The 69,229-nt window shown below is 35.7% G+C and overlaps 1 protein-coding gene and 1 non-coding gene across 37 annotated transcripts; both read right to left on the minus strand.

The window, feature by feature from the left end:
- Positions 1–8,468: 8,468 nt before the first annotated feature.
- On the minus strand, positions 8,469–48,081 carry LOC112710659 (uncharacterized). 36 transcript variants are annotated; one of them, XM_072202731.1, is made up of 10 exons: positions 47,673–48,079; positions 47,427–47,566; positions 45,846–45,962; positions 41,292–42,747; positions 36,404–36,462; positions 23,286–23,411; positions 22,365–22,520; positions 18,108–18,194; positions 14,881–15,009; positions 8,469–8,862 (listed from the first exon to the last, which is right to left on the minus strand). In XM_072202731.1, the coding sequence occupies exons 3-4, from the start codon at positions 45,872–45,874 to the stop codon at positions 41,829–41,831; spliced, it is 948 nt and encodes a 315-aa protein (XP_072058832.1). In that variant the 5' UTR covers positions 45,875–45,962; positions 47,427–47,566; positions 47,673–48,079; the 3' UTR covers positions 8,469–8,862; positions 14,881–15,009; positions 18,108–18,194; positions 22,365–22,520; positions 23,286–23,411; positions 36,404–36,462; positions 41,292–41,828. The 36 variants fall into 36 exon arrangements, 16 of the variants coding, with proteins under 16 accessions (XP_072058832.1, XP_072058833.1, XP_072058831.1 ...); XM_072202732.1 differs by lacking the exon at positions 8,469–8,862 and adding an exon at positions 9,997–10,480; XM_072202730.1 differs by lacking the exon at positions 8,469–8,862 and adding an exon at positions 9,997–10,490.
- Positions 29,405–29,512, minus strand: LOC112713873 (small nucleolar RNA R71). The gene has a single exon (XR_003158833.1). It is a non-coding gene; the product is annotated as a small nucleolar RNA R71 (small nucleolar RNA).
- Positions 48,082–69,229: the final 21,148 nt, after the last annotated feature.

The raw sequence follows: 69,229 nt of genomic DNA on the forward strand, positions 1-69,229 counted from the left end.
TCCGCCCACGACCCGAAGGAGAAATAGAAAGAGTCCAGATCGGAGATACCTCGAATAAAACAACTAATATTGGCACGATTCTGAAAGGAAATGCAAAGGAATCACTAATACGGTTCCTACGAGATAATGTTGATCTCTTCGCATGGAAAGCTGGCGACATGCCAGGCATAGATCCCGAACTAATGAGCCACAAATTGGCAATCTTCCGGGATCCCGGCCGGTACAACAAAGACGAAGAAAACTCGGGCCAGAACGGTCTCAGGCTGTAGAAGAACAAGTACAAGCACTACTAGAGGCAGGGTTCATAAGAGAAGTTAAATACCCACTATGGCTAGCAAATGTCGTCTTGGTGAGAAAGTCAAATGGGAAGTGGCGAATGTGCACCGACTACACCGACCTCAACAAAGCCTGCCCAAAAGACCCTTATCCACTCCCAAGCATCGACGCTCTAGTAGATGCCTCATCGAGATATAAGTATCTCTCATTCGTGGACACATACTCAGGGTACAATCAGATCCCAATGTATCCACCGGATCAAGAAAAAACCTGGTTTCTCTCACCAAAAGCAAATTATTGCTACATCGTAATGCCTTTCGGCCTTAAGAACGCGGGAGCCACTTATCAAAGGCTAATGAATAAAGTCTTCTCAGACCACATCAAAAAAATCATGGAGGTCTATGTGGATGACATGTTGATAAAGACACAAAGCGAAGAAACATTACTGACCGACTTGGTTCAAGTGTTCGACACCATACGGAAGCATGGCATGCGACTCAACCCGGCTAAATGCACCTTCGCAGTGGAAGCAGGTAAATTCTTGGGCTTCATGCTCACACAAAGAGGAATCGAGGCAAATCCAGATAAATGCCAGGCCATACTCAACATGAAGAGTCCAACCTGCGTCAAAGAGGTACAACAACTCAATGAAAGATTGGCGGCCTTGTCCAGATTCCTAGCAGGGTCAGCAATAAGATCCCTCCCCTTCCACGCTACCTTAAGGAGGGGAAAGAACTTCGAGTGGACAACGGAATGTGAACAAGCCTTCTGAGACTTCAAAGAATTCTTGGGACAGCCACCTATCCTATCTCGCCCACAAGAGGGAGAACCACTCATATTGTACCTCGCAGTAGGAAGTCGGGCAATAGCCTCAACACTAATTAGAGAAGACCAAGGGGGACAACAACCCGTCTACTTTATTAGTAAAGCACTACAGGGGTCAGAGCTGAACTACCAGAAAATAGAGAAGTTTGCCTACGCTCTGATATTCACATCCCGACGACTTCGCCCATACTTCCAAGTGCATACCATTAAAGTTTGGACCAACCAACCCATAAAAGGGATATTGCAGAAAACAGATCTAGCAGGAAGAATCCTACAGTGGGCAATCGAGTTGTCCGAGTTTGACCTCTAGTACGAGGCGCAGACAGCCATCAAATCACAATACCTAGCCGACTTCATCGCAGAATTCATAGACACCCCGGAGATCCCCATAGAATGGAGTCTATACGTGGACGGTTCCTCAAATAAAGCCGGAAGCGGTGCAGGAGTGATAATCGAAAGCAACCAAGGAACCCAACTTGAGCTTTCCCTCAAATTTGGATTCCCAGCCTCAAACAACTAGGCTGAATACGAAGCATTATTAGCTAGTTTGAAGCTGGCTAGGAAAGTTGGAGCTCAGAAACTCAACATCTACAGTGACTCACAAGTCATTATCTCACAAATAACAGGAAGCTACCAAGCCAAAGATCCTACCATGAAAAAATATTTGGATAAAACCAAAGAACAGTTCGGACAACTCGAGGAATATAGGATCTGCCACATACCCCGCGAGCAAAATGCCCGAGCTGACGCACTCTCAAAGCTAGCCAGCACCAAACCAGGGGGCAATAATAGAAGCCCCATCCAGGAAATACTGCAGAACCCATCAATATCGAAAGAAGAAAAAATCCTAACCATAACAGGTCGGGATCAAGGATGGATGACCCCCATAATTAACTACCTCAAAATAGAAAGCTCTCCCTATAGATGAAAAGGAGGCAAAGAGGTTAAAAAGGGAGGTACAGTACTACACTATCATAAACAACACACTATACAAAAGAGGGATCTCAACACCTTTGTTAAAATACGTACCGACTACCAACACAAAGGAAGTCTTGGAGGAAGTGCACAGCGGCATTTGTGGTAATCATCTCGGAGCGCAAGCTCTCACCAAAAAGGTACTCCAGGCGGGATTCTATTGGCCAACTCTACAAAAGGAAGCTACAGAATTTGTAAAGACATGTCCACCATGTCAGAAGCATGCCAAATTTCACATCGCCCCGCCGGAAAAACTCATTAGCGTGACCTCACCCTGGCCATTTGCAAAATGGGGACTCGATCTTTTCGGACCCTTCCCACAGGGATCGGGACAAGTAAAATTCCTCATAGTAGGGGTAGACTATTTCACGAAATGGATCGAGGCAAAACCCCTAGCCAATGCCACTACTCAAAGAAGCCAGAAATTCCTATATAGGAACATTGTTACAAGATTCGGGGTCCCATACTCTATCACCACAGACAATGGCACCCAATTCACAGATACAGGCTTCAGAAAATTAGTGGCCGACTTAAATATAAAACACCAGTTTACCTCCGTCGAACATCCCCAAGCCAATGGACAAGCCGAAGCGGCCAACAAAGTTATATTGGCCGGGTTGAAGCGGAGGCTGCAAGAAGCAAAGGGGGCTTGGGCCGAGGAACTTCCACAAGTCCTATGGGCGTATCGGACAACCCCCCCCATTCCACTACGAATGAATCACCATTCCGACTAGCATATGGAGTGGAGGCAATGATTCCAATAGAGGTCGAGGAAGGATCTCCCCGAGTAGTCCACTACAATGAACAAACCAATTCTCAACTCCAAAGATAAGAGCTCGACCTACTTCTAGAAATCCAAGAAAGAGCTCGGATCAGAGAAGAAGCACTAAAGCGGCGAATGGCTTCCAGGTATAATCAAAAGGTAGTGCCAAGAAATTTCACGGAGAATGATCTCATCTTAATCCGAAATGATATTGAAACAACTCGACCCGGAGAAGGAAAGCTGGCAGCTAACTGGAAAGGACCCTACCGAGTCACAGAAGTACTTGGGAAGGGCTACTACAAAATGTCCAAACTCGAGGGACGAGAACTCCCCAGATCATGGCACGCCTGTAACCTAAGAAGGTATTATAGCTAGGAAAGGTAAAAGATCTCAAGATGCACTCTTTTTCCTGAAAAGGTTTTTTAATGAGGCGTCAAGATTGAGACTTAAGGGTACGAAAAACCCCCGCCTATATATATATATTTGCACTTCCTTTAAATAAAATACATTTCAGATATTCTACAAATTCCCAAGACGCATTAATCTGAAGCCTTCATCGTCCAATTATAAAGCAACAGATCGACAGAAAGTGAAGAACAGATTCACTGTATGATCTCGATAGGAATGATCGACCGACAAAGGTGAAAACGCGATTCACCTAAAGATCGATCAAACCGGGACAGAAACCACCATCTACAAATCGACAAAGATGAACACAGAATAATACAAGAAGTTATCGAAAGTGATCCCAAAAAAGAACCTGACGAGGTCTTATGGATTGCTATATAATAACTTAAAAAGACTGGCCGATAAAAAAAATTGGACCAAGTCAACCCAAGTTATCAGCAAATCCCTGGAAAGAGGTTTGGCCAACCCTATTAAAGAGGAATTGCTATAACTTAGAAGAGATCGACCTAATGAAGTCGGTCTCCTACAAAGACAAGTTATAGAAGTAATCCCTGAAAGAGACCTAACAATGGTCCAAAAAAGAGGATTACAAAAACAACTTAGAAGAGATCGACCTAACGAAGTCGGTCTCCTACAAAGACAAGTTGTAAAAGTAATCCCTGAAAGAGACCTAAAAAAGGTCCAAAAAAGAGGATTACAAAAATAACTTAGAAGAGATCGACCTAAGGAAGTCGGTCTCCTACAAAGACAAGTTATAGAAGTAATCCCTGAAAGAGACCTAACAAAGGTCCAAGAAAGAGGATTACAAAAACAACTTAGAAGAGATCGACCTAACGAAGTCGGTCTCCTACAAAGACAAGTTGTAAAAGTAATCCCTGAAAGAGACCTAACAAAGGTCCAAAAAAGAGGATTACAAAAACAACTTAGAAGAGATCGACCTAAGGAAGTCGGTCTCCTATAAAGACAAGTTGTAGAAGTAATCCCTGAAAGAGACCTAACAATGGTCCAAAAAAGAGGATTACAAAAACAACTTAGAAGAGATCGACCTAACGAAGTCGGTCTCCTACAAAGACAAGTTGTAAAAGTAATCCCTGAAAGAGACCTAACAAAGGTCCAAAAAAGAGGATTACAAAAACAACTTAGAAGAGATCGACCTAAGGAAGTCGGTCTCCTACAAAGACAAGTTGTAGAAGTAATCCCTGAAAGAGACCTAACAAAGGTCCAAGAAAGAGGATTACAAAAACAACTTAGAAGAGATCGACCTAATGAAGTTCTCCTACAAAGACAAGTTGTAAAAGTAATCCCTGAAAGAGACCTAACAAAGGTCCAAAAAAGAGGATTACAAAAACAACTTAGAAGAGATCGACCTAAGGAAGTCGGTCTCTTACAAAGACAAGTTGTAGAAGTAATCCCTGAAAGAGACCTAACAAAGTTCCAAGAAAGAGGATTACAAAAACAACTTAGAAGAGATCGACCTAATGAAGTCAGTCTCCTACAAAGACAAGTTGTAGAAGTAATCCCTGAAAGAGACCTAACAATGGTCCAAAAAAGAGGATTAGAAAAACAACTTAGAAGAGATCGACCTAATGAAGTCGGTCTCCTACAAAGACAAGTTGTAGAAGTAATCCCTGAAAGAGACCTAACAATGGTCCAAAAAAGAGGATTACAAAAACAACTTAGAATAGATCGACCTAACGAAGTCGGTCTCCTACGAAGATAAGTTATAAAAGTAATCCCTGAAAGAGGCCTAACAATGGTCCAAAAAAAGAGGATTACAAAAATAACTTAGAAGGGGACCAACATAAAGAAATCGGTTTTGAGGCACTAAAAATACGAACAAAAGCGAGGAAACCGAGAAACAAGTCGGGCCCCCCACAGTCACGGCCTCAAAAGGATCCAAGCTACAAACAATAAGTACGAAAGCAATCTGAAGAGGCCAAGCAGCAAGATTTTAACAGATACCATGTTAAAGCACAATAAAAGCATAGTATGATAAAACCTCAAGAGGCCACCAAAATCAACCTCAGAAAGCTACTTTTGTTTTTCAAAATAAAAGTTGCCAGGTAGACAACTAAAAAGCGTCAGCAGTTAAACAAAATAATAAACAAGTTCAAAAGCCCACAAATCAGGCTATTTACACAAATACTCAGAAAGAAGATCAGCTAAGATCGGGAGCCTTCCCGGCAGCATCAGTACGGGGAGAAGGAGGACGAGTCTGAAGGGGCACAGCATCTACAGTCCCATCATCCCGGTTCAGAATCTGGCAATCCGGATCAGACGTAACGGGAGGAACCGAGGAGGCCGACACTTTAAGAGAAGGCACTGGAGGAGGGTCAGCATCATCATCATCCTGGTCATCAGGGACTATTTTACCATCCCTCACAACATTGTCCAGGCTGACGAGAGTCAAGTCGGCATCAGGAGCAACAATCCAGAACTGCTCCATCAAGTTCTCGGAGGCGGCAGTTACGCTGCCCACAAGGTGACCCTGAAGCTCGGCATAGTTAACTTGAGCAGTTTCCAAATCATCCCGGAGATGCATTAATTCCCTATAAGCTGAGACATAGCTATCCTTATGCTTCAACGCCATGTCCTCATCCAACTTCAAAGAAGCAGCCAGAGCAATAGAGCTGGCCTTCTCACCCTCCAGCTCCTTCTCTACCTTCGCCAATTTCACCTCCAACTCATCCTTCAGACCCTTGATCCGATCAAATTCTGATTTGGCCTCCTCCATGAAGGATTTTGTGGCATGAATCGAGATCCCCTGAACTGTTCGGAAAATAGCCGCATCCATATGTGCCATTTTCACACTGTTTTTGGTGATAAAATCCAGATGCTGAAGAAGAGACACGTCGTCCATGGAGAGCCCACCATAGGGGGCAATTTGCTGGTCAACAAACTCAATAGCATCGAAATCCGGGGTATCCAGGTTAAAGGGCTCGGATATTTTTTGCTTTTTTAAGGGAGGAACACCAGAAGCAACGGCAGAAGTCTGTGGAGGATCGACCTGACGAAACCGAGGAGTAGGAATTGCTTTCCTCGGCCCGGGAGAACTCGGCACAGGAAGCTTCACTGGGACCTGAGAAGATCCCTCGCCGACCACTTTTGCCGAGATGTTCAGAGCAGCAGTTGCCTTCTTTGCCTTTTTAAAGGCCTTCATGGAATCGTTGTTCTTTGACATCTCTGCAAATACAGAATTAATCACAGCAAAGAGTTATAGTCACAACAAGAGGAAGAAAAAATTAAGAAACAAGTATAAGAGACAAGTCAGACAAGTACCCAAAACAGTCTGAACCAAAGACGGGTCGTTCAAAAACCTTTTTGTATCAAGATGGGGTGGTTTCCCCCATAGATCCTCAAGAACAACAACAAAGGCACGCTCAACATCATCAAGCATCTCCCAGGTATAGCGAGACACTCTCACATCCCTTTACCACTCTAGAGGGAAAGAAGGTTCATCATTTTCATCAAGAAAAAAGGGGCGGGCCCCCTCGACAGCACGAACCTTAAAGAAGTAATTCTTGAAGTCCTTAAAGGACTCATCATACATAGCAAAAACTTTGTGGCCCTGGGCGGACCTGAATGAAACCCAGGAAGCTTTCTTTTTGAAGAACCGCCAGGCTTGACAGAAATAAACAAATAAAGGAAAAGAGTCTGGGAAGGTGTTACATTTAATTCACGCCAGAGAAGTTGAAAAATTTTGATAAAACCCCAGGAATTGGGGTGAAGCTGGGATGGGCAATATTACACGACCACAACAGGTCGGTATCGAAAGCAGTAAAAGGAAAAGTAACGTTCAACTGACTGAAGAAGTATTCATAGGCATAGAAGAATGGACACTCCCTCTCAATGAAAGTCAGAAAACAAACTCTCTCATCAGAATCAGGAGCGACAAGCTCGTAATCCTCCTCACGGGCATTGTTACCACAAATCCTATAGCGCTTCCTCAGCTCTGTGCAAAACTCAGCATCCACGATAGAAACACACACAAAACAAGGGAGTCCAGCCAATCGGACATCCCTTCGGGAACTCTGGAAGACATCTCTACAATGTTATTGCGAGAAGACATGAGGCCAACTAACCCTACATGTAAGAAAAGAAGATGGGGTTACCGCAAACATCTCGGACAAAGGGAGAAAAACAACTCGGTCAATACTTCTCAGGCGATGGAACAAGAAAAAAGGAAAACCCCAAGACTCAAACCAAAGTCTTGGGGCATCTTTTGGGGGCAGTAACAAAGCAAGGTTTCCAGAAATCAATCTACACGCTTACGTCCCAGCATGTCTCAAAAAGAAATTCAAAAAATAGCAAACACCTTTCTTCAAAGAGAAATACAAAAAATCGTTACATTCTACCAAACACGCCAAGTAGAGACCATTAAAGATGCAACATTTTTCAAGATCAGACAAAAAGCAAATCTCTAACATGTTATTTGGGAAAATTGCAGGGGTCAAGGATGCATGCCTCAGTTCCTACGGCTATTGTTAAGAAATGGAATCATGTCATAACTGAGTTTCAAATGTACACCATGAGCAACTTTGTTGTTCTGCACGGCAAAAATAAGAAGACGAGCCACTTTAAGTGGATCTTGGTTTTTACCCATAGGACAATTGTGAATCATGTCCAAAACCCAAGTTTTCCTTTGGTCGTATGGCACCTTAAGTCCATTGCAGAGCTCTTGACAGCTGAGAAGGTCGACGACTCTGAACTATTCGGTGAGAAGTTTCTTTTCTCTTAAATCAAATTCATACTTGCTCATTCATTGTAAAAGAACTAACATGTGGTATGTCCATGTTAAAATGAAACACAGATTTAGTAGCTGAAGTTGTTGGAAAGGAAGACCCAAGGAATTTGATTACTAGCAAAGGGATGGAGACCAAGCGTTTGGTGGTAATCCTTTAAGACTTAGAGTATGTTGTGAAAAAAATTTAATATATTTTTACATTTTAACTATTTAGATTTTATGGAGAGTAATATACCATGTGTTGGTGTTCATCAAAATGTCAGGAACAACCGTATTAACTGTATTTTGTTTTGTGACCTGGTGGACCACATTCTCCCTCATATTGAAGATGGGAGAGTAGAGCCATTGTGGTGTTTCAATACTTTAAAGCACATAGGTGGAATGATAAGAGTTAATAAATTTGAGAAGCTGACAACTTATCCTAACACAAGATGTACTTTACAAGTTATAATATACAAATTATAACTAATCTCGATGTTGTGAAATAGGTACCACGTCGATGCAGAGCCATTTTTATTTATCAAAGCTGCATTTTGACCCTGAAATTAAAGAAGTTGTTGTGTTTAGAAGCAGGTACCCTTATACATAACATGTGTTTTTTATTATTTGTAGTCATGCATGTTAAAGTAACACGACATGGTTTAATAATTTTGCCTAAATTGATATCGTGGATTTTTGTAGGATGTTATGTGGTGCACCATCTAGTTCTCCCAGGATCAGTCAAGTATCTTCGCAAGGCCGGTGGTCAGGTGTTGAGGATCTGAACCAGGGATATGTAGTTGCAAAGACCATCGAAGAAGTTTTGAACTCTTCTGAGGTGACCCTCTCCATGTCTCGTTAAATCTAGCTATTCATTAACACGGTGCATTATCTATTGATATAGACAAATACTGATGTTAATAAATTGCCCATGATATGATAAGATGTGTTAATTAAGAAAACAAGATATATACAGTGTACTATGACTTTTAAAGCTCATAGACAAATTGTGTTGATAAAAAAATACACAGGTAGTCAATTGTTGTTTTAATTAAATAGTAAGAAACTATAAAGGTAACCACTCGGAAGAAAACCATTACAAGGGATAAGTTCAAATACTACTGTAATATTTTTAGCAGAACTAATTTCTACTTTATGTAAGTGTTGCTCATGCTATTATTAGCCATGACTAAGTTCAAATACTGCTAAGAAACTATAAAGGCAACTATTCGGAAGAGCACCATTACAAGGGATAAGTTCAAAGCACCATTACAAGGGATAAGTTCAAATACTGTTGTAATATTACCAGGTATAGCTTTTAGTAGAACTAATTTCTACTTTACGTAAGTGTTGCTCATGCTATTATTAACTATGACTAAGTTCAAATATTGCTGCAATATTATCAGGTATAGTTTTATTAGTAAATATTACGGTTATGTGAATGGATTGTATCTAAGTTCATTTTTCAAATGGATGCCAATTGTCAGGAAGCTCCTGTCTAGATTGCTGCAACTGTAGTCTCTATAAATGCAAGCAAGAGCGATTGGTACTACAAGTCATGTAAGAGGTGCCCAAAAAAAATTGACACTCCTATTGGAGAAAGATATGAATGCACTAAGTGTGGACACACACATGGATGTGCCGCCATTAGGTATGTGAAATAATAAACTATGGAGTTTGATAACTGTCGACAAATTTTTCAATGCTTCCTATTATCACTAATAAAACCAATTTATTTTTCACGTAATAATAGGTACAAACTTGAGGTGAAAGTATGTGATGGAATAGGGAGCATGACTTTGTTATTGTGGGACAATGAAACAACACAATTAGTTGGAAAAATGCTGAAAAAGTTATGGATGAGGAGGTAACTTTTCAAATTATTAAATTATGTATAATCACCTTTAATTTTTTATGTATGTAAGGCTAAACTCATCATAAATTATCCTTTACGTAAAGGTTGGTGATGAAGAATACCCCCCACCCTCGATAATATCATGGATAAGAAGGCACTATTCAAGATAAATGTTAAAATGGCAAACATCAAGCAATACGATCAAATTTACATGGTTAGCAAGGTATGCGATGATGAGGAGCTTGTGGAAAAGAACATGCCCAAGAAAATGCAGACCAATCTATCCACAAACATCACAGTATGGTCTCTTTGTACACATTAAATATTGTATTAGAATTTGACATTTACATTATGAATTGGTAAGCATAGTATGTAAACAGATATGTGTATGTTACTCGGGCAGGAAAGTGGCTACAGCAACTCAGTGGATATGTCAGGCAATATTGTCAACCTTAAAATTGATACTGATCCTCATTTTAGCATGGTAAAAATATATGTTAAACTTTTTCATTTTATTGGTCATCCATAAATCACTTTTGTATTGTGAATAATTGACTAATGAGAGTCAATTATGTATAGGATGGCCTTGAAGATAGCGTGTCAAGTGGCAAGTGTAAGACTCCAGCTAAAAGTGCTTCCAGTGAGATAAACGATGCTGCGAAAAACTTGCTCCAACATAAAGAAGAAGGTCAATTTCCACTAATCGTTTCAGTAAGAGAGTTGGGAAAAAACAGAAGATTCAGTTAATTGACAAGGAAAGTTAACTAGTGAGTATAATGATGTGCAAGATTTATCCAAGACTATGTTGTTAACTTCTTTGATGATAATTACTTGAACTATGTAGTAGTAGTATGTGGGTTATTTTGTGAAAATTTCCTTGAACTATATCGTAGTACTATGTGGCATATGCTAGCCATGTTCTAATTTGAATTTATCAACATTACGTTATCTCTCTATCTATAATTGAAAGACTTATTACATTTTCTATGCATATGCTAGCCATGTTCTAATTTGAATTTATCAACATTACGTTGTCTCTCTATCTATAATTGAAAGACTTATTTAACTTTCTAAGTTAATATGCAATGATAAAGAATTCTACTACACCAGATAGTAAAAGATAGGTATTTACAATTCCGTGGGCATCAAACTAGGAAAACTCCATGGTAAACCTGTATATGACTAATTCAAAGTTAAATAAATAAAAAGGATTGACAACATCAACTGCAGTAATAGTAACACAAAACATAGCTTAGGTTTTTGAATGTCAAAAGCAAATGTGAAGAAAAGAAAGTTATACAAAATCTTGATAAAACTAGGGTCTTTATTTTAAATGGACAGATGTCAGTATAATTAGTTTTACTAGAAGTGACAAATCTATATGGATGATATCCCAAAAAATCTTAAAGAAAAAATCACGAATCATTGCATAAAAGATGAAGAAAAAATCAAATTAAAGAAAAAACTATTTTGAAAAAGATATTTTATTAGGACAAAAAGAAATACTAATAATATCATAAATAAATAGTGACATTATTAATATTTAAATCCGTCTATGATAAAGTAGTACATTACAATGTCAAGGCTATAATATAAGTATAGTCAAAATTAGTACACATGACCAGTATTCGTGAATAGTGTGTATTGAATTACAGAATGCATGAATGTCTTTTTTGCTTTTCTAAATATTGAAAAATGCATGGTCTTGAAATAGTATTCATTAATATAGATTGGTGAAAAGAATACATGAACATATTAAATTACAATGAGAAATTAGGAAGTTTTGTACTTTTCAGCCAGCGTGTTTCATTATGCAGAGGTCTACAAGTAGTATGTGAATAAGCCCACATATAAGTGACTTATGGCAATAAAAATATTTTTTAAAAGAACAAATAAAGAATATAATCCTCATTGAGAATAACAATCTTGATAACTATGAGGCACATATGATGAAACAACAATCATACTAAAGATATTTTTGTGTGGTTAAATCTCAAGCTTTTGGGTTGGTGTCCCAATGTCGAAAAATGCTATCATGGAGAAGGTTAGGTGAGTATTTCAAAAACTTTCATCAACTCAAAAGCCATCGATCATGAAAACAAACTAAATGTAGGTAAATTACATTCAGACTGCTAATGCTAAGGTATGTAGTAATAGGCTAGAAAATGTATTTAACTAAATATAGGATGTTATAGAACTTCGGAATACACAACTGTCTTAAATCAATGAATTTTATTAACATGGTAAGTGAGATGATATTCCGTGTTGTTCACGCACACATAATTTGTTTGGATGGTCAAACATTTTGACTTAGAGAGGAATAAATCCAAATGATAACACTATTGATCTACTAGGTAAAAAGGTCTATTCATAAAATCATAATGAACGATGAAAGAACCATGTATGAAAAAGGTCAAAGTTTATTTATAAGTCCCAATGTGTCACAAATATAAGGAGTAAGACAATTCTGTGTGATGTTTAAAATAGGGTTACTAATATAATGCAAAAGAAAAAGCTGAAAAGAAAAACAAAATATATCAGACCATATTATTTTCAAGTTTTTTAAAAAGAGAGAGTAAATTATGATGTAAATGTATCACTCAATGAAAAATAGTATTTCATGAATAAATAAATAATATAAGCTTAATTGAGAATAGTAATGAGAGATAATGCAGATCCGTGGGAGGTTTAGAATAGGGTTACTTATATTATTTAAAAGTTAGATATGAAAAGAAAACGAGAGTCGGATTATTTTAGTATATTAAAAAAAGAGAATACAATTGAATAAAAATATCACAGCTATATTTTTGTTTACAATTTGTAAGTAAATAATTTTACTATATCAGATTGTATGAGAGAGGTATTTACAATTAGGTGGACATCAATAAGTAGGAAAATTTCATGGTAAAGCTTCCAGTTGAAGTTTAATAAATCAAAGATATTGATAAGACCAATTGTAATAATAGTAAGACAAAATATGACTTAGTTTTTTGAGCGTTAAAAGAAAATGTGAAGAAAAAAAAGTTATACAAAATCTTGATAAAAGTAAGGTCTTCTTCTTAGATGCACAGATGTCAGTATAATTATGTTTACTAGGTATGACAGATCTATATGGATGATATCCCAAAAAATCTTGAAGAAAAATTTACGAATCATTACGTTAAAAATGAAGAAAAAATCAAATTCAAGAAAGAAGTATTTGGAAAATAGATTTTATTAGGACCAAAATAAAGACTCATAATATCATGAATAAATAGTGAGATTATTAATATTCAAGCACGTCTATGATAAAGCAGTACATTGCAAGGTCAAAGCTACAATATATGTGTAGTCAAAATTGGTTTGAATGACCAGTATCCATGAATGGTATGTGGTAAACTACCGGATGCATGAAAGTCTTTTTTTGCTTTTTCTAAATATTGACAAATGCATAGTCGAATGATATTAATATATTTTTGTGAAAATAATATATGGACATATCAAGTTGCAATGAGAAATTAGGAAGTTTGGAATGAAAAATTAGGAAGTTTACAATGCAGTCAATGTGTTTCATTATGCAGAAGTCCAAGAGTAGCATGTTTTTAAGCCCACATATAAGTAACTTATGACAATGAAAATAGCTTTTTAAAGAATGAATATAGAAGATAATCCTCATTCAGAATAGTAATCTTGATAGCTATGAGGTTGAGATACATACGATAAAACGCCTATGACATTGGTCCGAGAGAAGCAATTTTTTAGGCTCACATATAAGTAACTTAAAGCAATGAAGATATTTTTTTTAAAGAGTGAATATAGAAGATAATCCTCATTGAGAATAGCAATGCTGCTAGCTATGAGGTTGATATACATAGGATGAAATGCCTATGATACTAAAGATATTTTTGTGTGGTTAAATCTGATACTTTTTGGTTGGTGTTCCAACACCAAAAAATGCGATTATGGAGAAGGTTAGGTCAATATTTCAAAAAATTTCATCAACCCAAAAGTCATCGATTATGTAAACAGACTAAAAGCAGGTAAATTGCATTCAAAATGCTAATGCTAATGTATATAGTAATAGGCCAAGAAATGTATTTAACTAAATATGGGATGTTATAGAACTTGGAAATATACAACTGTCTTGAATAAATAAATTTCATTAACATGGTAAGTGAAATGATATTTCGTATTGTTCACACAAACGATATGTTGTCTGGATGGTCAAACAACTTGACTTAGGAAATAATAAATCCAAAGGATAACACATTAATCTACTAGGTAAAAAGGTCTATTCATAATAAATAAGGAAAAAGCCGTGTATGAAAAAAGTCAAAGTTTATGTGTAAGTTCCAATGTGTTACAAATATATGGGATTATGGGGTACAACAGTTGTGTGTGATGCTTAGAATAGGATTACTAATATAATGCAAAAGAAAAAACTGAAAAGAAAACAAGATATATCAGACGATATGAATCAAAAATTTTTTAAAAAATAAAATATAGATTGGTAAAAAGAATACATGGCCATTTTAAGTTGCAATGAGAAATTAGGAAATTTACAATGCAATTAGCGTGTTTCATTATGCACAGGTCTGGGAGTAGCATGTGAATAAGCCCACATATAAGTGACTTATGGCAATGAAAATATTTTTTTAAAAAATAAATAAATAATATAATCCTCATTGAGAATAGCAATCTTGATAGCTATGAGGCAGATATACATATGATGAAACAACTATCATACTAAAGATATTTTTGTGTGGTTAAATCTCAAACTTTTGGGTTGGTGTCCCAATCCCAGAAAATGCTATCATGAAGAAGGTTAGGTCAGTGAATAATGATGTAAAAATATCACAAATGAAAATAGTATTTCATGAATAAATAAATCATCTAAGCCTCATTGAGAATAGCAATGAAGGGTAATGCAGATATGTGTGAGGTGGTTATTTATATTATGTAAAAGGTAGATCTGGAAAAAAAAAGACACGTCGGATGATTTTTTTAAATATATTAAGAAAAGAGAGGAAATAACAAGAATAAAAATAAAATATGGGAAAAATAAGCTTCAATTACCGGATCATGTTCATGGCCTATTAGGAACCGCTCAGGTGGCAACTATCGTTGAAAAGAGCTTAACATTTCTAAGCCAGTGCTTGGCCAAATCCACTAGAAAGTTTTTCAGTAAATATATTACAATTACACCTGAAAAAAAATAAAAAATTAAAAAAGATATTTCATAATTTCTCGATAAGCTAAACATGTATACCGTAACACACTAAAAGATATGTACACATTTGTGAAAGCAAAAAGGACAAATTATTTAAGTCTAAAATAATGATCATGAGATAATAAGACATTTAGATATCCATATTGCTATTGAAACTAAACACAAAATGAAGTTGGAGTCTACATTAGCAAAAAGGCACAAAGAGCTAGCTTTATAAATACATGTTGATAGAAAATGGAAAAAGGCATGGACAAACACATCAACTGTTTACCAAACAGCATATCTCAAACACTTCTCCATTTAGTTTCAAAGGTGAGTAATATATTGCCTAGAAGGGTAGAGTTACCACACATTGTGGATGATCTCCTATGGAAGATCTTTGTTAAAGCTGACCCAAAGACTGTTGGTAAATGCAAGACACTGAGTAAGGCATGGAACTTCCACTTATCAACCCCAATGTTTATTAAGCAGAATTAGAAGGAGAACAAGGCCAGAAAATGGGATCTGATCGTTGGGATTGGATATCCACCTTCCGACCAAAACTCTCAATGGTTTGTTAGGGCACATGTCGAATCTGGAGCAAAGCACCAACATTCCATACCAGTAGCCATTAATAAGTTTGGCTTCTACTCATTGGTTAGGTCAGATCACAGTGTTATTTGTTTGAGGTTCTCTCAGGGTGGACTTAATTGCTGTCTTCTAATATAGAATCCGCTCACCTGAAGGATGAAGTTTGTTCTTGATGAGGCAAGGAAATATCGGGCCCACGATATATCACTCTACGCTCTTGGTTACACGTACGATAGCATGGAGTATCGTATATTGCACATAAACAAAAAGCAGTTGCAAAGGAAGAGTATGTCATGGACGCTATATAATTCATGGGACGCTAACTGGAAAGATTCAGGTAGCTTTGAGAGTAACGTGAAAAAGATAGATCCTAAGTCTGTTGTGAATAATGGTGTCGTTTACTGGATTGGATGGGATGAACTTAGCCTGACAGATCCAACGTCAATCATAACATTTGATCTGCGACAGTAGTTGGCTTACGAGGCGGAAGTTCAGGATGGTGCAAAGTCCACTTATTACTCATTAACAAACTTTAACGACAGTGTTGCTTTCATTTCCTACAAGAATCTGGGTTACACAAGAACTGTTGTCGTTTGGGGAATTCAAAGCAATGGGCAGGGCAAGATAGAGTGGGAGAAGATGATCAAACTTTCTGGTCTTGGGATTCCATACAATCCAACAATGTTTGTTGGAATGGACATTGTATCTAAACTAGAGTCCCGGAGCGGATTGGAGGGAGATGCGGAGAGAACTAAGATTGTTATATCTAAGATCAAATGGAAGTCAGCTATAAGAGCACACATTCTGCATCGTGTTTGGCAAGAGATTGTCTATGTTGAAACTTCCATTTTGCACTCGGATGAGCTTTTTATTTCACTTAGGAATTATATCAGTATATTTTGTCTAGAGTATGTTTTAGGATTGCAAACAGTTTTTAATGTTCTATTATTGTGTGTTTAGGGTTTCGATCTCAAGGAGTTTGAAATTAGGATTTTTTGCTACTGTGTTTTGACAGCATGTTTAGAGTGAAAAATCTTTGTTTTTATCCAGAATGAAATGAGATGATGCAATGTATTTTTTATTAATGTAAATGTTATGTGCTTTAATCTTTATTTACTAAACAAATACATAGTTAACACCGAATGTAGTATACTAAACCAAATCATGCACATGTGTATAAAATATTCAAACATTAGCTGTAGGATTAACTAATAATAAGTCCTAAACAATCACAAAGTCTGAGTAGTCTCGAACATTCACTAAAAACACATAGTATATATGCATTATGCATGTTCATAATTAGTAGTTAAGTTAATTGGATGGTTATCAAGTATTAAGTGTATATGCGGTGACAATTTATACATCTTATAGGTGTACTCAAATAAATTGATTGTGAAAAACAAATAAATTATGAAAAATTAAATAAAATTTAAGGTGCACAACTTAATATATTTTGGGAGACACAAAGATAGACACCATGCATCCAAAGATAATACATTTTCAAAAAGAAATAATAAAAACGTGTATATATATAATGACAACGATTGTAACAAACCAAATGAGTGGACACATTTGATTATATTATGAAGTATAACATATCTAAGATTCTCCAACCAAGTATACACAAAGTCTACATTAACCCATTACTTTTTGGAGCCTTCATCGTTGGCTAATTTTTGTAGTTAGAAAATAAAAGGGTGGCTAATTTTTGTACTTAGAAGATAAAAGGGGGACGCTGATACATATTTTAGATATCACTAATTACACTATTAAAGGCAAAAAAAATTTGTGTTATATGTAAGTAAGGGAATAACACCATTTAGATAGTGTAGTCATGTGCTACCAGGTCTACCCAATTAAAGAAAACATAAAAGGAATATGACAAAGATGAGGCATATAGAAATATGACACAAAAGATTCTAAAAGGTAACCTAGATATGTAGAAGTTCATGAAAACTACAATAAAGAAACCGCCAACCAGACACACTGAATATGGAACAATCATTCACTGCAGATGCAAGATGCAAGAGAAAAAGTATTCTGAATGACAAAAGAAAAAGGAAGTGCACATTGAAACCACAGACATCGAATCAGCAATTCAAAAGGCAAGCATTACAAGGAATAACTACTACTGTAATATCACCAGGTATGGTTTTCAGTAGAACTAATTTCTATATATTTAATTGTTGCTCATGCTATTATCACCCATGATTATCATTGTCGAACTATGTATAAGGTTATTGTAAATAGTTTTACCAAGTAAAGTTTAAAAACTTTAGCTATTATTGACTCAGAAAAAGAAAAGACATTATGTTTAGTTTTTAGCATAATCTAAATTAACTAACTAGAGGATGTTGCCATTTGTAGATAAACATGACCAAGCAAGCAGGTTGTCACCTTTAACTAACAATAGGAAGGCTGATGGAAGAGCGACAAGTTTTAAGTCAGGAATGGGAGCAAGACAAGATTTCATTAGTTCTGCATTACCGTTTAACAAAGGTACCTTCAATAGTAGTGATCAACAAGGCTTTTGAATTATGCCATGATTACCAATACTTTTTGCAAATATGCAGAGCAATGTATTGCTGATCTACAAGAACAACATACCAACATGATTAATTTCAATGCAAATGGAGACCAGATGATAAAGAAGCACAATGATAGCACTCAAAGTTACACCATCAATAAAAGTACAATCTCATCATCGATTCAGACATTCAAAAGACAACCGACAAGAAATAAGTCTAAATACTATTGTAATGTCGCCAGGTATAGTTTCCACTAGATCTAACTCTTTTTGCATTAAGTGCTGCACATATTATTAGCAAAATAACTTTTAGTGGTAAAAGGAGTGAATTATTTATAATAGTTTTTCCAAATTAAGTTTCAAAATATTAGGTATAATCTACTCACAAAAAGAAAAGACCTTATATTCAGGAATGGAATATATTTGTGGTCAAAAAGTTAACATAGAATTCTTACTTATTTGTAACCAAGAATATATATTTTGGGAACGCAGTTTTTATGTCCTTAATGTGAAGAGAGATAGCATTTATTGTACATTTTTTGGATTATACAGGCAGAGAACATATCCAGGGGACTCAACTAACTATGACAAAAATCATAATCTCAAATGCAACAAATGATGGTATTACAGAAGTTAGCTCACATGCTCATGGTAGGATGACACCTGGTACAATTTTTTATTCAATGTAAAATACACCTATTTAGGAATAAAGAATCTTAAGATGCACGAAGAATTTTGTATTACTTCTTTTCTGATCTCTAGCATAAGATTATAGAATGTGATTAAAGACGATACACTGAAGATTTTTTCGTAATCAGCCACACCTACGAGTGGCATAGTGAGAAGGAAACAACCAAGTAAAGTACAAAGTGGAAATAACGAAGGTATGGTGATGATAACATTATTAATGATACTAGACATATAATGATATAAACTGGAATTGTCAATGATGATTACAAGATTTTTAGAATATTGGCACATAGGAGATGCATCATATGCATGTGAATACTATCATGCTTTATTCTGGTATGATGAAAGAACTTAGAAACATTACAACACTGATGATCCAAAATACACGAATTGTTGTCGTGGAGGACAAGTGAAAATACCACCATTACAAAATGCTCCTAATGTGTTGTATGATTTGTTATACGGAAATGATACGAAGAGCAAACACTTCTGTGAGAATATTAGAAGTTACAATAGTATGTTTCAATTCACATCAATTGGTGCAAAAATTGATCAAAGTATAAAAACTACAAGAGCGCCGCCAACCTTTATATTATGTGGAGAAAATTATCTTTTGATGGGAAGTCTCATTCCACCAGAGGGGAATATTGCGAAATTTGCACAGTTGTATATTTTTGACACTAATAATGAGATACAAAATCGTATGTCTGTCATAAGGTACAGTATTAAATTAACCTTTTTTTTGTAAATTAGCATGATACTTTTAACAAAATATTTTAGAAAACAATTGTGAAGAAAAGAGAATAATACATGAGGATATTGTTAGAGCATTGAAAAGTATGCTAGATGAGCATAATGTTTTGGTTAAGGTATTTTGAATGGTTAGGAAATCCATAGCAGCTGAGCCTAGATCAAAAGTGAAGTTGAGATTAATGTGCAAAAGAGGTAAGGATGGTAAAAGGCACAATCTACCCTCTGCAAATGAAGTTGCTGCATTAATTGTTGGGGATTTTGATCCAGATAAAAATGATAGAGACATTGTGGTTGAGACTCAGAGTGGTAGATTACAACGTATAAACCAACTTAATCCAACATATTTGGGTTTGCAATATCCTCTATTGTTCCCATATGGAGAAGACGGATACAAGGTAGATATACCCCTTAACAAGAATTGCAGTGAGTCTGCCAAAGGAAGACATGATGTATCAATGAAAGATTTTTTTGCATATAGGATACAAGAAAGATATGCAGATGGGTCTCCATTACTCTATTCAAGGAGATTATTCCAACAATTTGTGGTCGATGCTTACTCGATGATTGAGTCTTCTAGACTTAACTTTATTCGCCTTAAACAAGACAAGTTTTGGTGCAAGATGCACAAAGGTATAACAGAAGCAGTTTTGAATGGAGAGACAACGCCATCATCACGTGGGAAGTGTATTATCTTACCATCATCATTTATAGGAGGTCCAAGGTATATGATACAAAACTATCAGGATGCAATGACAATATGTAGAGTTATGGGGGTATCCAGACCTCTTCCTAACATTTACATGTAATCCTAAGTGGCCAGAGCTAGATGACTTTCTCAAGACTAGAGAGTTAAATGCAGAAGACCAACCAGAGATGGTTTGTAGAGCTTTCAAAGTTAAGTTGGACCGACTCATAAAAGACATAAGAACTAACAAGATGTTTGGAAGTGTCATCGCAGGTAATTGATTAGTTTTATTAATTGTGTTCAAATATACCCAATCAGTTTTATTTTAGCCCGAAAAAAATTGTCAGACTAATAGTAATTTTTTTTACTTTTACAGTGGTTTATACTATTGAATTTCAAAAACAAGGATTGCCGCATGCCCACTTTTGTTATTCCTTCACCGAGATGATAGATATCCAACAGGCGAAGACATAGACCGAATTATCAGTGCTGAAATACCAAACAAAGAAAAAGATCCAGTGTACTATGAAGCTGTTGGAAATCACATGATGCATGGACCATGTGGTAGTGTTCGAAAAGATTCACCGTGCATGAATAACGGCAAATGCATACGCTATTTTTCAAAGAAATTTGTTGAAAGTACAACTGTTGATGAGGATGGCTATCCAATTTATAGACGAAGGAAAGATGGTAGAATAATCAATAAATCAGGTGTCGATCTTGACAATCGATATGTTATCCCACATAATAGGGAGTTGTTATTAAGATATGGAGCACACATCAACATTGAGTGGTGCAACCAATCAAGATCTATAAAATATTTGTTCAAATATGTGAACAAAGGACATGATCGAGTGACAGCTTTATTTTACAAGAGTGCTACAGGAGATGCAGAAGATGATGAATGCGATGAAGTGAGCATGTACTACGATTGTAGGTACATCTCACCATGTGAGGCAGCTTGGAGGATTTTTGGCTACAACATCCACTATAGAGACCCTTTGGTGGTTAGGCTAGGTTTTCATTTACCTGATGAGCAACCTGTGGTCTTTGAAGATCATGAAACCCTAGATGATGTTGCTAGAAAAGCTTCAGTGAAAGAGTCTATGTTCATAGGATGATTTAAGGCAAATAAAAAATATCCAGAAGCGCGCAACCTAACATATGTCGAGTTTTCAACCAAGTTTGTGTGGAAGCCTCAACCACGGAAGTAGTTCCCACGCAAGTCACACTCCGTCATTGGGAGAATTTTCTTCGTTTCTCTAGGATCGGGTGAAATCTGTTACTTGAGGTTGCTACTTAAATTTGTTAGGGGACCTACGTCCTACGAAGAGATTAGAATAGTTGATGCGGTTGTATATCCGTCATTTAGAGACGTATGTTTTGCACAAGGTCTATTGGATGACGACAAAGAATATATTGAAGCAATTAATGAAGCTAGCCATTGGAGATTAGGAGAATACTTAAGAAAACTGTATGCGACGTTACTATCATCTAATTCAATGGCAAGGCCTGAGCATGTGTGGGAAAATACATAGAAGTTGTTGTCCGATGACATTGTGCACATGCAAAGAAGAATTTTCGATAATCAAGGTAACCTTAAATTGCTAACATGACTTTGACCGGTAATCTTTTTGCATAAATCAAGTACATCTAAATTCCCATGATTTGTTAAAAGGAAACACGGTGTTCTAGAAACTACAACTTCACCACACCATCATAACTATAACATTCACACCATAAGCACTACTTAGTCTTAATCAGTACAAGAACGGAGATTTACTTAATTGAGTTAGCATTCTTATATTTTTTGAATATCCTATACATAGTTGAGTTAGTATTCTTACATTTTTTGAATATCCTAAACATGTAAGAAATTTTTTCACTCCTTTAGAAAACCAAACATTAGATCTATACACAATTTAATTTTAAGCATTTTAACATTAGTGACTTTTGAGGTCTCATTGACCAGTTATGTTCAAGTTATATGCACAATATATATGCAATTGTTTTGTGCAATTAAATGACTATAAATCCGTGTTGGTTGGTTTGAATGAAAATACAATACAATGTTTAGTAGTTATAGTTATGGAAGGATGTATTACCTCTGAAATTCTTTGTTCTGAAATTTGGATGATCCTTCTAATGAAATATAGTCTGAAATGGTCAGATGTGGTTGTATCAATGAAAAGCCTTGCACAATTGTCCCTATTATGGATACAATATTCTAGCTTTACCCAAATCCATCCCATTAGATGTACCTGTCAACATGTGTTGAAAATTGGATATTTTACAGAGTCTAATAGCATGCACAATAATAGTAGTGAGAATTAGTTACAAGAAAAATACACTAGAGCACATGATAGATAGGAGCTTGAAGAAATACATCATGTTATAAAAACTACAGCATTTACTCCATTGTATAATAGCTATGGGAAGACTAACTAACCAAAACAAATCAAAAAATGTACATACAAAATAACTTGCAGGATATCTTCATCAAAAACCTTATGTTGTAACAAATTGATTTGTATGAGCATATGATTCAAGTATATTTATTATAAATCAACACCTAATCCTCATACCTAATAACAATTTATTACTATTAAGAATGTTGTTCAACCATATTCATGACATCAACATACTAAAATACAAAACTTTTAAAATAAATTAACATGTGTTTCAAAGAACAAAGACTATTAATTTTTTTCGAGAAATTCTATTTGGAAAATCACATCAACAAACAAACAGTTATATATCATTGCTATAACCACACAACAACACACACATTTGATGTATAAATAGTAATTTGATGTATATGAAAAATCCAATATAGTAATAGACATCCATGCTGTTTCTGAAATAGTGGCATGCACGTAAGTTGATAGTGTTATCATAGTTTCAGCTGATCACAACCTTTTAATTCCAATGCAGGTTTACAAGTAACAGATGAAGAGCTGCAGGAATTGATTCTAATTGAAATTGAGGACTTATTGAAGGCTTACAACAAAAGCTTAAGAGATTACCATTCTATGCCATACCCAAACACGGAAACATCTAATCTGCTTTTGAGGCACACTGGGATTAATAGACTGATTCACGATGAACTTCGATATGATAGACGCAATCTAGCGGTGGAACACACAACATATCTGCAACAACTAACAGAAGAACAAAGATCATTATATGAACAAATTATGGAAGCCATGAATAATGGGAAAGGGAGGGTCTTCTTCCTATATGGATACGGTGGGACTGGAAAGACATTTGTCTGGAAGACACTAGCCGCTGCAATTAGATCAAAAGGGAAGATTGTTATCACGGTTGCATCAAGCGGGATAGCATCCTCATTGTTACCAGGTGGTAGGACAGCACACTCACGTTTTGCAATCTGACTAAACCTTGATGAATTTTCAACATGCAACATAAAGCAAGGCGGTGCATTGGCTGAGTTGATAATAAAGACTCGGTTAATAATATGGGATGAAACTCCTATGGTTAATAAACATTGCATTGAGGCGCTTGATAGGAAAATGAGGGATATCTTGAGGTTTAATATCCAAATAGTCAAAATCAGCCATTCGGAGGAAAGACAATTGTATTCGGTGGGGATTTTCGGCAGATACTTCCTGTTATTCCCAAAGGTAGAAGGAAAGATATTGTACATAAAACGATAAATTTATCTTACATTTGGGAGAGCTGCAAGTTACTTACTTTGTCAAAGAACATGCGTCTGAAAGCTACACATGATGATGAAAAAATAGAAGACTTAAGGGAATTTGCAGAATGGATTCTAAAGATCGGTGATGGGAACTATGGCACTCAGAAGGATGGTGTTGACAAAGTCAAAATCCCGGATGATATCATGATAAAGGATTGGGATGACCCCATCGTAGCTATTTATAAAGCAATATATCCGGATTTGTTTGATGGGACAAACTATCTATCTAACATTCAAGATCGGGCCATACTTGCACCCACACTGCATATTGTTGATGAAATCAATAATTACATGATGAGTTTGAACCAAGCCTGTCATGACCCAAACCAAGCTCTGGCACTCAAGGGACAAGTCCCTCAGCAAGCTGATGAGCGGATAATTTATACGCTTTTTGGCATTGTTTTTAGGTAGTTTTTAGTAGGATCTAGCTACTTTTAGGGATGTTTTTATTAGTTTCTATGCAAAATTTATATTTTTGGACTTTACTATGAGTTTCTGTGTTTTTCTATGATTTCAGGTATTTTCTGGCTGAAATTGAGGGACTTGAGCAAAAATCTGATTCAAGCTGAAAAATGACTGCTGATGTTGTTGGATTCTGACCTCTCTGCACTCAAAAAAGATTTTCTGGAGCTACAGAACTCCAAATGGCACGCTCTCAACTGCGTTGGAAATTAGACATCTAGGGCTTTCCAGAAATATATAATAGATCATACTTTGTTTGAGCTTAGATGATGCAAACTGGTGTTCAACGCCAGTTCCATGCTGTATTCTGGAGTAAAACACCAGAAACACGTCACAAACTAGAGTTAAACGCCAAAAACATGTTACAACTTGGTGTTTAACTCCAAGAGAAGCCTCTGCATGTGTAAAGTTCAAGCTCAGCCCAACCACACACTAAAGTGGGCCCTGAAAGTGGATTTCTGCACTTAGACTTATTTTTGTAAACCCTAGTAGCTAGTCTAGTATAAATAGGACTTTTTACTATTGTAATTTCATCTTGGTATTGGTGGACGAAATTGTGATCGCATCAATATAGTATTCTTTGTTGTTGTATGGAATCATTATTATAGCTCTTTGCTATGTGTGGACACAACTCCGTTCAACTAGCCAGCAAGTGTACTGGGTCGTCCAAGTAATACCTTACGTGAGTAAGGGTCGATCCCACAGAGATTGTTGGTATGAAGCAAGCTATGGTCACCTTGTAAATCTCAGTCAGGCGGATTCAAGTATAATTGGATTATTGGTTTAAATTTGATTAATAGAATAAATAGAAAATAAAGATAAATAAACTAAGATAGAAATACTTATGTAAATTAATGGTGGGAATTTCAGATAGGCGTATGGAGATGCTGTGCTCCTCTCGAATTTATACTTTCTTATTACATTCATCCAATCCTTCTTACTCCTTTCCATGGCAAGCTGTATGTAGGGCATCACCGTTGTCAATGGTTACATCCCATCCTCTCAGTGAAAATGGTCCTATGCTCTGTCACAGCACGGCTAATCATCTGTCGGTTCTCAATCAGGTTGGAATAGAATCCCTTGATTCTTTTGCGTCTGTCACTAACGCCCAGCCTTCAGGAGTTTGAAGCTCGTCACAATCATTCAATATCGGAATCTTACTCGAAATACCACAGACAAGGTTAGACTTTCCGGATTCCCATGAATGCCACCATCTATCTAGCTTATACCACGAAGATTCTGTTGGGGAATCTAAGAGATATGCGCCCGGCCTAAGGTAGAACGGAAGTGGTTGTCAGTCACGTGCGTTCATAGGTGAGAATGATGATGAGTGTCACGAATCATCACATTCATCAAGTTGAAGTGCAACGTATATCTTGGAATAAGAATAAAAGAGAATTGAATAGAAGATAATAGTAATTGTATTGAAACTTGAGGCACAGCAGAGCTCCACACCCTTAATCTATGGTGTGTAGAAACTCCACCGTTGAAAATACATAAGTGAAAGGTTTAGGCATGGCCGAGAGGCCAGCCCCCTGAATGATCAAAAGACCGAATGGCCAAAAGATGACTAATACACTAGTAAAAAGTCTTATTTATACTAAACTAGCTACTAGGGTTTACATGAGTAAGTAATTGATGCATAAATCCACTTCCGGGGCCCACTTGGTGTATGTTTGGGCTGAGCTTGATCTATCCACGAGCTGAGGCTTTTCTTGGAGTTGAACGCCAAGTTATAACGTGTTTTGGGCGTTCAACTCCAGATCATGACGTGTTTCTGGCGTTTAACTCCAGACAGCAGCATGTACTTGGCGTTCAACGCCAAGTTACGTCATCAATTTCCGACTAAAGTATGAACTATTATATATTTCTGGAAAGCTTTGGATGTCTACTTTTCAACGCCGTTGAGAGCGCGCTATTTGGAGTTCTGTAGCTCCAGAAAATCCATTTCGAGTGCAGGGAGGTCAGATTCCAACAGCATCAGCAGTCCTTTTGTCAGCCTTTTTCAGAGTTTTGCTCAAGTCCCTCAATTTCAGCCAGAAATTACCTGAAATCACAGAAAAACACACAAACTCATATTAAAGTCCAGAAATGTGAATTTAACATAAAAACTAATGAAAACATCCCTAAAAGTAGCTTGAACTTACTAAAAACTACCTAAAAACAATGCCAAAAAGCGTATAAATTATCCGCTCATCAGGTATCTATCTTTGGATGTTTAGTTCTTAGACCTTGGGGGCTGGCCATTCGGCCATGCCTGGACCATCACTTATGTATTTTCAACGGTGGAGTTTCTACACACCATAGATTAAGGTGTGGAGCTCTGCTGTACCTCGAGAATTAATGCAATTACTACTGTTCTTCTATTCAATTCAAGCTTATTCTTATTCTAAGATATTCGCTGCACTTCAACGTGATGGATGTGATGATCCATGACACTCATCATCATCCATCCTTATGAACGCGTGACTGACAACCACTTCTGTTCTACCTTAGATCGGGCGTGTATCTCTTGGATTCCTTAATCAGAATCTTCGTGGTATAAGCTAGAATTATTGGCGGCCATTCTTGAGAATCCAGAACGTCTAAACCTTGTATGTGGTATTCCGAGTAGGATTCAGGGATTGAATAACTGTGACGAGCTTCAAACTCGCGATTGTTGGGCGTAGTGACAGACACAAAAGAATCAATGGATTATATTCTGACATGATCGAGAACCGACAGATGATTAGCCGTGCTGTGATAAGAGCATTTGGACCATTTTCACTGAGAGGATGGGAAGTAGCCATTGACAACAGTGATGCTTTACATAAAGCTTGCCATAGAAAGGAGTAAGAATGATTGGATGAAAGCAGTAGGAAAGCAGAGATTCAGAAGGAACACAGTATCTTCATGCGCTTATCTGAAATTTCCACTAATGATTTACATAAGTATCTCTATCTTTATTTTATGCTTTATTTATTATTATTTTCGAAAACCATTATAACCATTTGAATCCGCCTAACTGAGATTTACAAGATGACCATAGCTTGCTTCATACCAACAATCTCCATGGGATCGACCCTTACTCATGTAAGGTATTACTTGGACGACCCAGTGCACTTGCTGGTTAGTTGTGCGAAGTTGTGAAGAATGTGAGTGAACAATAGTAGTGTGCACCAAGTTTTTGGAGCCATTGCTAAGAATTGTTCAAGTTATGAAAAGAGTAAATCACAATTTTGCCTATCAAGTTTTTGGCGCCGTTGCCGGGGATTGTTTGAGTTTGGACAACTGACGGTTCATCTTGTTGCTCAGATTAGGAAATTTTCCTTTATGTTGTTTTCAAAAAGTTTTCAAAAGATTTTTCCAAAATTTTTTTTCTTTCTTTGTTTTCGTTTTTCTAAAAATAATTTTCGAAAAAATACAAAAAATATTATAAAATCATAAAAATAAAAAAATATTTTGTGTTTCTTGTTTGAGTCTAGTGTCAATTTTTAAGTTTAGTGTCAATTGCATGTCTTTAAAAATTTGTGCATTTTTCGAAAACTCATGCATGTTCTTCATGATCTTCAAGTTGTTCTTGGTAAGTCTTCTTGTTTGATCTTGATATTTTCTTGTTTTGTGTTTTTTGTTGTTTTTCATATGCATTTTTGCATTCATAGTGTCTAAGCATTGAGAATTTCTAAGTTTGGTGTCTTGCATGTTTTTCTTTTCTTGAAAATTTTTCAAAAATAAGTCTTGATGTTCATCTTGATCTTCAAAGTGTTCTTGGTGTTCATCTTGACATTCATAGTGTTCTTGCATGCATCATGTGTTTTGATTCATAATTTTCATGTTATGAGTCATTTTTGTGTTTTTCTCTCTCATCATAAAAAATTAAAAAATAAAAAATATCTTTTCCTTGTTTTACTCAAAAATTCGAAATCTTTGGGTTAACTTAGTCAAAAAATTTTAAAATTAGTTGTTTCTTGTTAGTCAAGTCAAGATTTCAATTTTAAAAAATCCTATCTTTTCAAAATCTTTTTCAAAAATCAAATCTTTTTTATTTTTTTATTATTTTTGAAAATTTTTAAAATTTATTTTCAAAATCTTTTTCAACTAACTAATTGACTTTTTGTTTGTTTTACTATTTCTTATCTTTTTCAAAACCACCTAACTACTTTCCTCTCTCTAATTTTCGAAAATTACCTCCCTCTTTTTCAAAATTCTTTTTTTAACTAATTGTTTCAAATTTTAATTTTTATTTTATTCCTTTTCTTAATTTTTGAATTTTAACTTTAATATTTTTCTTTTATTTTAGTTAATTTTTGAAATTCTCTCCCTCTCATCTCTTTCTATTTATTTATTCATTTACTAACTCTTCTCTTCATCTAAAAATTCAAACCCTCTCATCTCCTCTGTGTTCGAATTTTTCTCATCCCTATTATTATTTTATGTTCTCTTCTTTTTCATATGAGCAGGAGCAAGGACAAGAATATTCTTGTTGAAGCAGATCCTGAAACTGAAAAGGCTTTGAAGAGGAAACTAAGAGAAGCTAAATTACAACAATCCAGAGACAACCTTACAGAAATTTTTGAAAAGGAAGAGGAGATGGTAGCCGAAAATAATAATGCAAGGAGGATGCTTGGTGATTATACTACACCTACTTCCAAATTTGATGGAAGAAGCATCTCAATCCCTGCCATTGGAGCAAACAATTTTGAGCTTAAGCCTCAACTAGTTGCTCTAATGCAATAGAACTGCAAGTTTTATGGACTTCCATCAGAAGATCCCTATCAGTTTTTAACTGAGTTTTTGTAGATCTGTGAGACTGTTAAGACTAATGGAGTAGATCCTGAAGTCTACAGGCTCATACTTTTCCCTTTTGCTGTAAGAGACAGAGCTAGAACATGGTTGGACTCACAACCTAAAGATAGCCTGGACTCTTGGGATAAGCTGGTCACGGCCTTCTTGGCTAAGTTCTTTCCTCCTCAAAAGCTGAGCAAGCTTAGAGTGGATGTTCAGACCTTCAAACAAAAAGATGGTGAATCCCTCTATGAAGCTTGGGAAAGATACAAGCAGATGACCAAAAAGTGTCCTTCTGACATGCTTTCAGAGTGAACCATTTTGGATATATTCTATTATGGTCTATATGAGTTCTCTAAGATGTCCCTGGATCATTCTGCAGGTGAATCCATTCACCTAAAGAAAATGCCTGCAGAAGCTCAAGAACTCATTGACATGGTTACAAATAACCAATTCATGTACACTTCTGAGAGGAATCCTGTGAGTAATGGGACACCTCAGAAGAGGGGAGTTCTTGAAATTGATGCTCTGAATGCCATATTGGCTCAGAACAAAATGTTGACTTAGCAAGTCAACATGATTTCTCAAAGTCTAAATGGATGGCAAAATGCATCCAACAGTACTAAAGAGGCATCTTTTGAAGAAGAAGCTTATGATCCTAAGAACCCTGCAATGGCAGAGGTAAATTACATGGGTGAACCTTATGGAAATACCTATAATTTCTCATGGAGAAATCATCCAAATTTCTCATAGAAGGATCAACAAAAGCCTCAACAAGGCTTTAATAATGGTGGAAGAAACAGGCTTAGCAGTAGCAAGTCTTTTCCATCATCTTCTCAGCAACAGACAGAGAATTCTGAGCAGAGTTCCTTTAACTTAGCAAACATAGTCTCTGATCTGTCTAAGGCCACTTTAAGTTTCATGAGTGAAACAAGGTCCTCCATTAGAAATTTGGAGGCACAAGTGGGCCAGCTGAGTAAGAAAATCACTGAAACTCCTCCTAGTACTCTTCCAAGTAATACAGAAGAGAATCCAAAAAGAGAGTGCAAGGCCATTGATATAACCAATATGGCCGAATGCACAAAGGAGGAGAAGGATGTGAATCCCAGTGAGGAAGACCTCTTGGGACGTCCTCTGAACAAAAAGGAGTTCCAAATTGAGAAACCTAAGGAATCTGAGGCTCACCTAGAGATCATAGAGATTCCATTCAACCTCCTTTTTCCATTCATGAACTCTGAGAACTATTCTTCCTCTGAAAAGGATGAAGATGTAACTGGAGAGCAAGTTGCTCAATATCTAGGAGCCATCATGAAGCTGAATGCCAAGTTGTTTGGTAATGAGACTTGGAAAGGTGAACCTCCCTTGCTCATTAGTGAACTAGATACATGGGTTCAGCAAACTCTACCTCAAAAGAAACAAGATCCTGGTAAATTCTTAATACCATGTACCATAGGCACCATGACCTTTGAGAAGGCTCTGTGTGACCTGGGGTCAGGTATAAATCTTATGCCACTCTCTGTAATGGAGAAGCTGGGATCTTTGAGGTACAAGCTGCAAGAATCTCATTAGATATGGCAGACAAGTCAATAAAACAAGCTTATGGATTAGTAGAGGACGTGTTAGTGAAGGTTAAAGGCCTTTACATCCCTGCTGATTTCATAATCCTAGACACTGGGAAGGAGGAGGATGAATGCATCATCCTTGGAAGACCCTTCCTAGCCACAGCAGGAGCTGTGATTGATGTTGATAGAGGTGAACTAGTCCTTCAATTGAATGGGGACTACCTTGTGTTTAAAGCTCAAGGTTATCCTTCTGTAAACATGGAGAGGAAGCATGAAAAGCTTCTCTCAATACAGAGTCAAACAAAGCCCCCACAGTCAAACTCTAAGTTTGGTGTTAGGAGGCCACAACCAAACTCTAAGTTTGGTGTTGAACCTCCACATTCAAACTCTAAGTTTGGTGTTGGGAGGTCCCAACAATGCTCTTATAACTTGTGAAGCTCCATGAGAGCTCACTGTCAAGCTATTGACATTAAAGAAGCGCTCATTGGGAGGCAACCCAATTTTTATTCATCTATAATTCTATTGTTCTTTTATGTTTTATTAGGTTTATGATCATGTGGAGTCACAAAATAATTGCTAAAATTAAAAACAGAATCAAAAACAGTAGAAGAAACAGCACACCCTGGAGGAAGAGCTTACTGGCGTTTAAACGCCAGTAAGGAGCATCTAACTGGCGTTCAACGCAAGAACAGAGCATGAATCTGGTGTTGAACGCCAGAAACAAGCAGCAATTTGGCGTTTAAATGCCAGGATTGCACCCTGAGGAAAGCTGGCGTTTAACGCCAGCAACAAGCATCAAGCTGGCGTTAAACGCCATAAACATGCTACATTTGGGCGTTTAACGCCAGAAACAAGCTTCAGTCTGGCGTTAAACGCCAGGATTGCAGGTAGAGGGCGTTTTACACGCCTAATTGCTATAGGGATGATTCATCCTTGACACCTCAGGATCTGTGGACCCCACAGGATCACCTCAGGATCTGTGGACCCCTCAGGATTCCCACATACCTCAACTCACCTTCTCTCTTCTTCACACTATCCAATGACACTCTTCCCAAACACCATTCACCATTCACCAATCACTTGAATCTCTCTTCCCCAAACACCTCTTCACCACTCACATCCATCCACTCTTCCCCATAAACCCCACCTACCTTCAAATTCAAAATCTCTTTCCCACCCTAAATGACCAAACCTACTACCCTCTCCCTCCACTATATAAACCCATCTATCCTTCTTCATTTTCACACATCACTACCCTCTCTTATCTCCCTTGGCCGAATACACATCTCTCTTCTTCATCTATTCTTTCTTCTTTTGCTCGAGGACGAGCAACATTCTAAGTTTGGTGTGGTAAAAGCATAGCTTTTTTGTTTTTCCATAACCATTGATGGCACCTAAAGCCGAAGAAACCTTTATAAAGAGGAAAGGGAAGACAAAAACTTCCACCTCCGAGTCATGAGAGATGGAGAGATTCATCTCAAAAGCCCATCAAGACCACTTCTATGAAGTTGTGGCCAAGAAGAAGGTGATCCCCGAGGTCCCTTTCATGCTCAAGAAAAATGAGTATCCGGAGATCCGACATGAGATCCAAAGAAGAGGTTGGGAAGTTCTTACCAACCCCATTCAACAAGTCGAAATCTTAATGGTTCAAGAGTTCTATGCCAATGCATGGATCACTAGGAACCATGATCAAAGTATGAACCCGAACCCAAAGAATTATCTTACAATAGTTCAGGGGAAATGCTTAGATTTCAGTCCGGAGAATGTAAGGTTGGCATTCAACTTGCCTATGATGCAAGAAGATGCACGCCCCTAGACTAGAAGGGTCAACTTTGATCAAAGGTTGGACCAAGTCCTCATGGACATATGTGTGGAAGGAGCTCAATAGAAAAGAGACTCAAAAGGCAAGCCGGTTCAATTGAGAAGACTGGATCTTAAGCCTGTGGCTAGAGGATAGTTGGAGTTCATCCAACGCTCTATCATTCCTACTAGCAACCGATCCGAAGTAACTGTGGATCGGGCCATCATGATCCATAGCATCAAGATTGGAGAGGAAGTAGACGAAAAGCCCTCCACCTTGGCAAGGCTGGCTTTTCTTCATCTCATTTGCCATCTATGCTACTCAGCTGGAGTTGTCATCGAAGGAGACATCCTCATTGAAGAGGACAAGTCCATCACTAAGAAGAGGATGGAGCAAACAAGAGAGCCCATTCATGGATCTCAAGAGACGCATAAGGAAGCTCATCATCAAGGAATTCCTGAGGTGCCTCAAGGGATGCATTTTCCTCCAAACAACTATTGGGAACAACTCAACACTTCTCTAGAAGGATTGAGTCATGACATGAACCAATTAAGGGTGGAACACCAAGAGCACTCCATCATTCTCCATGAGATTAGAGAAGATCAAAGAGCTATGAGGGAGGAGCAACAAAGGCAAGAAAGAGACATAGAGGAGCTCAAGAACACCATTGGTCCTTCAAGGAGGAGGCGCCACCATCACTAAGGTGGACTCATTCCTTAACTTCCTTGTTCTTATCTCTCTATTTTTCGGTTTTTGAACTTCATATTTGCCTATGTTTGTGTCTTTACTACATGATCCTTAATAATTAATAACTATGTCTTAAGGCTATGAATAATTCCATGAATCCTTCACCTTTCTTAAATGAAAAATGTTTTTAATACAAAAGAACAAGAAGTACATGAGTTTCGAATTCATCCTTGAAATTAGTTTAATTATATTGATGTGGTGACAATACTTTTTGTTTTCTGAATGAATGCTTGAACAGTGCATATTTTTTATCTTGTTGTTTATGAATGTTAAAATTGTTGGCTCTTGAAAGAATGATGAAAAAGAGAAATGTTGTTGATGATCTGAAAAATCATAAAATTGATTCTTGAAGCAAGAAAAAGCTTGCAAAAAAAAAGTGGCAAAAAAAGAATATAAAAGAAAAAGAAAAAGCAAGCAAAAAAATCCAATAGCCCTTAAAACCAAAAGGCAAGGGTAAAAAGGATCCAAGACTTTGAGCATCAATGGATAGGAGGGCCCAAGGAAATAAAATCCAGGCCTAAGCGGCTAAATCAAGCTATCCCTAACCATGTGCTTGTGGCATGCAGGTCCAAGTGAAAAGCTTGAGACTGAGTGGTTAAAGTCATGATCCAAAGTAAAAAGAGTGTACTTAAGAGCTCTGGACACCTCTAACTGGGGACTTTAGCAAAGCTGGGTCGCAATCTGAAAAGGTTCACCCAGTCATGTGTCTGTGGCATTTATGTATCCGGTGGTAATACTGGAAAACAAAGTGCTTAGGGCCACGGCCAAGACTCATAAAAGTAGCTGTGTTCAAGAATCAACATACTTAACTAGGAGAATCAATAACGCTATGTTAACTCTGAGTTCCTATGGATGCCAATCATTCTGAACTTCAAAGGATAAAGTGAGATGCCAAAACTGTTCAGAAGCAAAAAGCTACAAGTCCCGCTCATCTAATTAGAACTAATATTCATTGATATTTTGAGATTTATAGTATATTCTCTTCTTTTTATCCTATTTTATTTTCAGTTGCTTGGGGACAAGCAACAATTTAAGTTTGGTGTTGTGATGAGCGGATAATTTATACGCTTTTTGGCATTGTTTTTAGGTAGTTTTTAGTAGGATCTAGCTACTTTTAGGGATGTTTTTATTAGTTTTTATGCAAAATTCATATTTCTGGACTTTACTATGAGTTTGTGTGTTTTTCTATGATTTCAGGTATTTTCTGGCTGAAATTGAGAGACCTGAGCAAAAATCTGATTCAGGCTGAAAAAGGACTGCTGATGTTGTTGGATTCTGACCTCCCTGCACTCGAAATAGATTTTCTGGAGCTACAAAACTCTAAATGGTGCGCTCTCAACTGCGTTGGAAATTAGACATCCAGGGCTTTCCAGCAATATATAATAGTTCATACTTTGTTTGAGCTTAGACGACGCAAATTGGCGTTCAACACCAGTTTCATGCTACATTCTGGAGTAAAACGCCAAAAACACGTCACAAACCAGAGTTAAACGCCAAAAACACGTTACAACTTGGCGTTTAACTCCAAGAGAAGCCTCTGCACGTGTAAAGCTTAAGTTCAGCCCAAGCACACACCAAAGTGGTCCCCGAAAGTGGATTTCTGCACTTAGACTTATTTCTGTAAACCCTAGTAGCTAGTCTAGTATAAATAGGACTTTTTACTATTGTAATTTTATCTTGGTATCTATCTTTGGACGTTTAGTTCTTAGACCTTGGGGGCTGGCCATTCGACCATGCCTGGACCATCACTTATGTATTTTCAACGGTGGAGTTTCTACACACCATAGATTAAGGTGTGGAGCTCTGCTGTACCTCGAGAATTAATGCAATTACTACTGTTCTTCTATTCAATTCAAGCTTATTCTTATTCTAAGATATTCGCTGCACTTCAACCTGATGGATGTGATGATCCGTGACACTCATCATCATCCATCCTTATGAATGCGTGACTGACAACCACTTCCGGTCTACCTTAGATCGGGCGTGTATCTCTTGGATTCCTTAATCAGAATCTTCATGGTATAAGCGAGAATTATTGGTGGCCATTCTTGATAATCTGGAAAGTCTAAACCTTGTATGTGGTATTCCGAGTAGAATTCAGGGATTGAATGACTGTGACGAGCTTCAAATTCGCGATTGTTGGGCGTAGTGACAAACACAAAAGAATCAATGGATTCTATTCCAACATGATCGAGAACCGACAGATGATTAGCCGTGCTGTGACAAGAGCATTTGGACTATTTTCACTGAGAGGATGAGAAGTAGTCATTTGACAACGGTGATGCCCTACATACAGCTTGCCATAGAAAGGAGTAAGAATGATTGGATGAAAGCAGTAGGAAAACAGAGATTCAGAAGGAACACAGCATCTTCATGCGCTTATCTGAAATTCCCACTAATGATTTACATAAGTATCTCTATCTTTATTTTATGCTTTATTTATTATTATTTTCGAAAACCATTATAACCATTTGAATTCACCTAACTGAGATTTACAAGATGACCATAGCTTGCTTCATACCAACAATCTCCGTGGGATCGACCCTTACTCACGTAAGGTATTACTTGGACGACCCAATGCACTTGCTGGTTAGTTGTGTGAAGTTGTGAAGAATGTGAGTGAACCATAGTAGTGTGCACCATGTTTTTGGAGCCATTGCTAATAATTGTTCAAGTTATGAAAAGAGTAAATCACAATTTTGCCTATCACAAGCCAAACGACCAAATTTTTAGAAAAATGGACAGAATCTCCTCTGTTTTTAGGACCTTACCATCATAAATATTAACTTCCTGTATCAGTAATAAACATCCATTTCCAAAGACAACAACAACAACATATTTCAATCATATCCAAAATACGCATCATATATATATATATATATATCAAGTTGATACCTAGAGTATATAGTTAAATCCATAAGTCTTACATAACCAAATCATAATTACTACCTAAACAATTCAAGATTCAAAATAACATAACCCCCACGAGGATCCTGCCTGTGACCTATGGAGCATTGACATAATCTAAATTTTGAGTAAAGGTTCCATTACATAATTACTTAGCCCTTGGAAAGAAGAAGGACTCACCAAAATGACTAAGATCTACTGAGGGGCAGGTGGAATAGAACCGGGAATGACTCCTGTATCTGAAAACATAGGAATATAATAGGGTGAGTTTTGCAACTCAGTGAGCAAACATTACATCTATAACCCACACGAGACAATACAGAGTTTACCTTGAAAATTATATTTCCTTTCAGAGATGAGAAATTTATATTAATTAATTATGCAAACAAAAAGATAAGTAGTTAAGAGGATGAACTGAAATGGGAGTTCTCATTCCAGAAGTCAAATCAAATCAAATATTACACACCTAGGGCGGCTCCACCTCTAAGGGTAGCCCTTTCCTCTAGTGAGCCCGTATGGTATAACAGATCCAACGTGTGGCCTACATGTTGGGCCCTGCTAGCTGAGGTCTAAGTTAGATGCATCTAAGTTAACGTCATAACCGCTGTTAACTACGGTTTCTAGTCAGAGTCTCCCAAACCAATCCAAACCAAATCATTTATAACAAATCTCTAATAATTATAACATATTACTAAATTTTCATATTAAATCAAAAATATATATAAGAATGCATACTTAAATTTAATTAAAATTTAATAAAGTCAAATAAGAAAACATGTATGCTTTACAAAATATATAAATATTGTCTCGTGTTTATTTTTACAAAATTGTAAGTTTCACAAATCAATATTTATTTCAAAAATTCAAAAATCACAATATAAAATATTTTCAAACTCCAAAATTAATGATTCAACAAAAATATTGATAAAATATATTTAAAAATAATTATAGATATAATATCCACTCACAACTTGATTCCAAGGAACAGGAAGCAACTCTGAGCGCGTAAACGAGCTACCAAATGATGTCCAATAATTCTACAACTCTAGAAATATGACAATAATAATATTTGTGAGCTACTAATATTGTCAATTAACATAATCTTACTCACTTTGACAAAAGCCCCAAATTTTCTAACCTAATAACCCTAATTTCGGATTTTGTTATACCCACAAGTATAGGAATGATAAAAATTTGAGTTATAACTAATTATTGAGTCAAAGAGTTACCTTGAAGCCTCAATTATAACCAGAACTCAAAAGTTGAACACTTTCTTCACTCATTAAGTTGAACTCCATGATTTAGGGTTGTCAAAAGTGAAATTTGAATGAATAAAATAAAGTAGAGAAGGAGAATGAAGTAAAATGAAAGAAGTTGATTTAATGATAGTGTGTGATTGCAAGAAGAAGAGATGAGAAGGTGAAAGAGATGAATAAGAAGGAAGGGAAAAAGAAGAGAAGGTTTTAGGTTTTGTTGGAAGGAAATAAAAGAAAATGAAAGAAGGAAAGGGGGACGGAGTCTTCGAAGGAGGGGAGGGGAAACAGGGAAAGAAAATTTAAGTGGGGGCATGTGCCCCCCACGTGCTTTCCTTTCCTTTTTTTCTGGTCATTACATTCTCTCCCCCTTAAGAAATTCGTTCCCCGAATTTCGAATTCATATACGGTGATAAGTGTGATAGTTACCTTCAGACTCAAACAAAGATAGATATTTGTCGCGCATAATGTCCTCTACTTCCCAAGTTGCTTCTTCTACCGAATGATTCTTCCAAACAACCTTCACAGACGCTATCTCTTTAGAACGTAGTTTCTTTACTTAGCGATCAACTATAGCCACTGGTTCCTCTTCAAATGATAAATCTTCCATTAGCTCTATGGCTTGTGGTTCAAGCACATGAGATGGGCCGGGAAGGTATTTGCGCAACATTGATATGTGAAAGATTGGATGAATCATAGACAACTCAGGTGGCAATGCCAAGCGATAAGCAACTGCACCTATTCTGTCCAAAATCTCAAATAGACCATTGTAACGAGGATTAAGCTTGCCTCTTTTTCCAAACCTCATCACTCCTTTCAAAGGCGACACTCGAAGAAATACCTGATCACCCACTGAAAACTCTAAGTTACGCCTTCTATTATCAACATAAGCCTTCTACCTATTCTGAACTGCTAATAAACGTTCTCTTATTATGCGAATCTTCTCAACTGCATTTTGTACCAAATTTGGCCCCAAAAGCTTAACCTCACCAACTTCAAACCACCCAATAGGTGACCTGCATATTCTCCCATAAAGAGCCTCAAATGGTGCCATTTGAATGCTGGCTTGATAACTATTATTATAAGAGAACTCGATCAAAGGTAGATAGCTGTCCCAATTTCCACTAAAATCTAGAACACAACACCTTAACATGTCTTCCAATGTCTAGATCGTCCTCTCTGATTGTCCATCAGTTTGAGGGTGAAAAACTGTGCTAAGATCTAGACAAATTCCTAATGCTTTCTGAAGATCTCCAAAAATGAGAGGTGAATTGAGGTCTGCGATCTGAAATAATGGACACTGGAATTCCATGTAATTTAACTATCTCATCAACATAAAGTTGAGCATATTGAGCTGCACTAAAAGTTGTTTTCACCGAAAAAAGTGGGCTGACTTTGTCATTCTATCCACAATTATCTAAATTGAATCAAAACCTTTAAAACTATGAGGTAAACCTGTTACAAAATCCATCGTAATCCTTTCCCACTTCCATTCAGGTATCTCAATTTGTTGCAATAACCCAGCAGGTCTTTGATGTTCAGCTTTAACCTGTTGGCAAGTTAAGCAATGAGAAACAAAAACTCCTATGTCTTTTTTCATGCCTTCCCACCAAAATAATTGTTTCAAATCTTGATACATCTTATTAGAGCCTGGATGAACGGTATACTTAGAATTGTGAGCCTCCTCCAAAATAGCTTTCTTCAAGTCGTGGTTATTTGGCACACATAAGTGTTGACCACAACACAAGACATCTTGATCAAGAGAAAAGTTTGAGTTCCTCCTATTGCGAACATCTTCTATAAGCTTTCTTAGTTTCGGGTCATCACGTTGTGCAGCTTTGATTTGTTCTATCAGGGAAGATTGGGCTCGAACATGTGCTAAGAAAACTCCTAATTCTCCAAGATCAAATTGAATTTCACTGGCCTCTAATTGATGGACTTCTTCAACAATTGGTCTCCTTGCAAGAGTAATATGGGCCAAGCTACCCATAGATTTCCTACTGAGGGTATCTACTACAACGTTTACCTTTTCAGGATGATACAAAATGGTATAATCATAATCTTTTAGCAACTCCATCCATCTCCGTTGCCTCAAATTTAAATCCTTCTGTTGAAATATATACTTCAAACTCTTGTGATCCGTGTACATCTCACAGATTTCACCATAAAGATAGTATCTCCAAATCTTCAAAGCAAAAATGATTGCTGCCATTTCCAAGTCATGAGTTGGATAATTCTGCTCATGCTTCTTGAGTTGTCGTGAGGCATAGGCAATAACGCTGCCATGCTGCATCAATACACAACCCAGTCCTATCCGAGATGCATCACAAAAGACTGAGAATTCCCCAGACCCAGAAGGTAAAACAAGAACAGGTGCTGAGGTTAGACAAGCCTTAAGTGTCTAAAAACTTTTCTCACAAGCTTCTGACCATTAAAACTTTATATTCTTCTTAGTTAACTTGGTTAATGGTGCAGAAATTCTGAGAAGTCCTTGATGAATCGCCGATAGTAACCGGCCAATCCTCGAAAGCTACGAATTTCCATCACTGTAGTAGGCCTTGGCCACTTCTGAACGGCTTCCACTTTCTTTGGATCCACCATGATTCCATCTTTTGATACCACATGCCCCAAAAATGTCACTTGATCAAGCCAAAACTCACATTTAGAAAACTTAGCATAAAGATTGTGATCCCTTAAGGTTTGTAACACAATCCTTAAATGATACTCATGCTCCGTAGCATCTTTCAAATATACCAAGATATCATCGATGAAGACGATAACAAAGCAATCTAAGAAAGGTTTGAAGACTCAATTCATTAAGTCCATGAAAGCTGCAGGCACATTCGTCAGACCAAAGGACATTACTAAGAACTCATAGTGCCGATAGCGAGTACGAAAAGCAGTTTTTAGAATGTCTTCCTCTTTTATCTTCAATTGATGGTACCCTGAACGCAGGTTAATTTTTGAGAAATAGGTAGCTCCTTGAAGTTAATCAAACAAATAATCAATCCTTGGTAATGGATACTTGTTGCGAACAGTTATCTTATTGAGCTGACAATAATCCACACATAGTCGCATCGTTCATCCTTCTTCTTTACGAATAGAACAGGAGCTCCCCACGGAGAAGTGCTAGGATGAATGAATCCTTTCTCTAGCATATCTTCCAATTGAACTTTCAATTCTCGTAACTCAGTTGGAGCCATACGATAGGGAGGAATGGACACAGGTTAGACTCCCAGAGCCAATTATATGGAAAACTTAACTTCACGGTCAGGCGGCATTCCCGGTAGCTCATCAGGGAACACGTCAGGGAATTCTCTAACAATAGGAACCTGATCAAGACTAGGCACTTCGGCATCAACATCTCTAACAACTACCAGAAATCCTTGGTTTTCCTTATCCATCAATTGCATAGCACTCATAAATGAGATGATGCTAGCTAAAGTAGGACAATCATCACCCTTAAAAACAAAAGGTGAGATACCCTATGTCAAACTTCACAGTTTTGGAGTAACAGCCCACATCAGCATGACAAGCTGCTAACCAATTCATGCCTAAGATGACGTCAATATCTTCCATTAGTTTTAAAAGAATCAAATCAGCTAAGGTTTCAATCGTATTAATTCTAACAACGCAAGACCGAAAGATGACTCAAACCACCGTGGAGACTCCAAGTGGAGTGCCAACATGAAATGGGTGGGATAACAGTTCAAGTTATTTATCGAAACGAGATGCAAGATGTGGAGATACATATGAATAATGAGAACCCGTATCAAATAACATTCGAGCATCTAAAGAACAAACTTGTAAAGTACCTGCCACCACAGCATTAGAAGCTTAAGCATCTTGGCGTGTTAAAGCATACACACGTGCCTGACCTTTTCCTCTTTGGCTCCCTCCTCTGTTATAAGTCTAACCCCTGCCACCTGCTCCTCTGCCACTAGGACCGGAAGAATTTCCAATAGACATAGCTGAAGATGATGGCATTGGTGTTGTAGGACGTGCAATACCTGGAGCAAAGCCTCCTCTAAAATTTGGACAATCCCTCCTAAGATGACCAAATTGACCACAACCAAAACATGCACAGTAGTCTTAAAACATATACCAGAATGGTAGATTCCACACTTCTGGCAGTAAGATTTAGTTGGTCTTGTCTGATTAGAACCATGTCCGCTAGATTGAGGGGTGCCCCCAACAAAAGGTCTTGGACTTGAAACACTCATAGGAACAGATCCAAAAGAAGCAACCCCACCAAAAGATGTTTGAGGACGAGCTTGATAACCCGAATAACCTTGCTGATTAGTCTGACCATGATGAGACTGAAATCCTCCTGAACTAGATCCACCAGAAAATTATCCCTTCATCTTGGGCTTCTTACCAACATCCTTAAAAGTGTTTCTCTCCGCTATCCCAGCTTCAATTCCATAAGCAAAGTTTAGGACATCCTTAAAAGACATGCGTCCGATTTCAGGCATAAGAGTAGTGAACATAGGTTCTGTCAATCCACGAACGAAACGACGAACTTTCATCTCTTCTGAATTCACCAAGTACAGAGCACTCTTAGAAAGTCTAGTAAACTCTTTAGCATACTCAGTCACTGTCATATTCTCTTGCCTTAATTTTTCAAAGGCAATTGCATCTTCTGCTTGCTTGTTAGCTGGATAAAATCGAGCAAGAAACTCTTCAGTGAACTCTTCCCAAGAAGGAGGAGGAAGTCCGGCTGCTTCTTTGCTCTCAAGAAGAGACTCATACCAATATCTTACCGAATCACGCAAGTTGTAGGATACTAACTCAACAGCACATTCCTTGGTGCACTTGAGAGCTCGAATAGCTTTCTTTGTGTCCTCTAGATATTGTTGTGGATCTTCATCCAATGAATCTCCATTGAAAGTGGACGAATTCAACTTTAAATACTTCTCAATTGGTGGCTCTTGATCCCCAAACAATTGATGAACTCTATGAGGCTGAGGATTTGGCATATTAGGAATTCCTGCTCTGCCCCTATTTTGATTTGTTAGAACCTGTAATACCGCATTAAGGGTTTGATTCATTCCCCTTAATTCAGCTGCTAAGTCCGGTTGAGTCTCTCTTACTGCGGGGTTCTCTTGAACTCTCTCGCGGGGTATCTCTCCTTCGCGCCTATCAGCTATTCTTTGGCTCCTTGGCTTTTGTCGAAGTGCTCCAAGGGGTAGAGAAACTGCCCTATTGGATTCAGCAGTATCAGGAGCATTAATAGCTCCACCACGTCTTTTATTAGGTGGCATCTTCCACCTATTGAGTAAATAAGCGATTGGATCACCAACGACATATGTATAAGGAGTTCAAAGATAATAGGACAGACAGAAAGAATTATGAGACCAAAAGATTGAGGACAACTTCCTATAGGCCTCTAGTAACATCACACTTTGTGAAAATGGGCTGTGATCTTACTAAAGAATACTTGCTCCATATTACACAGGAAAACCTAAGGCTCTGATACCACTTTATCATGACCCGGACCAATCCATGACTGGCACTCAAGGGACAAATCCCTCAGCAAGCCAAACGACTAAATTTTCAGAAAAACGGACAGAATTTACTCTGTTTTTAGGATCTTACCAACATAAATATTAACTCCCTGTATCAGTAATAAACATCCATTTCCAAAGACAACAACAACATATTCCAATCATATCCAAAATACGCATAGTTGATACCTAGAGTATATAGTTAAATCCATAAGTCTTACATAACCAAATCATAATTACTACCTAAATAGTTCAAGATTCAAAATAACATAACCCACACGAGGATCCTGCCTGTGACCTATGGAGCATTGACATAATCTAAATTTTGAGCAAATGTTCCATTACATAATTACTTAGCCCTTGGAAAGAAGAAGGGCTCACCAAAATGACTAAGATCTACTGAGGGGCAAGTGGAATGGAACCGGAAATGACTCCTATATCTGAAAAATATAGGAATATAATAGGGCGAGTTTTGCAACTCAATGAGCAAACATTACATCTATAACCCACACGAGATAATACAGAGTTTACCTTGAAAATTATATTTCCTTTCAGAGATGAGAAATTTATATTAATTAATTATGCAAACAAAAAGATAAGTAGTTAAGCGGATGAACTGAAATGGGAGTTCTCATTCCAGAAGTCAAATCAAATCAAATATTACACACCTAGGGCGGCTCCACCTCTAAGGGTAGCCCTTTCCTCTAGTGTGCTCGTACGGTATAACAGATCAAACATGTGGCCTACATGTTAGGCTAGCAACGCCCCTGCTAGCTGAGGTCTGAGTTAGATGCATCTAAGTTAGCGTCATAACTGCCGTTAACTACGGTTTTCTAGTCAGAGTCTCCCAAACCAATCCAAACTAAATCATTTATAACAAATCTCTAATAATTATAACATATTACTAAATTTTTATATTAAATAAAAAATATATATAAGAATGCATACTAAAATTTAATTAAAATTTAATAAAGTCAAATAAGAAAACATGTATGCTTTACAAAATATATAAATATCGTCTTGTGTGTATTTTTATAAAATTGTAAGTTTCACAAATCACTATTTATTTCAAAAATTCAAAAATCACAATATAAAATATTTTCAAACTCCAAAATTAATGATTCAACAAAAATATTGATAATAATATATTTAAAAACAATTATAGATATAATATTCACTCACAACTTGATTCCAAGAAACTGGAAGCAACTCTGAGCGCGTCAACGAGCTACCAAATGATGTCCAATAATTCTACAACTCTAGAAATATGACAGTAATAATATTTGTGAGCTACTAATATTGTCAATTAACATAATCTTACTCACTTTGACAAAAGCCCCAAATTTTCTAACCTAATAACCCTAATTTCGGATTTTGTTATACCCACAAGTATAAGAATGATAAAAATTTGAGTTATAGCTAATTATTGAGTCAAAGAGTTACCTTGAAGCCTCAATAATAACCAAAACTCAAAAGTTGAACACTTTCTTCACTCATTAAGTTGAACTCCATGATTTAGGGTTGTCAAAAGTGAAATTTGAATGAATAAAATAATGTAGAGAAGGAGAAGGAAGTAAAATGAAAGAAGTGGATTTAATGATAGTGTGTGATTGCAAGAAGAAGAGATGAGAAGATGAAATAGATGAATAAGAAGGAAGGGAAGAAGAAGAGAAGGTTTTAGGTTTTGTTGGAAGGAAATAAAAGAAAATGAAAGAAGGAAAGGGGGACGGGGTCTTCGAAGGAGGGGAGGGAAAACAAGGAAAGAAAATTTAAGTTGGGGCATGTGCCCCCCCCCCACGTGCTTTCCTTTACTTTTTTTCTAGTCATTACAAAGCCGAGGTGCAAACCTTTTATAGCTCAGACAAAGCATGCGAAACAGAACCTGCTAATGACATCTCTGCATCAATTCACACACCTGAGTTCCTAAACACGATTAAATGCTCTGGGGTGCCAAACCATGAATTGACACTCAAGGTTGGGACACCTATAATGTTACTCTGTAACATTGACCACTTGGCTGGGTTATGTAATGGCACTCGCTTAGTCATAACCAAACTTGGTAAACATGTATTAGAAGCAAGGAGCCTATCAGGAGCAAACAGTGGCCAAAAGGTTTTCATCCCAAGAATGACTTTAACACCATCTGATCACAGGATAACTTTCAAGTTTCAACGTAGACAATTTCCTATAATGGTATCATATGCGATGACCATTAATAAAAGTCAAGGTCAATCGTTGTCTAAAGTTGGGTTGATCCTAAAAAAACCCGTCTTTACGCATGGTCAGTTATATGTTGAGGTATCTAGAGTTATAAATAGAGCTGGGTTGAAAATATTGATATGCCACGCGGAGGATAACTGCACAGAAACGGACAACGTGGTATATAAAGAAGTGTTTAGGAATGTTGGTTAGAAAACTAAACGGAGACTAGGCCAAAAAATGTTGTATAGCAACCTGTTCTAGCATGCATAATTATATGGACTATAAGTGTTTTTAATTACCCAAGTATATCATCAAATATCCAGAAAAACAAATTTCTCTCATGTATGAATAATGTACGCAATAGTCTCACTTGGCAACACATGGGAAGAAAATGGCAAACAGATTTTTTCTCACTGCTAAAAACATGAATATTACAAAAGTATATAGAAGTTTTAAAAAAGGCACCCGATGAAAATTTACGGGATGCATTCATTCTATTTTCTTATTAATACCCACGACAAAATATATGTTGATAACAAAGTGTATCAATCGAACTAATAGCATAATTAGTTTCTAATTAAAAAAGTATACTTTGTTGAAAGAGACAAAATATTATAGTAGTAATTAGCATATCAAACGAGTGATGCACTTCTAAATTACCTTGATTTTTTTTGTTGGATGCAAATCATGCATGATTTGGTAGAATATCACAGTATTTCAAATCTTTTCCTGCCGCTGCTCCCCGCAGTAATGCTAATGAATTATGTCGTTTTACGTCTTCATTGAATCAGCTCCTCATGTCAATAACACATGTTTCAAAATTAATTTCAGTTTATGAAGAAGATACGCAACATTACTAGCCAGAACAAATCACCAAAAAAAATGGCATATAAAGTATATGTGTTCCTTATAGAGATAATATATATCAGTCAAATTTATTATTGTTATAAAATAATTTCACTTTATAAAATGACTAATGATTCGTCGCTATTTCCTTACATTCTTAGCTTTCTAGGAGCAAAAAGACAAATGAACCAAGTCATCACAGTTCACATTGTTTGTTTTCCCTCTGAATAATTCATAAAATTACAAATGCAAGTTAGTACTACATATTAGGGTTTCTAATTTAAATGCAATTAGTCCTCTCTATATATATAATAGTGTTGGAATTCCATCATAGGAGTAGTTTTCTAGACACTGGAGATAGAAATATATATAACTGTAGCCAACATCCAATGGATGCTTCAACGGTATAACTCAAGCACAATTTCATCCAACAACAACACATGGAGATAGAAATATATATGACTGTAGCCAACATCCAATGCTTCAAGGGTATAACCCAAGCACCGTTTCATCCAACAAGGACACATATATGATCTAGACCATAATTATATATAGCTTGGTTAGTTGACTTAGTACCTTTATGTCTCTTTTACTTATGTTTAGTACTTATGTTAAAGCTATATTTATTTGTAAATACTTAAGGTAAAAAATATAAAGACAATGTGTTTGGTTTAATTTTTTATTTTTATTTCAATGTTCTCAAGAAAAAAAGATAACAATAACGTTTTATTTCCTGTTTTCATCTATTTTTTCCATTTTTCTTTATAAATAACTAAAAAAATCCAGAAAATAAAGACAGAAATAAACATGTAAACCAAATACATGCATATCATCTTTCATTTCTTATTCTTTCAAAAAATTCTAAAACAGAAATATAAAAAAATATTTAAAACACAAACTAAGTGCACATATTTTTATTTACAGACATAAAATTCTAATAAAGTATACCTCTATAATCCCAAAACAAAGGAGTGTAGTGATAAATAATCAATTTTAGAACCTAATAACAATTTATTAGTATTAAAATTGTTATACAACCATAGACATCGTGTCAGATTGTCAGCCCAACTTAAAAAAAAAAAGAATATAGTAACACATGTATTTACAAGAACAAAGGTTATTGGTTTTTCTTTTGTGAAAGAGCAAGCCCTGGCATCAAATATGCAACACATATATCCAACAAAACCAAAATTCACATATTCATGATAAGCCTATCACCTATAAAGAATATATATGCAACACACTGAAGTGGAACAATTAGGTTATCAACGGCAAATAAAAAAATTATAATTACACTCTTACAACGACTTCATGAATAGTAACTAAAATGATAGCAACAACCTGTTAATAAATAGACACTAAAAAATAGCGTCAAAGGAAAGGAACTATCTACACCTTCTGAAATAGCAGATCCTGTTATAGCACTTATAATGGTAGCCATGATCCACCGCTGTCAACGTAATCGCACAATCCAAGCCAGCAATCAACTCCAACCATAATTAACCAAGATGATCGACACCTAATACCATTGTAAACTACAAAAAAAATTCTTACCGTGTTAATAACTATGAAATCCAAAATGATACCACTACAGCTACACAAGTTTATTTTGTAAAAACCATAGAAGTACATGTTCCTCACCTAAGACAGTACAGATCCAGATACACAAACACTCTCAGTCCACAAGATCGCTACCACCAGACAAATTGTGACTGCCATGTCCGACTAATGGTCATTCTTCCTATGGAAAAGCTTCTTTGCCAACCAATGAGAATGACCTTCTTGCTCGGTAGCCAAATTCAAAATTCAGCAAATCCTCAACAAAATCAGTCTGGATGGATCTTATAATGCGGCGGCTACCATCAACAAAGAAAAATATACCAACAATACTATGTCCAATTTGGGGAGTGAGAGAGGGGGGAAAAACTCATGTTTGTGTAGTGCTATGAGAGGAACGAAGAATTATGGAGTTTTATAGGGGAAGTGGGAAGGTTTTGGGATAAAACGGTGGGTGATGACATTTCCCTTAGTTTGCGACACATGGCCTCATATAAATTTTTAGATCTATTTAGATGCTTTACAGGTGGCTACGGTAGGTGAAAAATTCATGAGGCATAAATGCGAAGCACTTCTCTGGTGAATAAAATTAACATTTGGGGGGTTCTTCTTATATTACTCCATGTAGAAATATAATATTTAAAAAATAATTTTGGTAAAGCAAGACAATAACTATTCTGGGATGATATAATTGGAACGGTGTAAATACCAAAGCAAACTACGCTACAAATAAAAAAATATTATATGAGAAAATAAGTGTTCCTCTATTTATAAGGGAATTAAAAAAAAATTCTACATTCATTAATTCACAATGCCAAAAAACTTTTGTACAAGAGACGTTTCTTTCGGGCCTACTTCGTATATCCAAATGCAAGAATTAATTTTAGTTTATTTTTATCATTACAATCAAATACCCAAATAACTAATAACTAAATAACAATAATAGAAAGCAGATACCCGATGACTTTACTTCCCATAGCTATAAATCATATGGATTAAAGAAAAAGATCTCTTACATGGGACAGGCCCATGAGTTCTATTATTCAAATGATTTCTCTGGACCAAGAACCATGCATTTTTCTTCAAACCACCTAACATGTTCTCACAACTATATCCCACTAACCCGATTTAGGTACAGCAAAAGCAGCTCCAAGATAATAACTTAATAAGTATAATAAAAATTAAAAAATACCATGGTTCTTATATTTATTTCCAACAGCCGCACAAAGCGCGGGCAACCCACTAGTTAAAGAATAGTCAATCATGCAGCTTATCTTATAACTAAAAATGCCACCTGAAATGCGTAGAATATGTAAAATGACTGTAGCTTTGGAATGAGTTTTATCATTTTAAATATTTAAATAAAAATTAAGCCAATTAACTTGGTTTTTTTTTTTTGCTTTTCTTTTTATTTTTTCTTTTTCTTTTCATATGTAGACATAAAAAATTCTACTGTTATTCTTTTTCTGAATGTGGTACAGCACATCTTACTTTAAAAGTTAAGCTTTATTTTCTATTAAAAAATTCTAAAATAAAAATCAAATAAGATATGTCATATTTACACATTGTTTGGATTGGAAAAATTTAAAAGAAAAAAAAAGGAAAAGAGAAAATAAATAAAAAAGTGAATTTTTTTGATATTTGGATAGAAAGAAAAAATGAAGTGAAAAGAAAAAAAAAGTGTGGTGCCTACTAAAAAAAAAACTATTTTTTCTTTTCTCTTATTTTTTTTCTTTCATTTTCTTTTCTACATCCAAACACAGTATTAGAGCAATTTGACTTCAGTAGGTCATTTGTCTAAAATATCATTATGCGATTCGTTTACCAGCTAGCAATAGTCTATAGGTAAAAAATAATAAAAAGGACAATTATTATTATGGAAATTCTACAGTGAGAACCTTCTTACTTTGTGACATGTGAAAGAGGAAACAAATTTCGATGTATTTACTGAAATACAGATCCCATTTCTACTTAGTTTATAGAGCATGATTAATTATTTGTTAACGCTAAGAAATCAATTATTTTTAATCTGCTCTTTTGGTCCAATTCACTTTTTAGTCTAATTTAAAGATATAATTTGTTGGAGATACTTAGTTTTTGACAAATGAGTTTCAGTTTATTAGTGTCTTAGTTGATTTTTTTTGTTTCAAATGTTATATCTTGAAAAAATCATGAATGACATGGAAAAAATTTAAGATTTTTTTTCATGTAAGAAAAAAAATATTTTTATATGCATAAAAAATAATTTTTCATAAGCCTAGAAGTAAAATATTATAAATTATGCCAATGAGATATAGTTCAAATGGCATAGTCTTTCCATACTCATTTAAAAGGTTGTGGGTTTGAGTCTCCCTATCTTTAGTAAAAAAAAAAAAAAATCTTATAAATTATGTTTTGCCAATGAAATAAATGAACTGGGATAAAGGTGGTGTGGTTTTTTTAACATGAACAAAATTTTAAATTATTTTCATATTATTAATTATTTTTTTAAGGTATAACATTTGAAAAAAAATTAATACAGACAAATTAATAAACCCAACTTCATTTTTCAAAAAAATTGAGTGTAGGCCACAAAAAAGTTACATTCTCAAACTGGTCTAAAAAATGAAATTAGACCAAAATTTGGTAGGATAACTGCTTTTTTAATGTTAACAAATAATTAATGACTTTGACAAACTAACTAAAAATGGACTTACACTATAGTAAATATACGAGAATTTATCTCTTTTTCTTTTATCTCTTCTACATGGTGCATAGTCCGGAGTTCTTCGTACTGTCAGCGCATGTTGAACAAAAATTTCATTAGCACCATAGAATTTTTCATATTGTTATTACCAAAATGCTATCTTGGCAACGATAAAAGTAACTGACAACTGCCAACAATAAAATTGTATATATATTCTCCTTGTTAAAAGTCTGTTTCGTCCTTATTATTTGCAGACACAAATACCCATCGTTTTTGATGATTTTCAATGGTCTAGTAAAGAAAATTGAATATATGATTTTTTTATGTTTTTAAATTTAAACAGTAAAATAAAATCTGTAACTTTAGTTCTGCTGTATCTACGATATAAATTATGCATGAGACAATTTATTTTTGTCTCACAATGAGTAAAACGAAAATAAAGCATAAAAAAAGAAAAGAATATAACCATGTATCTTAATTCAACCACCTTGTATAATGTGACCTACAGTCAGTCTCCATCATACCATAGTAGACTTTCAACTATAATAACCAACAAATTACAACATAATTCATCTAATATCAAACACTAAACTTCTAACTCAAGCGTAGTAATCACCAAGTGCTATTCCAACTTGATATACAGGAACACAACTTGGTTCAACAGCCACCAAGTACTCTCTTAACTTGGCAAGGAGAACCTAACAGGTTCAACAACCACCAAGTGATATCCTAACTTAGCAAGAAAAACTAATCCTAGTTGAATCAAACTAAATACACAGAAAATCAATTTGGTTTTTTTCAAACTATCTCTTTTGTCTTTTTCTCATTTACAGAAAGATAGACATAAGAAAATCATAACAATAAAATCTTAAATGTAGCTCAAAGATGAAGAAAAATAATTCTGCAGCATGTATGAGATAATATTCTGAATTTTTGCTCTATTTTTTTTACCTCAATTTCTGGCTAATTACACCCTTATGTATGGGGTAATGCCTCCAAAAGAGCTTGTACATAAAGTCAACTCTTGAGCATTGAGTCAGCTGAGTTATTCTTCTCCTAAGAAAATCAGAACAAAAAATAGGGTAGAGTAGCTTCAAAATACTTGTAAAATCAACACCCTTAATCTTAAACTTTGACCCTAAGTTTATTTTTCAGCCTTTAATTTGAATCAGAAAAAGTAACCTCCAATTTCTTCTTCTTTCCAAATGGTGGTGGCTGGAAAATTACAGCTTCTACAAATCATTTAATTTGTACAAAAATGGTAACGTAGCTCTTTTTTTGCTTCTGAACCACATCAATCTTTTGAATTTGATTCACAACTTCATTGATTTGACTTTGCTTCCAACATTTTATTTTTCTCTCCTTTTCCTCTTTGATGTTTAATCAAAAAGTGAAATACTTTTTTCTTGATTTTTACTTTACTTGAATTGATGAAGCTCCAGCAGCAACAAACAACTTTTCTCTTCATAAAGCTAATGGACTGGACTTGGTTGATGAGTAATATTTGCATTGTTGACCCATATACTAATTTTTGTCTAAATAGGAACATTATGGACAAGTTGTTTTTATTGGGCTGCTCAAACAAATATGGACCTGCACTATGAACATACACATCATCAAAATACTTTTGGGCTATTAACCCAATATAATATTTGTCATCATATTAATATATATCAAAATAAATTCTAAATTAATAGTTTTGTCTCAATTTTGATTCAAACAAATGTGAAAGTGATGCCATATTTTTGCTCTATTATTCTTCTCTACTCTCCGATTTTGCTCGCCCATTGCCTTCCAAAATCACTCCCTCTAAAAACTTCCAAAAATCACTTTCTCACTCTTATTAACCATTTCTATTAGCCATTTTCATACTTAAGGTTTGGTGTGTAGAGAAGAGTCATAGTGGTGCGTCTATAGAAGTGACGGAATAGAAGAAGTGTCAACAACTTGTACTTTGCATCCACAGTGAAGAAGTTTTGGGTTCTATATAAGTCGTGCTTTGTATCCAAAGGAGAGATGTTGAAAATTTATCACGGATCATGTAAGATGGAGCGTAATTGAAGGTTGTTATCCATGGAGCGTGGTTGAGTGTTTTGTAACTTTGGTAAAAATCTTATAATTTCTTTTGAAATAACTTGTAACTTTAGGAATAATCTTGTAACGAGAATCACTTGTTACAAACCCTATCCAAGTAGATTTAATAGACAAGTTAAACTTCAAGTTGATTTTATAAACTAATTGTGACTTACTGGAGTAAGTAAGATGAGTTTTAAGAGATTAAAAATGTGAAATATTATTTGTTATGCAGTAATAAACATGATAAAGTGTCTTGTAACTTTGAAAAAAGAATGTCTATACCTCCCTTTGAAAAAATCTGCAACTTCAAAAAAATTCTTAGAACTAGAGTTTCCTATGAGAAAACTTGTCTAAGTTGATTTAATGAACAATTTAAATATATGAGGTAATTTTTTAACCGATTGTGGCATGTTGGGGTTAGCCAAGATGAGCTTTAAGTGATTAACGGATGTGAAATGTTTGTTGCAAAAGAAAAAACACTATAAAATATCTTGTAACTTTGGAAAAAAATTTCAGAACTCCCTAAGAAAAAACTTATAACTTTAGAAAAAATCATGTAACCATATTTTTTTTGAAACAAAGAAGCTCAACACAAACGTGGAGCAAACAATCAAAAGAAACAACAAAAACAACACCTGTTGTAAAACCTATAAAGAACCAAAACAATAAATTATCCCAGTGTTATCTCCGGCATTGCCATCCACAACCAAAGGCATCTTCATACCTCCACTTCCTGTAGTTTAGAAGCGACAGAGTTAAACCCCAAAATAGTCCATGAGATTGATGTTGTGCACTAAAATCATCCCTAAGATTCCAATTGCACCAATTACGTCCCTGAGATTGAGAAAAGTGCACCATATTAGTCCCTGAACCATTTTCCTTAACGACGTGATGACATGGCTGGATGACATGGATGGTAAGTGACACGTGTCACTCCATGATATGATGATGAGGTGACTAGTGACACGTGACATGCTGATGTGGATAGTTGTGCCATGTGTCACAATGTTATTTGGCCACGTATCCGTTTGTGCCACGTGTCACAACAGTGTTCGTCCACGTGTCATCTATTATGTCATCGTTGTAGATGCACCAAATTAGTCTCTCACTTTGCATTAAGTGACTTATTTTAGTCCCTGAAATTGAATGTCGTACACCAAACTAGTCCCTTCACCAATTTTTTCTCATTTTTTTCGAGGTAATGTCTAAAATGGCCCTTGAAATTTCTAACTCGCTTCAGATTAGTCCCTCACTTTTTAAAATGACCAAATAAAGCCCTCACTTTCAGAATCGTGAATCTCCGTTAGTCTAAAAATTACTAGACATTTTAACGGTACTGATGTGTACAATTAAGTGCCAAGTTGGCACTTAACTGTACGCTGATGTAGACAGACAATGAATTTAACTCAAATTAGTGTTCCAAATTTGATTAAAATGTCCAAATTGATCCAATTTTTACTTATAAAACCGTAACTCCCAAATGTTCATCTTTGTTCTTCGTCTCCACTCATCTCCTCTTCATTGTTGTTGTTCTAGCCATAACAAACTTTACACATCAGAATCATAAGCAACAAAACACAAAAAGAAAGAAGAAAGTAAATTAAACAAAAAATATTAAAATAATTTTTTAATTTCTATTTTTTGTGGAATTCAAACTATTATGAACTTTCAAGTTTCTTTTCACATATACACCACCTTTGTAAGTAAGAAACAACCTCAAAGAAAGAAAAATCAAACTTTGAATATAAACTAATAACTAATAAAATCAAATGCACCCTTATTCCAATTAATGTAATAATGGATCCAAAAGTAGCATCATCCTTTGGTTGATCCTAACCACTATCTTCAACAACAATGACCAACCTTCTCCTCTTCAACAACAATGACCAACAAGATTGCTCCCATCACCACCACCACCAGACTTGACGACACCGCAACACAACAAATTCTCCAAATTAGTAATGACAACAACACATCCATAACCACATCAACTGAAGAATAAGAAGCTTCCAATAAGAATAAAAAGAAACAACAACAACAACACAAAGCTTCCAATGACAAAAAAAATGAAGACAAAGAAGAAGCAATTACGTCGTTAGAAGAAGAAGTGGAAAATAACTACCCCGTGATGGTTCGGTTAACCTCGAAACAAACGGCACAAACATCCGAAATGGAATTGAAACACATTGTTTTTGGGATTGTCGCATCATCGAACTTGTGGGATCAAAGAAAAGAATATGGTGGAGACCAAAAGAAATTAAAGGTGTTGTTTGGTTGGATGAGAAAGCAACAACAACAAAAAATGAAAGGTTACCGGAGATTGAATATCCTTTAGATTAGTGCCAAGATCAACAACATCAATAAGAATGCGAGGAGTGAAGACAAAAAACAAAGATGAACATTTGGGGGTTAGGGTTTTATAAGTGAAAATTGGATCAATTTAGGCATTTTAATCAAATTTGAAACACCAATTTGAGTTAAATTCATTGTCTGTCCACATCAGCGTGCACTTGGCACTTAACTGTACACCTCAGCGCCGTTAAAATGTTTAGTAACTTTTGGACTAATGGAGATTCATGATTCTGAGAATGAGGGGCTTATTTGGTCATTTTAAAAAGTGAGAGACTAATCTGAAGCGAGTTGGAAATTTCAGAGACCATTTTGGACATTACCTCATTTTTTTTCTATTAATTCAAAATTCTCAATATTTTTTAATGCATTAATTTCAATTCTATTTTTCACATTTTATTCAAATAAAAGTGCTTTTATAAAATATTTTTTCTCTAGCGAATACCTTAACCACCAACTTGGAGCTGACGTGAAGGCATTTAAAGCACCTTCACTACTATCTCCGACCTCTTTCAGTGCTTTTATAAAATATTTTTTCTCTTGCAAATACCCCTAACTGATGTCTTGGAGTTGACGTGAAGGCATTTCAAGCTTCCCTCATTACCATCTCCAACCTCTTTCGTTTAGACTGCAGAGGTCGGAGATGATAGTGAGAGTGCTTGAAATACCTTCAATCTAGTTCATTTACACATAATAAAAACGTGTATTTCATAAGAATAAAAAAATATATATTTTAATTATTGATTTCTTATTAAAAGTACATGTTTTTTTTTTGAAAAAAAATTGTCCAATCAATCATATAATTATTTTTTTATAATAATATACTTATATATTATAAAATTTACCAATGTTAAATTATTAAAAAAATTATAGAATTAAAACTAAAATCTTAAAAATTTTTATGAAAGAGCTTGTATTTAAACGATATATGAAAAAAATAGAATTGAAATTAGTGCATCTAAGATATTGAAAATTTTAAATTTAAAAAAATGAGAAAAAATTGGTGAAGGACTAGTTTGGTGCACGACATTTAATTTCAGGGACTAAAATGAGTAATTTAATGCAAAGTGAGGGACTAATTTGGTGCATCTACGATGATGACATAATGGATGACACGTGGACGAATACTATTGCGACACGTGGCACAAATGGACACGTGGCCAAATAATATTGTGACAAGTGGTACAACTATCTACATCAGCATGCCACGTGTTACTGTTCACCACATCATCACATCATTACACGTGGCCAAATCATGGAATGACACGTGTCACTTACCGTCCACATCATCAAACCATGTCATCACGTCGTTAATGAAAAATGGGTCAGGAACTAATATAGTGCACTTTTCTCAATCTCAGGGACATAATTAGTGCAATTGGAATCTCAGGAACGATTTTTGTGAACAACGCCAATCTTAGGGACCACTTTGGAGCTTAACTCGACAAATTGATGATATCTACAACACTTTTTTCTTTATTCTGAAACAACCTCCTATTCCTTTCTAACCAGACATTCCACACAATTGCAAAGAAACTTATGAACGGCTTCTTGCATTCCTCTTTCCTATTTGTAGCACCTGTGTAGCTTTGAAAGTGTTCCTTCAGAGAACCCGGGAAGGACCATGGTCTGCCAACTTCAGATAGCCAAGCACACCACACCTGCCAAGAAAATTCACAGCCATAAAACAAGTGGTGGACATATTCAACATCCTTATTACATAACACACACATTCTCATCCTGATTAACAATTCCGAGCCAACACAACCTTTCCTTTGTGTTCACCCTGCCTATCAAAACAAACCAAGCAAACAGCTCAACTCTTGGAGGGACTAATCCTTTCCAAATCGTCTTAGTGAATCTATAGCTTGTTACGTCCTCCGGAAGTGTTTCCGCCTACAACACCTATATAAAAGAGTTAGTAGAAAAAATACCTTGTTTGTCAAACTTCCAAACAACTCTATCCTCTCATTCAACAGCTAGTTTAACCGGTCAAAAGGTATCATGTAATTGATTCACAAGTTCCAACTCCCATTGGAATAGCTCACGCCTCCATTGGAAGTTCTAAATCCACTCAAACCCATTCCAAAAACCACAAACCCCCTATGACAGATCTTTTTTGGGCTGAAACCAAGAAGAGCCTTGGAAACTTATCATTTAAAGGGCAACAACTGAGCCAGACATCTTCTCAGAAGTGAGTTCTTCTGCCATATTTAATTTAAAAAAAATTGTCCAAGTTAATTTAATAGACCATTTAAACTTAGGATGATTTCATAGGCTGATTGTGACTTGTTTGGATAAGTTAGGATGAATTTCAAGTAATTAAAGAATGTGTTATACAATAACAAATATTATAATGTATCTTATAATTTTTTTTAAAAAAAATCTTATAATTTTCTTTGAAAAAATATGTAACTTCAGAAAAAAAATCCTATAAGAAAACTTATCCAAGTTGATTTAATAGACAATTTAAACTCAGAAAGCGATTTTCATGGATTTGTAATTTGTTGGAGTTAGCTAGGAATAGGATATATAAACTTTAGGTGATTAAAGAATGTAGAATGTTATTTGTTGTGAAATAGCAAACACCATTAATTATTCCATAACTTTGGAATAAATTTTATAACTTCCTTTAGAAGAATATGTAACTTTAAGAAAAATCTTATAGCCAAATTGACTTGTGAGAAAATTTGTCAAAGTTGGTTTAATAGACTATATAAATTTGGGAGGTGATTTCATGAACTGGTTGTGACTTGTTTGGGTCAGCTAGGATGAGTTTTAAGTAATTAACATATGTAAAATGTTGTTTGTTTTGAAATAGCAAGCATTGCAAAGTCTCATGTAACTTAAAAAAAATCTTGTAGCTACCTTTGAAAGAATTCATGACTTTAGGAAAAATCATATAACCAAATTTAATTTTAAAAAAATTTGTCCAAGTTGATTTAATGGACCATTTAAATTTGGGAATGATTTGATGGACTGAATGTGACTTGTTTGGGTGAGTCAAGATGACCTTCAAGTGATAAAGGAATGTGATGTTAGTAGTAAAATAACGAGCATTGTAAAATGTCTTGTAACTTTGAAAAAACTTTGTGGTTTCCTTTGTAATGAGTCACCTATAAAAAAAATATGTCCAAGTTGATTTAATAGACGGTTTAAATCCAAGAGGTGATTTTATAGACTTGTTGTAATTTGTTAGAGTTAGTTAGGATATTAAGAGATGTAGATTATTACTTGTTGTAAAATAGCAAACACAGTTAAGTGTCATGTAATTTTGAAAAAAAATCTTGTAACGAACCTGTAGCTTCAAGAAAAAAAATTCTATAACTGGATTCACTTATAAGAAAACTTGTCAAATGTAGTCTAATAGACCATTTAAACTTGGAAGATAATTTCATGAATTTGTTGTGGGTTGTTTGGATCCGTTAGGATAAATTTCAAGTGATTAACATATATAAAATGTTTGTTTTGAAATAGCAAACATTGTAAAGCGTCTTGTAATTTAAAGAAAAATCTTGTGACTTCCTTTAAAAAAATTCATGACTTAGGAGAAAATCTTGTTATCAAAATCACTTTTGAGAAAATTTGTCCTACTTGATTTAATAGACAATTTAAATTTTAAAGGTGATTTTATGGACTGGTTGTGACTTGTTGAAAAAATAAGCTTCAAGTGATTAAAAAAGTGAAATGTTTTTTGTGAAATAAATGAAGTATGGATACTTCATTGAGTTACCGTGTCCGCATATGTCGGACACATTTTGGACACGACACTCACCGACATTCATCCGACACGCGTGTCTGCTGTGTCCAATTGTGTCTTAATAAAAAATAAAAAATTCTTTTTTGGACATGCTTGAATACACCTAAATACCATCACGTGTCAACGTGTCCAGTCTTATTCTTAACATATATTTTTGAAATAAATTTAGATATAGTATATATTATTATTTATTAAAACAAAAAATATTTTAAATACTTGATATAATTAAAATAAGACATTAAAAATATTAAAAAAATTAAATTATATTTTAATATCAATAAAATATCAAAATATCATTACCGATTTATCTAAAAAATACTTTATATTTGATATGTATGTGTGTCCCCGTGTATTATAAGATTTTAAAATTCGCGTGTCAACGTATCCCGTATCGTGTCGTGTCCCATGTCTGTGTCAGAATCCGTACATCATACGTGACAAACATCATAAAGTGTTTTGTAACTCCCTTATCCTGTAACTGGATTTACGGTAGAAAAAACTTGTCCAAGTTGATTTAATGTACAATTTAAATTTAGGAGTAAGTTTATAGAATGAATGTGACTTGTTGAGGTTAGTCAAGATAAACTTCAAGTGATTAAGGAATATGAAATATTGTTTGTTGTGAAATAATAGACACTAAAAGTGTCCTGCAACTTTGGAAAAAAAATTATGTAACTTCTAAAACACCTGTAACTTCATAAAAAAAATTTTAACCAGAATCATCTTTCCTACTTCCTTCTTTCATATATTCCAAGACGGAGAAATGAATTATTTTGCTACCATATTTTTAGTAGCATTTGTACTAGAAAGACAATAAGTCAACGACTTAAAGTTATTTTATTTAACTTGACGTCCGTAATTTTATGTAAGATTTGTCTCTAGTGGCTATAATGATTGAGTGGTTAAGATGGCTAATATCAAAAACAAATTAGGAAGGACATGTGATAGAGTTGGAGTTGAATGAATTATGGTTTGACCCTGATAAACACGATAAATATGCTAATGACCCATGGTGAAAATTTTTAATTACTAAACAAGAGTTATTAACAATTTAAATAGTGGCAAAGCATTTAGTGACAAATTTGTAAATTATCAACCCAACATCCTAACTCACTAAGATTAGGCAACTTGGACCCACCGATTGTATCGAGTGCAATGGCCGAGAGCCAAGACAGCTTGAAGTCAAGGCAGAAATGTGATAATGTCATCGGCGAGAGCATGAGAAGATGAAATTGATGATCGTTACTCGACGGCGATGGTACAAATGATTAGGCCATGACAGGAAGCAAAAGATGGATCTCCATGAAAGGAAGAAGACCACCAAAAACAACAATAAGAGGGAGAAGAAGATGAATTCAAGGAAATGAGTCCGAGGAGGCAAAGAAATGCCATGTGAGGAGGCTGATAAGAACGGAGGTTGGTTCAAGTGGGATACAATCGGGGAGGAAACAAACATGGGTGACTGAGCGAAGTGTGAAGATGAGGAGGAATGGGGCTCCAGATCAGATGGACGGTGACTGCGATGAGGAGTAAATCTTCATCATAGTCCTTGAGATTCACGCGATTATCCAATATGTTCCTCGAGATTCTAATTTTACCATTGTAATCCCCCAAATACAGCTCTAGACACTATAGTGGTCCCAGGACATCTTTCCGGTGATGAGTCAGCTATCGTCGCACTGACCTGGCATCACTTTGGCACGCTAGAGGTGCCAAAATATTGTCGTTTTGGTTTAGAGCCCAGATTTGGAGAAAACGACACTGTTTGGATTATCACTCCATTCGTCTTTTCCACTTCCAAACTCCCTCTCCGTCTTCTTCTTCTCTTCATCAATGGTGCTGTTGTAGGGTCTCATGGGTGTGGTCAAAAGTTTTGAGACAAGAAAACATCCGACTCAAGATTGAGTTAGCCGTTCATCTCCTCCATTGCAAGAAAGAGGAGTTAGGGTTTTATTTCCTAAAACCAAAAGATAACAAAAAAAATTCGAAATAGAAACCTAATTTTCCCAATGGAGTCCGCCAAAGAGCAACACGGATTACTACAGCAAATTCTACCCCCACGTCTCGAAGACGCAGACCTCAAAGATTGTGCTTTTTCACCTGAAATCCGTTGCCACGATTTTCTCCGATAACGGTGACGAGAAAGGATGCAAAGTCAGAGGCGATGATGTAAATGTCCTGGCGGTAGCGACGGCAGCAAAGTGGAGGAGGTTATGGATGAAATAATGGTTGGAGAAGGAACAAAATTGGGAGAAGGTGAAGAAGAATCCTGATTTTTTTATGAATCACAAGGTTGCGTTGATGAATTGCAAGGTTTGGGAAATGAAGAACTCTGGTTTTCAACTGAGTCATTACCGGAATGAGCCTAGGGAGTAGGGACCACGATGGTATTTAGAGCTTAATTTGGGAGACTATTATGGTGAAATTAGAATCTTAAAAAACACATTAGCTAATCGTGTGAATCTTAGGGGCTATTATGGAAATTTATTTGCGTATGAATGATGATTCAGGATTATGATTTTATTTTAATTTTCTTATCGTTTTTCGATCAAAATTTTAATTCAATTTGCTAAATTATTATGTAAATCATCATAAATTTATTATCAACGTTCCTTAATTAATTCTTTTAATTAATAAGTTACAAGACGTTGATGTTTTTCTTTAAGTTTTTCAACACACACTACATGGGTTCATTTTTCCTCCCAGTGAGACTTGAACCCGGATGTGATTATTAAAAAGGCATATAATATGCCACTCAACCACGCCTCCAACCACGGACTTGATGTTTTTCTCTCTCTTTTACAGTTTTACACTTTTACTCATCACAAGGTTTTTGTTTTAGTTTTCCAAATATAAAACGTATTTTTTTCCTTGTCACTCTAATTTAACTGTTCTCCAGGTTTTGTCTAATTTTTGCCAGGCCCATAAGGAAAATAGACAGTTTATGTCCTTCATTTTCCATTTTGCCCTTGCAGTAAATTTTTCACAGTTGCCGACAACACTAAATCTTAATTACACAGTTAGCCCATAATACAAAACATATCCACTATATTCTACATGCCCTTTTAATTTTACGTATGTAAAATTTATAACTACACTTGTTATTTCTAATATTACTCAATTATTTCAACAATAATTTAAAAATATAAAATAAGATAATAAGATAATTTTAAATTGTTTTAGCCAATTTTCTATTCTCTTTCAAACATTTTTGTTTTTGTAGTGTATTAAATGGATGGTGACTGCGATGGGGAGAAAATATTCATAATAGCCCTTGAGATTCACGCGATTATCCAATATGTTCCTCGAGATTCTATTTTCACCATTGTAGTCCTCCAGATACAGCTCTAGGCATTATAGTGGTCCCTGGACATCTTTCCGATGATGAGTCAACTATCGCCGCACTGACCTGGCATCACTTTGGCACGCTAGAGGTGCCAAAATGTTGCCGTTTTGGTTTAGAGCCCAGATTTGGAGAAAACGACACTGTCTGGAATATCCCTCCATTCGTCTTTTCCACTTCCAAACTCCCTCTCCGTCTTCTACTTCTCTTCATCAATGGTGCTGTTGTAGGGTCTCGTGAGTGCAGTCAAAAGTTTTGAGACAAGAAAACATCCGACTCAAGATTGAGTTAGCTGTTCATCTCCTCCATTGCAAGCAAGAGGAGTTAAGGTTTTATTTCCTAAAACCATAAGATCACAAAATAAAATTCGAAATTGGAACCTAATTTTTTCAATGGAGTCCACCAAAAAGCAAGACGGATTTCTACACCGAATTCTACCCCCACGTCTCGAAGACGCAGACCTCAAAGATTGTGTTTTTCCACCTGAAATCCGTTGCCACGAATTTCTCCGATGACGGTGATGACAAAGGATGCAAAGTCAAAGGTGTTGAGATGACTGTCTCTAGCGGTAGCGGTGGCAGCAAAGTGAAGGAGGTTATGGATGAAATTATTGTTGTAGAAAGAACAAAATTGGGAGAAGATTAAGAAGAATCCTGATTTTTTTATGAATCACAAGGTTGCGTTGATGAATTGCAAGGTTTGGGAATTGAAGAACTCTAGTTTTCAGCTGAGTCATCACCGGAATGAGCCTAGGGAGTACGGACCACGATGGTATTTGGAGCTCAATTTAGGAGACCATTATGGTCAAATTAGAATCTTAAAAATCACAGTAGATAATCGTGTGTATCTTAGGGGCTGTTATGGAAATTTATTCGCATATGAGTGATGATTCAGGATTATGATTTTTATTTTAATTTTCTTATTATTTTCCGAACAAAATTAATTAGTCACCAAAAATTAAAATTTTAATTCAATTTGTTAAATTATTATGTAAATCATCGTAAATTTATTATCAACGTTCCTTAATTAATTCTTTTAATTACAAAGTTACAAGGCGTTGATATTTTTCTTTAAGCTTTTCAACACACATTACATGAGTTCATTTTTCCTCCCAGTGAGACTTGAACCCAGATGTGGTTATTAAAGAGGCATATAATATGCCACTCAACCACGCCTCCAACCACGACCTTGATGTTTTTCTCTCTCTTTTACAGTTTTACACTTTTACTCATCACAAGGCTTTTGTTTTAGTTTCCCAAATATAAACGTGTTTTTTTCCTTGTTACTCTAATTTAACTATTCTCCATGTTTTGTCCAATTTCTGCTAGGCCATAAGAAAAATAGACAGTTTCTGTCCTTCATTTTCCATTTTGCCCTTGCAGTAAGTTTTCCACAGTTACTGCCAACACTAAATCTTAATTACACAGTTAGCCCATAATACAAAACATATCCACTATATTCTACATGCCCCATGTAATTTTACGTATGTAAAATTTATAACTACACTTAGTATTTCTATTATTACTCAATTATTCCAACAATAATTAAAAAATATAAAATAAGATAATAAGATAATTTTAAATTGTTTTAGACAATTTTCTATTCTCTTTCAAACATTTTTATTTTTGTAGTGTATTAGATCGATGGTGACTGTGATGGGGAGGAAATAATCATAATAGCCCTTGATATTCACGCAATTATCCAATATGTTTCTCGAGATTCTAATTTTACCATTGTAGTCCTCCAGATACATCTCTAGACACTATAGTGGTCCCTTGACATTTTTCCGGTGAGGAGTGAGCTATCGCCGCGCTGACCTGGCATCACTTTGGCACGCTAGAGGTGCGAAAATGTTGCCATTTTGGTTTAAAGCCCATATTTGGAGAAAACGACACTGTTTGGATTATCACTCCATTCATCTTTTCCACTTCTAAACTCCCTCTCCGTCTTCTTCTTCTCTTCATCAATGGTGCTATTGTAGGGTCTCGTGGTTGGGGTCAAAAGTTTTGAGACAAGAAAACATCCGACTCAAGATTGAGTTAGCCGTTCATCTCCTCCATTGCAAGCAAGAGGAGTTAGGGTTTTAATTTCCAAAACCAAAAGATCACAAATTAAAATTCGAAATTGGAACATAATTTTCCCAATGGAGTCTGGCAAAGAGTAACATGGATATCTACACCAAATCCTACCCACACGTCTCGAGACGCAGACCTCAAAGATTGTGCTTTTCCACCTAAAATTCGTTGCCACGATTTTCTCCGATGATGGTGACGAGAAAGAATGCAAAGTCAGAGGGGATGAGGTGAATGTCTCTGGCGATAGTGGTGGCAACAAGGTGGAGGAGGTTATGGATGAAATTATGGTTGGAGAAGAAACAAAATTGGGAGAAGGTGAAGAAGAATCCTGATTTTTTGTATGAATCATAAGGTTGCATTGATGAATTGCAAAGTTTCGGAATTGAAGAACTCTGATTTTCAGCTGAGTCATCACCGGAATGAGCTTAGGGAGTAGGGACCACGATGGTATTTGGGGCTCAATTTGGGAGACCATTATGGTGAAATTAGAATCTTAAAAATCACCTTAGGTAATCGGGTGAATCTTAGGGGCTATTATGGAAATTTATTCGCGTATGAGTGATGATTCAGGATTATGATTTTTATTTTAATTTTCTTATCATTTTCCGAACAAAATTAATTAGTCACAAAAAAATTAAAATTTTAATTCAATTTGTTAAATTATTATGTAAATCATCGTAAATTTATTATCAACGTTCCTTAATTAATTCTTTTAATTACAAAGTTACAAGGCGTTGATGTTTTTCTTTAAGCTTTTCAACACACATTAAATGAATTCATTTTTCCTCCCAGTGAGACTTGAACCCGGATAGGATTATTAAAGAGGCATATAATATGCCACTCAACCACCCTCCAACCACGACCTTGATGTTTTTCTCTCTCTTTTATAGTTTTACACTTTTACTCATCACAAGGCTTTTGTTTTAGTTTTCCAAATATAAAACGTGTTTTTTTCCTTGTCACTCTAATTTAACTATTCTCCATGTTTTGTCCAATTTCTGCTAGGCCCATAAGAAAAATAGACAGTTTCTGTCCTTCATTTTCCATTTTGCCCTTGCAGTAAGTTTTCCACAGTTATCGCCAACACTAAATCTTAATTACACAGTTAGCCCATAATACAAAATATATCCACTATATTCTACATGCCCCATGTAATTTTACGTATATAAAATTTATAACTACACGTGTTACTTCTATTATTACTCAATTATTCCAACAATAATTAAAAAATATAAAATAAGATAATAAGATAATTTTAAATTGTTTTAGACAATTTTCTATTCTCTTTCAAACATTTTTATTTTTGTAGTGTATTAGATCGATGGTAACTGTGATGGGGAGGAAATAATCATAATAGCCCTTGAGATTCACGCGATTATCCAATATGTTCCTCGAGATTCTAATTTTACCATTGTAGTCCTCCAGATATAGCTCTAGACACTATAGTGGTCCCTTGACATCTTTCCAGTGATGAGTGAGCTATCGCCGCGCTGACCTGGCATCACTTTGGCACGCTAGAGGTGTGAAAATGTTGCCGTTTTGGTTTAAAGCCCATATTTGGAGAAAACGACACTGTTTGGATTATCACTCCATTCATTTTTTCCACTTCTAAACTCCCTCTCCGTCTTCTTCTTCTCTTCATCAATGGTGCTATTGTAGGGTCTCGTGGGTGAGGTCAAAAGTTTTAAGACAAGAAAACATCCGACTCAAGATTGAGTTAGCCGTTCATCTTCTCCATTGAAAGCAAGAGGAGTTAGGGTTTTATTTCCTAAAACCAAAAGATCACAAAATAAAATTCGAAATTGGAATCTAATTTTTCCAATGGAGTCCACCAAAGAGCAACACGGATATCTACACCAAATCCTACCCCCACGTCTCGAAGACGCAGACCTCAAAGATTGTGCTTTTTCACCTAAAATTTGTTGCCACGATTTTCTCCGATGACGGTGACGAGAAAGAATGCAAAGTCAGAGGCGATGAGGTGAATGTCTCTGGCGGTAGTGGTGGCAGCAAAGTGGAGGAGGTTATGGATGAAATTATGGTTGGAGAAGGAACAAAATTGGGAAAAGGTGAAGAAGAATCCTGATTTTTTGTATGAATCATATAAGGTTGCGTTGATGAATTGCAAGGTTTGGGAATTGAAGAACTCTGGTTTTCAGCTGAGTCATCACCGAAATGAGCCTAGGGAGTAGGGACCACGATGGTATTTGGGGCTCAATTTGGGAGACCATTATGGTGAAATTAGAATCTTAAAAATCACCTTAGGTAATCGGGTGAATCTTAGGGGCTATTATGGGAATTTATTTGCGTATGAGTGATGATTCAGGATTATGATTTTTATTTTAATTTTCTTATCATTTTCCTATCAAAATTTTAATTATTAAAAAAAATCAAAATTTTAATTCAATTTGTTAAATTATTATGTAAATCATCAAAAATTTATTATCAACGTTCCTTAATTAATTCTTTTAATTACAAAGATACAAGGCGTCGAGGGATTTTTTTAAGGTTTTCAACTCACACTACATGGGTTCATTTTTCTTCCCTGTGAGACTTGAATCCGGATGTGGTTATTAAAGAGGCATATAATATGCCACTCTACCAAGTCTCCAACCACGGCCTTGATGTTTTTCTCTCTCTTTTACAGTTTTACACTATTACTCATCACAATATTTTTGTTTTAGTTTTCCAAATATAAAACGTATTTTTTTTTTGCCACTCTAATTTAACTGTTCTCCATGTTTTGTCTAATTTCTGTCAGGCCTATAAAGAAAATAGACAGTTTCTGTCCTTCAATTTCCATTTTGCCCTTGCAGTAAGTTTTCCACAGTTTCCGCTAAGCCTAAATCTTAATTACACAGTTAGGCCATAATACAAAACATATCCACCACATTCTACATGCCACATGTAATTTTATATATGTAAAATTTATAGCAACACTTGTTATTTCTAATATTACTCAATTATTCCAACAATAATTAAAAAATATAAAATAAGATAATAAGATAATTTTAAATTATTTTAGCTAATTTTCTATTCTCTTTCAAACATTTTTATTTTGGTAGTGTATTAGATGGATGGTGACTGCGATGAGGAGTAAATCTTCATAATAGCCCTTGAGATTCACACGATTATCTAATATGTTCCTCGAGAATCTAATTTTACCATTGTAGTCTCCCAGATACAGCTATAAACACTATAGTGGTCCCTGGACATCTTTCCGGTGATGTGTCAGCTATCGCCGCACTGATCTGGCATCATTTTGGCAAGCTAGAGGTGCCAAAATGTTGCCGTTTTGTTTTAAAGCCATGATTTGGAGAAAACGACACTGTTTGGATTATCACTCCATTCGTCTTTTCCACTTCCAAACTCCCGCTCCGTCTTCTTCATCTCTTCATCAATGGTGCTGTTGTAGGGTCTCGTGGGTGGGGTCAAAAGTTTTGAGACAAGAAAACATCCGACTCAAGATTGAGTTAGTCGTTCATCTCCTCCATTGCAAGCAAGAGGAGTTAGGGTTTTATTTCCAAAAACCAAAAGATGACAAAATAAAATTTGAAATTGGAACCTAATTTTTCCAATGGAGTCCGCCAAAGAGCATCACGGATTACTACACCAAATCCTACCCCCACGTCTCGAAGACGTAGACCTCAAAAATTGTGCTTTTTCACCTGAAATCCATTGCCACGATTTTCTCCGATGACGGTGACGAGAAAGTATGCAAAGTCAGAGGCGATGAGGTAAATGTCTCTGGCGGTAGCGGTGGCAGCAAAGTGGAGGAGGTTATGGATGAAATTATGGTTGGAGAAGGAACAAAATTGGGAGAAGGTGAAGAAGAATCCTGATTATTTTATGAATCACAAGGTTGCGTTGATGAATTGCAAGGTTTGGGAATTGAAGAACTCTGGTTTTCAGCTGAGTCAACACCGAAATGAGCCTAGGGAGTAGTGACCACGATGGTATTTGAAGCTCAATTTGAGAGACCATTATGGTGAAATTAGAATCTTAAAAATCACATTAGGTAATCGTGTGAATCTTAGGAGTTATTATGGGAATTTATTCGCGTATGAGTGATGATTTCAGGAATATGATTTTTATTTTAGTTTTCTTATCGTTTTCCCATTAAAATTTTAATTAGTCACAAAAAAAAATCAAATTTTTAATTCAATTTATTAAATTATTATATAAATCATCATAAATTTATTATCAACGTTCCTTAATTAATTCTTTTAATTACAAAGTTACAAGCCGTTGATGTTTTTCTTTAAGTTTTCCAACACACATTACATGGTTCATTTTTCCTCCCAGTGAGACTTGAACCCGGATGTGGTAACAGGGATATAATATGCCACTGAACCAAGCCTCCAACCATAGCCTTGATGTTTTTCTCTCTCTTTTACAGTTTTACACTTTTACTCATCACAAGGTTTTTGTTTTAGTTTTCCAAATATAAAACGTGCTTTTTTCCTTGTCACTCTAATTTTACTGTTCTCCATGTTTTGTCCAATTTTTGCCAGACCCATAAGGAATATAGACAGTTTCTGTCATTCAATTTCTATTTTGTCCTTGTAGTAAGTTTTCCACAGTTACTGCCAACCCTAAATTTTAATTACACAGTTTGCCCATAATACAAAACATATCCACTACATTCTGCATGCCACATGTAATTTTATGTATGTAAAATTTATAACAACACTTGTTATTTCTAATATTACTCAATTATTCCAACAATAATTAAAAAAATATAAAATAAGATAATAAGATAATTTTAAATTGTTTTAGCTAATTTTTTATTCTCTTTCAAACATTTTTATTTTGGTAGTGTATTAGATGGATGGTGACTGCGATGAGGAGTAAATCTTCATAATAGTACTCGAAATTCACGCGATTATCTAATATGTTTCTCGAGATTCTAATTTTATCATTGTAGTCCCCCAAATACAGCTCTAGACACTATAGTGGTCCCTGAACATCTTTTCGATGATGAGTCAGCTATTGCCGCGCTGACTTGGCATCACTTTGGTACGCTAGAAGTGCCAAAATGTTGACGTTTTGGTTTAGAGCCCAGATTTGAAGAAAACGACACTGTTTGTATTATCACTCCATTTGTTTTTTTCACTTCCAAACTCCCACTCCGTCTTCTTCTTCTCTTTATCAATGGTGCTGTTGTAGAGTCTCGTGGATGGGGTCAAAAGTTTTGAGACAAAAAAACATCCAACTCAAAATTAAGTTAGCCGTTCATCTCCTCCATTGCAAGCAAAAGGAGTTAGGGTTTTATTTCCTAAAACCAAAAGATCACAAAATAAAATTCGAAATTGGAACCTAATTTTTCCAATGGAGTCCGCCGAAGAGCAA

Source organism: Arachis hypogaea, chromosome 9, assembly GCF_003086295.3.
Source record: "Arachis hypogaea cultivar Tifrunner chromosome 9, arahy.Tifrunner.gnm2.J5K5, whole genome shotgun sequence".
NCBI classification, from domain to species: Eukaryota; Viridiplantae; Streptophyta; class Magnoliopsida; order Fabales; family Fabaceae; genus Arachis; species Arachis hypogaea.

Excerpts from the sequence above, each read along its gene's own strand:
- LOC112710659 (XM_072202731.1), bottom strand. The coding sequence starts at position 45,874 with ATGATTTGCATCCAACAAAAAAAATCAAG. Across the intron at positions 42,748-45,845 it reads ATCCAACAAAAAAAATCAAG|GTGGAAGATGCCACCTAATA; the intron begins GTAATTTAGAAG and ends TTTACTCAATAG.